This window comes from Triticum urartu, chromosome 1A (assembly GCF_056163025.1).
Source record: "Triticum urartu cultivar PI428250 chromosome 1A, HENAU_Tu73, whole genome shotgun sequence".
NCBI lineage: Eukaryota > Viridiplantae > Streptophyta > Magnoliopsida > Poales > Poaceae > Triticum > Triticum urartu.
Genome location: NC_141873.1, coordinates 30,206,845 through 30,277,538, shown reverse-complemented (window position 1 = coordinate 30,277,538; position 70,694 = coordinate 30,206,845). Strand labels below are relative to the sequence as shown.

Below are 70,694 nucleotides of genomic sequence, written 5' to 3'. Positions count from 1 at the left end.
GGTCACCATCTGATGCGAGGCCGCCGGTGGCAGCACCGGACGAGGCACAGGCGGGGGCGACGGAGTGGTCGGTGACGTTGCTGTAGAAGGCGAAGCAGGAGCTGTGGGCGGAGAGCCAGTCATCACCGGGGAGGCGGGCGCCAAGATGTCAGACCCAGCAGCAGCCAGGCTGGAGGCGTCAAGGTCCGCCAAGGTAGCTCTGTCACGAGGCGCCGGATCATCTGTTAGGACAGAAGAATCGGCTGTCATGCCAATCGATCTACTTGACGAGGGAGCTGCTGGAACGTCCGCCATGGCAACAGAATCAACTGCCGTGGCAGCCGTTCAACCTGACGAGGTAGCAGGTGGTGGTGATGACACAGTTGTAGGGCGACACCCGGAGGAGGCCGGTGCAGGTGATAGCAGGGTCGGTGATGGCGGCGAAGAGCCAGGTGTACCTGTACCATCAGAAAGAGAAACACTGGAGGAGGTGTTAGATCGCATCAGGCTCAAGTCATAGCGTCCGTGAGTCATCCTGTATTACGGGCTCAGTGACAGGGAAACATGAGGGCGGGTTCAGGCTAGCAGGAGGCGTAGCTGGGGTGGATGGAACGGAGAAGGGAAAAACATGTTCACCAAACACAACATCCCGGGAGATGTAGACCCTTCCAGTACACCAATCGAGACACTTATGCCCGTTGTGCATATTGTTGTAGCTGAAGAAGACGCATTGACGTGAGCGAAAAGAAAGCTTTCGAGCGCTGTATGGGCGCAGATTAGGCCAGCACGCACAGCTGAAGACCTGTAAAAACGAGTAGTCGGGCTTCTCATTGAACAAATGTGAGACCGGAGTATCGTTCTGAAGAACCCGACTCAGCATACGGTTTATAAGATAGCAAGCGGCCAGGAAGGCCTCATCCCAGAAACAGACAGGGACCGAGGACTGGACGAGGAGAGCGATGACGGTTTCCACTATATGCCTGTGCTTGCGCTCGACAATCCTGTTTTGCTTAGAAGTGTGCGGACAAGTGACCCGGTGAATGATGCCACTGCGGGTAAAATAGCGATTTAGACGACGGTATTCCCCACCCCAGTCGGACTGAACCGTGTGGATTTTGGCATTAAGCGAGCGCTCAGCAAGTTTCTGAAAAGAGTAGAAGGCGGTCTCAACTTCAGACTTATGCTTTAAAAGGTAGAGCCATGTAAAACGACTGTAATCATTTAAGAAACTGACATGATATTTCAAGCCACCAACTAAGGTGATAGCAGGACCTCAAACATCGGTGTGTACAATTTCATGAGGAGATGTCGTAACATGACTGGACCTATTATAAGGAAGTTGATGAACTTTGCCACGTTGGCAAGCATCACAAATGAAAGTCTGCTCATTATTTGGTGCACAAGCTATTTTATTTGACCTAAGGATAGATGCAACAATTGGCGAAGACGGGTGGCCAAGCCGCTGATGCCATAGATCAGGTGCATGTTTGGCAGTGGAGAAACCATGATGAGACGACGGCGGCCGTGGCGGACGACGGAGGCACGAGCTTGGCACGGGATAAAGACCTCCTCGACTTCTAGCATGTAGAAGTACTCTCTTCGTCGCCTGATCCTTGAGGACAAAAATAATCAGGAAAGAACTTATGGCATCAGCCGAATGAAGAATATTGTTTAGATGAAGTGGTTTGTCTAAGCCCAGAATCGAGGAATGACCAACCTACAATATGTGCAAACCTGAGCCATTGGCGACCTGAACCTGCCCCTTTCCAGTGTAGCGCTCCTGAACAGCAAGGCGATCGAGGTCGCTGGTGAGGTGTTCGGTTGCCCCTGAGTCCATGTACCAGTTAGGCTCGGTCTGGTACGTGCTGGTGTGGACGGCGTTGACCGACCGTGAGCCGGTCCCGTACTCAATTCTTTCACTTGATTGCTAATGGTAAGCACAGAAAGAAGAGAATCTTTCAGCTTGAGCAAGATGAAGAAACTATTGTAGAACAGGACAACCTAAAGACTTATATAACCGAGTATTACAAACAGTTATTTGGACCTCCGGAGAATAGTTGTGTATCCCTTGATGAGTCCAGGATTGAGGATGTGCCTCAACTATCGGCTGCTGATAATGATATTCTGGTTGCCCCGTTCTCAGAGAAGGAGGTGTTTGATGCTATTGCACAGATGAAAAACAATAAGGCTCCCGGACCGGATGGCTTCCCGGTTGAGTTCTACAAAAAGTGCTGGCACATTATTAAGGGGGATTTGTTACCTATGTTTCATGATCTGTTCTCTGGACAGCTTCATTTATTTCACTTGAATTTTGGAACAATCACATTGCTTCCTAAGAAAACGGATGCTGTGAGAATAGAGCAGTTCAGGCCGATCTGCCTTCTCAATGTTAGTTTCAAAATCTTCACCAAGGTCGGGACGAATAGGCTCACACAGATTGCACATTCTGTGGTGCAACAGTCCCAAACTGCTTTCATGCTGGATAGAAACATCCTTGAAGGGGTGGTCGTCCTTCATGAAACGCTCCATGAAATCCATTCAAAAAAATAAATGGAGTAATTTTTAAGGTGGATTTCGAGAAAGCGTATGATAAAGTCAAATGGTCATTCCTCCAACAGGCATTGCGTATGAAAGGTTTTGATGAAGCCTGGAGCCGCCAGGTTGAATCGTTTACGCAAAAAGGGAGTGTTGGAATTAAAGTGAATGACGATATTGGTCATTACTTCCAGACACATAAAGGCCTAAGACAAGGAGATCCGATGTCCCCTATCCTGTTTAACATTATGGTTGATATGCTAGCAATTCTGATAGGAAGGGCTAAGGAGAATGGTCAAGTAGGTGGCTTGGTACCTCATCTTGTTGATGGAGGTGTATCCATCCTTCAGTACGCTGATGATACAATCATTTTTATGGAGCATGACTTGGCCAAGGCGAGAAATATGAAGCTGGTGTTATGCCTCTTCGAACAATTGACCGGGTTAAAGATTAACTTTCACAAGAGCGAGTTGTTCTACTTTGGTAGAGCCAAGGATGAACAAGAGGCTTATAGGCAATTGTTTGGGTGCGATTTGGGGGCTTTACCTTTTTCTTACCTAGGTATACCAATCCACCACCGTAAGCTAACAAACAGAGAATGGAAGTGCATCGAAAACCAATTTGAAAAGAAACTGAGTTGCTGGAAGGGCAAACTCATGTCATACTGAGGACGACTAATTCTGATAAACTCGGTGCTCACGAGTATGCCTATGTTTCTCTTGTCGTTCTTTGAAGTCCCAGTTGGAGTCAGGAAAAGACTGGACTTTTATCGATCGCGTTTCTTTTGGCAGGGTGATGAACTAAAAAGAAAATACCAGCTAGCTAAATGGGATATCATCTGTAGACCGAAAGACCAAGGGGGTCTTGGTATTGAGAATCTTGAAGTTAAGAACAGATGCCTTCTTAGTAAGTGGCTGTGGAAGCTAGCTGTCCCGTGAGACTGATGCCACGTGGGCGCAAATCCTTCGTAGCAAATACCTTCAGACCAAAACTTTGACCCAGGTGACAGTCAGGCCGACAGACTCGCCTTTCTGAAAAGGACTGATGAAAGCCAAACAATCCTTATTTAATAGGATAAAGTTTATTATTGGCAACGGTGCTACTACACGGTTCTGGGAGGACTCTTGGCTCAGAGAGACACCCTTGGCCATTCAATACCCGTCTTTATATTGTATTGTTCAACGATGTGAGGTGTTCGTTGCAACGATATTTCAATCTATCCCCCTTAATATTCAGTTTAGACGGTCGCTAGCGGGCAATTGTTGGGAAGAATGGCTTCGTCTAGTTAGGAGATTGATGGAGGTTCAGCTTTCCCAACAACCCGATGAATTACGCTGGAAGCTTACTAGGTCTGAAGTATTCACAGTTAAATCAATGTATATTGATGTTATCAATTCGAGCTTCATTCCTACCTCCAAGCATGTTTGGGCTGTCAAAGTTCCATTGAAAATAAAAGTATTTATGTGATTTGTCCATAAACAAGTTATTTTAACCAAGGACAACCTGACAAAGCGTAATTGGGCAGGATCTACTAGATGTAGTTTCTGTGATCGGGATGAGACGATCAAGCATCTTTTTCTTGACTGCCCGCTAGCCAAAGTTCTTTGGCGGACAGTCCATATTGCTTTTAATATTACTCCACTGAATTCTGTCAACGCGTTATTTGGGATATGGCTTAATGGGATTGAGCCCGACTTAGCGAGACATATTCGTGTGGGAGTATGCGCTTTGCTGTGGACTATCTGGAATTGCAGAAATGATTTGGTTTTTAACAGAACATCATGTATTCATTTTTTGCAGGTTATCTTCCAAGCCACGGCATTGATCCTTTCGTGGTCGCTACTCACTCCGATGGAGGCCAGGGAGCATTTGGTTACTGGATCTATCCGCTGCAAGATGGTAGCTCGGGATATCTTCAACCGGTTTGGATGGCGGTCATGTAATAGGATAGGCAATTAGTTTACCTATCTATATTTAGCCAGCCGGTTGTGGCGTCCTTTATTTGCCTAGTTTGTGTTTCTAACCCATTTTGGCTCTGAGTGAGCTCCTTTTTTACTTTTTTCAGTTGGAGACTTTGAGATCTTGTTGGAACCTATTTATTTGGTTTAATAAGATGGTTGTATGCATCGTTCTGATGCAGAGGCTGGGGAGATCCCCTTTTTGAGAAAAAAAGTATACTAGTACGCGACATGTGCTATGCACGTTATGGAAAAATGAAACGGGCAAGAATATTATATACTGCATAATAAAGAGCGATTAGCTATCTCAAAACCCATAATGGGGCATTGTATGTATTTACACTACTAACGTCTTTGTTGTTTTCACTGAATTTCTTTAACACAAATATCATGTGTCCTTGTCCAGGGCGTTTATCTATTGGTAGTTTGTAACCAGAATTTATTAAAAGCTCCTCCAAATTAAAAATAACTTAATGTCAAATTCCTATAAATTGATACCAAACGGTTGAATTTATAGTAAACAAACAAAAGTTTATAATTTGTAATCATCATATTAGCTCTAATTGACAATTGTTTATAAAGGGCTAATCATGTAAATAAGAAAACGTTCTTACAAAGGGTTACAACAGCCATAGAGCTACTTTCGTTTTCATTTTGTTTTTTTAAGGGTGCTACATTATTTCATTTGTTTTAGAAGGGTCAGGATTCTTCCATTTAAATTTCTTTGGAGGGCCCAATCATGTACTGTATGTAGTAGTCTTCCCGGCTCTTCTAGGCGAGCCTACGCCAAGGGGCGGGCCAGGTCGTTTTCTTTTACAAGATTTCCATATCGTTCTTGACTCCTGCTTCATCCAATGAAGAGGCAAAATCAATGGCTTGCCTTCTTCTCTCGCCGGCCGTCACCAGCTTCACCATGCCTCCTTGCTCCAGTCTTCTGCCTGCTGCTGCCTCACTTCCGCCGTCTATCATCTTCGTGCTAGGGCGATTCCCTCACACTCCCACAGGCCGTACTACTCTTCCCCTCAGCCTGGAAAGACCCATTGGGGCGAGGGGGCAGAAGTTGGCGCAGCTCTATGTGGCGTTTAACTGCTTCAAGGCACCACGAAGTGGCAAGAAATGGGGTCGCTGGAGAGAGGGTGCCGAGGGCTTCCAAGTTTTCGCTGGAGCAGCAAAGAAGGAAATTGGAAGGTGCTTTATTATTTAGGCCATCGTGGTGCAAAATTTTCTCACTGCTTTTCTTTCCTGCTGCAGTTTGCATGTTCCTTTGATGCTGAATCATAACAGTTACTCTAGCATTTGTAGCATTTGTTTCCAAAGTTTGGAGTTTACTTTTTTCGATTAAATGTAATATCCCTGCTAATTTCACATAGACCGAGTTGGCTCGGGTTCTTGCTTTTGCAGGCGGATCAATGGATTTTAAGTTCAGTATGGATAGTGGGATGGCTTTTTTCTTTTTAGAAAAAGAGGATGACCCCCGGGCCCCGGTCTCTGCATCTGATAGATGCATACGGCCACTTTATTGATTATTCTCGATGACCTTACAAAGTATTACAACAATATGTCTGAATCCATCATCTTGGTAACATATGCCGCTACTCCTATCCATACGATGAAGGGGTGCTAGCTGGGCCACTCAGACCACTCACCTAAGCCTAACATCAAAAGCCGGAAGCACCAGCCGAGCCACATACCGGGTCTGGGGCACAATCCGGTCAGACGCACTCGTGTGTCGTCGCCGCCATCTTCCACTGGTCCGTCTTCAGATCATATTGAGGCATCTACCTTGTCTGGCCACTCAGCCATCGACAGCACCATGACGCCAGACAGCTACCTCCTCCTGTGCGAGTCCATCCCGCGCATCGGACCGAGCCTCCACAGTGCCATGCCGCCGATAACCGCCGCCATCAATGTGTGAGATGAAGCACCGCTCCACCATCCCCCAGCCATCACTTGTTCCAAAATGATGCCCCCAGGAAGGAAAGCGATAAAATGTCATCATCATCCGATACAGAAGACCCAGATCTAGGGTTTCCCCCAGAGCATCCCAAGCCTGATGACGCAGACTGCAACAACGATGCCTCGACAAGGAAACGACATCTAAGACGCCGCCATCGTCCGCCATGACCGTAGTCGGCGCAATTTTCATCGGCAGTTGCTCCACCAGACGTGCGCCGCCTACGTCGCTGGTCCCTTCAACTGGAGTAAACTCCAAAACGATGCCCTAAAGAGGGACTACGACGCAAAAGCACCACAATCGCTCGATCCCAAGGAGATCTAGGGTTTCCCTTGGAGTTGCCCACGCTGTCAAGGACCAGACAAGGGTAGAATCCCGGCGGATCTGCCCAACTGCCGACGGGTCGCACCCGCCACCGTGCCGACGGCAATCCAGCGATCAAGGCCCACGCTTGGGCACAGATCCGGCCGCGCCGCCGCGAACCGATCCGGCCACGACGTCGCCGTCCCTGGTGACCGCGACACACCAGATCGCGAGGCCGTTTGCCGCGGGGAGCGAAGTCGCCGAGGCGCCGCCACCACCCGCTGTGGCGTCCGGCCCGCCGCCACGCTCCGGCCCGGGGGCGCCGGCCCGCGCCAGCCCCACCCGAGCGAGAGGGCCTGAGTCCCCGCCGCCGCCGGCGATGGCAGGCTTCGCCTGGCCGCGCCCTTGGGCGGCAGCGAGGGAGGAGGAGGAGGAGAGGGGGAGGACCGACCGACGGGATCTGGGGGCCTCCCGGCCGCCCACACGGGGGGCGACTCGGGAGGGGGAGGGTGCGTCAGCTTCAGATCTGCAAAGATGTTACCTGACTCCCGGTCAAAGAGAAGAGAGGGAGAACCAAGACGCCTGGGGTTGGGTCGCGAGAAACAGACAACTTAGAGAACCGAAGGCCAGAGGCTGTTGGGCACGTGGGTGTGATCGAAGTTTCTAGAGCTGAACTCCAAGAGAATGTGCACCATTTGATTCAGTGTATCTATGGCTTAAAATGCAGGGATTTGCCCATGCCTCTACCGTTGGATGCAGCAATATCAATGGCTAGCATTCAAACTTATTCCTACATTATATAGAAGTATAGATGAGAATATTTTTTAAATTTTGAGAACTTTTTTTTTTGAAAAGTGGGCATTTTTTGGAAACATGAACAAAACTTGAATATTTTGAAAAAAAAAGAATAAAATAAAAAACCAAAGAAAGAAAATTTGCTGAAAAGAGAAATTAACTTGAAAAGGAAAACAGAAAGATAACAAAAAAGTAATGAAAAGAAAAGAAAAAGAACCAGAAAAAGGAAGAAGAAAAAAACAGAAAGGTTAAAAAATAAAAATAAAAGGAAAAATAAAAACCAGTTCAGGAACCTTCTCGATGGTTCCCCAAACCAGTAAGAACGGGCTGGGAACGCTCTAGAAGATCCCAAAACCTGTACGTACTCTAAAGATGGGCCGGCCAAAATCGCTCGCTAGTTGCATCGCTTGTGCGATTTCTCGACACTTTGCCGCAGCGTGCGGCAAATAGAAAATCCCCTGGATGTGTGCCACGCCCTCAGGGCCGATTCCACTGGAGCTGTAGAGAGCCCAGCCGCACCGTAGTTTAGGTCCTTTTCTTTTCTTTTCTGTTTTGCTTTTTAGCTTCTGTTAGCAATTTGTTTGACCACCAAATGATTTTTTGTAAAATATTCAACTTATCAAATCAAATACTAGATATTGTTTAGTACTGTCAAAGAAAGTTGGGAGGCAAGATAATTTCATTTAAAGTTTAAATAAATACAATTGGATTAAATAGGCGGTCTTGGGCACTGTTTTAAATAGGTTAGGGGAAATTCAATATTTTAAATAATATTGGCTTCTCCAAGAAAATTGCTTAGCGAACATTTGCAAAACTATGACAAATTTAGTTTTGCAATTTGACGAAATATTATTTTGACTTTATTTTAAATTTTGAATTTGAACTCGGTTTGGATCAGAGTGAGGTTTAGCAAATTAATTGTGATGACATGGCACCATTAGTGTGTGATTACTATAGTTTAACTATCGGGGTGTTACAGCCTCCTCCCTGCGTGCGTCCATCATCACACATCCGTTGCCGAGGCCATGCCGCCGAGACTCCACGTCATCGATGCATCACATGGAATGCCGCTCCACCGCCGGGACCTTCCACTGGTCCCACAAGCCAATGCACACCTCCCAAAAATGATGCCCTCAAGGAGGGAACGACACAAGTGCGTCACCGACTGATCTCGGGTTTCCCTCGGAGGTAGCGGAAGGAGTTGGGAGCTTCACCTCGATGATGTCTTCAAGAAGGAAATGACGCCGATGTGTCACCATCACCGGCTCCGGCCACCGGCCCAAGACCAGGTTTTCACCTGGATATGTCCCATGAATATCCAACCGACAACATGTGCACCGTCCAGGCCGCCTTCAAAGCCCCAGATATGGACACCTAGATCCGGCGACCATCCACAACAGCACTGCCACCATAGGAGCCCTGGAATAGCAGCCACTGCATGCGTGTTCCACCACTGGAGCCTGGGATAAGGGCCGCCACCCCACCTCACCAAACCGCGAGAGCCGGTGAGATGAATCCCGCACGCTCATCACCGGCGTTGATCCGATCCGATCCAGAGCCAAAGACATCAAATCGCCGGCGCAGATCGGCCTTGGACAGGGACAACACCACGCCATGCCGCCGTGAGAGGCATGGGCTTCACCTACCACCACCTTCCAGGGCTGCCGCCCCGGGTCGCCACCGCCACGAAGTCCTCCACGCGGCCGCATCACCCACGCCGGCGAGCCGCCGTGCCGCGGTGCCCTGTGCCGCGCCTAGGCCCGAGGAGGTCGGCCCACGCCAACCCATCGCGCGTGGGGAAGAAGATGCCCCGCCAGCGCCGGCACCGGTCGGGCTTTGCCTGGTCCCGCCATTGGGCGGCGGCGAGGGAGAGGGAGGCAGGAGGAGGAGACTGGCGGCGCAGATGGGAGGCCCCTCACCGTCGCCTCGCGGGAGCGGCGAGGGAAGATCCTGTTGGTGTAAAAAAATCAAGCTTTTGGTTTACCATCCTATTTTCTCATGTGTTATTCGTGATCCTGATCATTAATTATCAGGCTGCAGTTTTGGGGAACACCCATAACATGATGTGGAATGGTAACTAAAATATAGTAGTACAATTGTTGATGTACTTTTACCAACCAATATTCACTTTTGGTCAGGTCCATCCTGCCAATATTTTTTGTATTATTGAACTTTGCAGCAGATTGTTCTCCTGTTGTCATGTAACAGATTTCCACATTGAGAGCAGTAATGTACTATGATGCAGTTCTTTCATGACAATCGTATCACTGTACTTAATAGAGATATAAGGTGTGAACATACTCCCTAGACCCATGTTTTCTCTATTCACTTGTGCTAAGGCATCCAGCCAATATTGTACTATTGAATTTTATAGCTGGTTGTTGGTCTTGTGTGCCGGTTTCCAGTTCAAGTAATAATGATGTAATTCTTGATTGGTTCGTAACATTTCACGTTTCTGTTCTTGAAAGAAGCACTTAGGTTAATACAGATAGAAGGTGCAAATATATAGTATGCATGTTTTTCCTGGCCTTTGAAATTCTGGATAACGCCAAGAGAACAGTCGGCTTAGAGATTTCCTCGCGAAATTTCCGGGCGCGGCCGAGTGCGCCTATTCCACTAGTAACCACTAATAGAGTTCAGACTAAAGGAAGATAATCACAGTTTACTAGGAACAAAGCCAAGACAGGGATGGAAGCAAGGTTAAGACAGGTTGTAATAGGGGTCGCACACTGGCAGAAATATCTGGGAAAATGTCTACGATGCTTCAGATATTTCTTGTTCCAAATCCACAGCGAGACATGACAATATGAACTATACTTAGGCCCAAATCTTTTGGCATAAGCGGCCCCCTCCCCAACTTGTTTTAGAAGCCGCCTTCCATATTCGTTGAGGCTTCTAAGGTAGCTAACCTGTTGCTTCTAAAATAAGCTGGAGAGAGGGCAGCTTATTTTAGAAACCGCACAAAAAAAACTGGGCTTTAGTGGTTTCAAGATGAAGTACTTCGAATTATTTACAGGCATCCTCACAAACAGGCTGGTGTATATGTCTACTGAAGTTTATTCTTCCACGGCACAAAACTATCAGAGGATCAAGACGAGGGAGAGAAAGGTGAACTGGGGTCAACAAGAATTGGCTGCTATAGGAACATAAACGATGCTGCCTTGGGTTGGTCCTTGATCAACCGTTGGTAGTGAGATCAACAGACACCATATAATTAACCAAAAAGAAAAACAGAAGCGTCATTTTTTTTAAACTTTATTGTAGGCAGATAAATAGAAACATTACATCATTTTCTTTCAGTACCCCGCGTTGTGAGTCCCCAGCATCAACACATGTGAAGGAGATATTGCACATCGTATAGCTTTAATTGGATGTTATCACATTGAGACTCAAACTGCAATTTCAGTTAGAAAATTAATCATGGGAATGGCAAAAACACACACAACCGGCAGCCTGAATAATATGCCTCACACAATATTGATCCAGTTGTTATCAGCAAAAAGTGTTCTAATGACACTACAGGATATGGAAAAAGAGATGTGAAATAACACAGTATTACTACCATCTTGCATAAATACCGGTGGCGGCTCGCAAAGCAAACAACGGCTCGCCAGCCGCACACGACTGCAACTGTACTCTGACATGATTTGTTCAAGTACATCCTTGCTTGTTCTGCACAAATAAGACAGGTTTCAGCAGCACGACCTTCTCTCTCCACTTCTGCAACTTGGAGTCCATTTTTGTCCAAGCTTCAGGCCGTACTATAGATTAGGCCCTGTACATGGAACACGATATCAGGATATCTCCATTAAAATTAACAGCATCCAAGTCATACTTACAGAGCTATAAACACAAATAAATGATATTGGGATAGCCATATCAGAATATAAGTGTACACAGTCACTACACTAGAGAATGTACTTCCATGGTATATTAACTTTTATACCAAATTAAAGAAAATACAGATGCAATTGCAGCCACATATGAGGTCAGCAGTATAGTATAATTATACACACATTTGTCGTGCCGAATTACAATAACCACTGGAATCGGGAAATACCATACAGCAAGTGTAAATGATGATTTAGTCGTAATCCAGGTTTACTGGATCAAAGTTAATGGCTACCATTGCATCTCAAGCCAATATCCCCTCTCCTTACCAAGCCACGAGAAAACTCTATTCACAACCTTCTTGACATTGAAATAAAAAAAAACAGACAAACCAAATGTGTTCCCAAAAGCGAAAATACAAGTATGATTGGATAAAACTTGAAACTACAGGCTGCAAGGTGTACATTTGTAACACAATAGACAAGGTGAGAAACGGGAAACTAAATGGAGTAAAAGGAACTTTAAAGGTACCTTCTTCAGGATCACGTGAACTAGCATCAGATAGATCCTTGGTTTCAAGGCTACCGAGCCGTTGCTGGAGGCAGCGATAAAGTGGCTTCATATTTATAGCTGGGCAGTATCTAATAGTTAGCATCCGAAGGGCTGGGTAGTTCCCATCACTACCTGGTACAGATACCAAATGTCTGCATCCCTCAAGATGTAGTGATTCCATTAACGGTAGGTCTCCCAAACAATCCAGCGACTCCAGATCATTGCAAGCCTTAATATACAGATATACGAGTGCATCCAACTGCGCTGGCACGAAACGAAGATTGTTACAGTCATTTATATATAATGACCCGAGAAATGGCAATGAATTAATTCTGGGTGAAGGTGATTGCTCTGGCATACTTGTACTGCAGTGTTCTGACGATACTGTTGTATCAAAGTGTTGTACACTCTCCAACTCTCTGTTATCCTGCCCCAGAATGGACTCAAGACTACCGCAGTCTCGAATGCCAATACTCGTGAGAGATGGGGGAAGAACGAAAAGCTCTTCCAAGCTTCCACATTCATATATGGATAGATCTTTTAGATTTGGCAGGAGTTGATCCCTTCCTCGAGTATGGTATCCTGTCACATTGGCGGGGCCTGTTAGATTGCTGCAGTTCTCAATGCAGAAACTCTTCAATGATACCAAGCTTCGGAACTCTTCTTCAGGCCAGTAGATGAGCATATCACAAGAGCCAATTTTCAACTCCAAAAGCTGACCAAAGCATTTCCAGACCCCAACTGCTGGCTGTGATGCGCATGAGGGGAACAAAAAGTTGAAACCATTTAATGACATTTCCAAAAGAGATACTTCACAATCCTGATCAAGCTTCAGTGTCGGTGTTGCTTCAGTATCATCGACTGACAGGGATAATTCAGACAAGCAAGACATGTACCTGGATCCAAATATTGATAAGGATAGTTGAGAATTGCCTTCTTCTACCTTTATAACTTTGATTTTTGGTGCTTCAGCTAGAGTTGTTAGCTTTGGGCAGTCCTTAATTTTAACATTCGCAAGTAGAGGAAATGTTAACTCTTCTCCTTCTGTTGCCACCCATCTCTCAAAATTCTCCAAATGATTTAATATGAGGTCTTTTAATGCTGGAAATGCTGCAGATGCATTGTGACTACATAGGCTTTGCAGCATGTTCAACCTTTTCAAAACAAGAACTTCAAGGGCCTTAAATTGACTGAATTGGGGAAATTCCTCACACATTGTACAACCATCTAGGTGGAGCTTGGTCAAATGCTGCAGTAAAGTAAGATCTGCCACCCATGCTGGGAATCCAATACCTTTATAGGAGTTTATTTGTAAAAACTCCAGTGCAACATGAGGTTTAAGAGCATCAAGCACATTCCTGTGCTGGTCCAGTTCTTCACTGCCATCATCGCTCCATTCAAGAGATAAATGTGTGAGTTTCTCTTTATTTCCAAGACTGCATGCTCTAGCGTCTTGTTCAGTTACATACTGAAGACCAGCAAGTTTTAATTCACCACCAAGATTTAAATCCCTTAGTTCTCCAATAGTACTGCAATCAGGACTAGAACCCACCACAAAGTATGTTAGGGTCTGCAGAGAAGTGAGTTGCCCGAGTTCTGGAGACATGCACTTCAATGATATGCATCCATTTGTATAGAGGTTGCGGAGATTTGTCATATACTTCATATCCTTTGGAAGTCGACCAAGATTCCGGCAACCAGTAAGATTAAGGGTCTGTAGATTATACAGTGTGCTTATTTCCTTGGGAAGTTCGTTCATATAATGGTGCTTTGAGAGATCAAGATACCTCAGGTGTTGTAGGTGCCTCGGTTGGGGTGCCTTTTTCCATTTGCACTCTTGAAAGAGTTGCAATGCTCGCAGATGGCTGTGATTCGACAAATGAGGTGTCGAGCCACGAGTGAAGCTATCTGTATACAACAGTGTCTGAAGAGCAGGAGAGTGTTTCTTCAGATAAGCATCCAAAAGAGTTTGGATATACTTATATGATGAGAACAAGTGGCGAGTAGGGCCTGCTGACAACAACTGATTTTCATTAGGCCTGTTAACTATAGTAAGACAATCTTTTCCCATAACAGACAAGGCAATGTCATGCATAAGATCATGTATCCTGCATACTGTTCTAGAACGGATCTCCCCCCAGTATTTTGCATTCAGATTCAGTTTTAGGGGGTTTAGCTTGACCTCTTGAAAGAATGATCGCCAAGTTAGCTCGTCGAAAATTTCTCTGCCTGCCTTTTCAAGATTGTCACCATCCTTTAGTGGTATCAAATCATGTGCCATCCATAGCTGGATTAGAATTTCCACATCAATATCATAATCTTTGGGAAATATTGCACAAAAAGCAAAGCAATGTTTCAAGTGTAATGGCAAGTCATCATAGCTGAGCTTGAGTACAAGAAAAGTTTCTGAGTCCTTGTTGCAAGTGTTGCTTCTGGCTAGTATGGCCGTCCATTCTTTCATGCTAGTCTTGTTACTCAACATAGATCCAAAGGCTTTGGCAGCTAAAGGAGAGCCTCCACATCTGTCCAGAATCTTTTCAACCACATCACTTAGCTCAGCAGCCTTTGGCTTTTGCAAACAGAATGCTCTATTCTCAAATATTTCCATCAGAAATACTTTACCTAGATTTCCAAGATTATGGCTATCATCAATACACATCTTCATAATTTGTGCTACTTGCGCTTTACGAGTGGTCGTCAGTATTGCACTACCCTTGGCACCGTGCTTCAGACAGGTCTTGAGTTTTTCCCACTTATCAACATCTTCATTCCATACATCATCCAAGACAATGAGGTATCTCTTCCCACTTACTTCTTTCAGAAGGTTCTGCAATGCCTTTTCACGATGGATCTCATTGATCTCGCAGATATTGTTTGCAATCTTCACAACATCAAAATCATCTGACACACAACACCACCTCTGGAGCTGGAAATGCTCCTTGATTACAGGGTCATTGTAGACAAGCTGAGCAAAGGTGGTCTTGCCCAGCCCGCCCATTCCAACAATGGGAAGGACGATGAGATCCCTATTGCCGGCTTGATCAATCAATATATCCACGATCTTCTTCTTCTCTTCATTTCTGGACCTGCTGACAATATCCTTCTCAGAGTCAATTATTATGGAATCTGTGTTGCGCCACTGCTTGGATGGTGGTACTTGCTGAGTTTGGTTGAATCCAAAGTCATTCATCTCTCTGACAAGGTTCTCAATTTTGCGCACAATCCTGCACAGTTTCTTGCCCATCCTGTAACGAAATACAATGGGGTTGTGAGCAGGGAAGAGGCTTACGATGTCAAAGCCAAGCTTCTTGTAGTGTCCCTTCTTCTTGGCATCACGCCTGAGCGCCTCGTACTTGAACTCGTCGAAGACATCGTTCGCCTCATAGGCTGCCTTCTTGAGTGCTTCGAGCCAAGCACTCACTCCAGGTCGGGAAGCTCCTTTCTCCTCCGCATCTTGGATGACATCCAAGATCGCCAGAAGCTTGCGCTTCAGGGTCTCACGCTCCTCCTCCATGCCATTCATCACTTTGTACTGGTCCAGCAGGTAGCTGGACGCCTTGTTTGTCAACATGGATACTAGCGGCCTGACTACATACTCCGCCATTGTTGCTCTAACAGCTCCCAGCTCACAAGAACACACTGCACAAACACAGGGAAACACAAGGGCTATGCAGAAGAAAGATGGTCTGGGGTTGTGCGGATCTAGATTCCAGGCAACTGGATGAGCGCGTGTTGACTCCCCGGGGGAGGTGGTTGGGGCTGGTGAGTGGAATACGATGGGTTAAGGATTAATAAGAGGTTAAGAGGTAGCAAATTTGAGATTGGTATTGCCGTTTGTCATATTTTAAGAGCGATTTGGTTTGATAGTGAAAAAGACAAAACACTTATATGATTTTTGTCTCATGAGCAGTATGATTGGACTGGGAGGGATCTCAAGGAAACAAGATCCATCATTCATCCTCTGAGAAACTTTAACTTTAGTGACTAACCATATAATAACATCTGTGCTCACAGAAAAATGCACCCAATGACTCCACTTGAAGTCAAGTACTACTCCTTCAGTCTCAAAATAAGTGTCTTTGATTTAGTGCAATTTTAGTACAAAGCTGTACTAAATCAAAGACACTTATTTTAGGATGGAGGGAGTAGTATAATAGATGCCTTTTGTCTGCAAAAAATGCACACAATGACTTCACTTGCTCATGACTTGGTATAACTTGTGCCCATATCGATACGAACAGAACATATTTTAAAGGTATTATTATTAGTGATAATTCTAGCAAAGAAGAGACTGAATATGAGCAGTAAAAAACATTGGTTTTCTTCTAAAGGCACTTGGACGCCTGTCGTTTAACATAGAGAGTGGTGGCCTAAGTTTTCATCTCGTGGGCAGTATGATTAGTCCGGGAGAGATCTCAACCCGATAGGATCATCGTGGGTGAAATCAATTTTACCTTGAGCGACGACCTACCATGTGTGTGTGCTAACAGAAAAATGCGTCCAGCTCCCAGCTCAAGAGAACACACTTCACAAACACAGCGAAACACAAGAGCTATGCAGAGGAGAAATGGTATGTGGTTGTGCAGATCTAGATCGCAACTGGATGAGCGCGTGTTGATTCTCCGGGGGGAGGTGGTTGGGGCAGGTGAGTGCAAGACGATGGGTTAAGACTTAATAAGGTTAAGGGATAGGTACTTTGAGATTAGTAATGCCGTTTGTCATGTCTTCAGAGGGTTTTAATTCGACAGTGAAAAAGACCAAGTCTTACATGATTTTTTATTAGGCGTGTCTAGTGGGCGGCCGGCTGCCCACTAGTGCAACCGAGCGGCCGGCTGAAAAAGGAAACCCCCTGTCCCCACGAAACAGAAAAGGAAGGCAACAGACCGATCGACCGGCCACCAAACAAACCGATCGAGCGCCCACGTAGCCAGCTGTCCCAGCTCGCACCCACGCCCCCGCTCGCCCCCACGCCTCAGCCCCTCCCACGCTGCCTTTTTCTTCTTCTCCACGCCAGAAGCAGATCCAAACAGAAATCGCCCACAACCCTTCTTCCTCCTCCTACACAGCCGCCATGGGAGCCCCAAAGTAGAAGGAGCTGCTTCAAGATCTAAAGGGCAGGGTGGTCAGAGCCATACCAGGCAGTAAGATCAAGCAGGTAAGCCCCCTCTGCACCTCTTCACTTCCCCCTTTCTTGTACTGCATAGGCATATGTAAACCCCCTTCTTCATGGATCCATGGAGAATCTGCTTCAAAAAAGAGGTGAATCTGGCACATCACACCAGCCTACTTGATGTTACTGCTGGATGTGTTAAACATGCCAAAAACTACTTGATGCATGCCAGACAAGTTTCTACCACCTGGATGTGTTAAACAAGCCAATTAAAAACAAGTTCTCTGGCCAATTAAAACATGATTAAAGCCAACTCAACAAAGCATTGTAGCCAAAAACTAAACATGCATTCTACCAACTTGTAGTTATTGTTTGCAAAATGAACAAAAAATTGACTGCCCAATAGATATGTGCAACGAAAAATTCATAAATGTGCAACTGAACATGCATCCCATCCAACTGAACCTATATTCTGGCAACTCGGCATGCATGCTAGCCAAAACTAAAACATGCATTGTACCCCACGTGTTATCTGGCCAATTAAAAAACATGTATCCTGGCCAACTAAACATGTATCCTGGCCAAGTAAACATGTATATTTCGCAAATACATGTTTGTGAGTGAACATTTTGGGAAAACTATAGTATATGTGCAAATAAAAACATGTTTTCTGGCCAACTAAACATGCATGTTGGCAAAAAACTGAGAAAATGTATCCTGGCCAACTAAGACATCTATTCTAGCCAACTGAATGTATTAACTGTCCAACTGAACATGCATGTTGGCCAAAAACTAAAATAAATGCAATCTGGCCAGCTGAGACATCTATTCTAGCCAACTAAAAACATTGAATGTCCAACTGGATATATATGCTGGCCAAGTGCAAAGATACATCCTGGCAATTGAGACGCCTATTCTAGCGAAAACCAGAAATCTGTAGTGCAACAGGAAAAGCACAACAACTTTTATCCATGGCTAATGAAGCCACAAACCATATTAACATATTCACACATATAATCTTGTCCCACGCATATATTTTGGTCCCACACCTATTGCAAACCATATTAATATGTTCAAATATACCAGAACTAGAAACATAAACGACGATGAAAAACATATAACTATAATCTGTCCTCCAATTCTTCTTTCTTTTTTCACCTGGATTTTCCTTCTCAAATGTAGCATCCAATTATGTGCAGAAAAATCTGAAAAGAGCTCCTTGCGAACGGAAACCTACAGATCATTACAACAAAATAAAAAGGGGGAAAGTCAGAAAAACTCTGTAGCAAAAAGAAGTCATGCTTTTGTCAGTTATTTACTGCAAACTGTGCAACTAACATAACAAATCTGTGCAAACAAAAAATTTCATAACCATTATAATAAAAGATTATGCTACGGTCATGTTGTTTTTTGGAACTAAGATTATCACAAAATGGTGTGCAACTGTCTATTTACTAAGTTTTTAGGTTGTTTGAAACACTCTTTTTCTGTGGTTACCAACTGATGACATCAATTTCTTCTTTTTATATATGTGCAGGGAGTGTGTGGCAGCATCCAAGAACAAGGAAAAAAATGCTTGATCTCAATGAGTTGCCTTCAGATCTCAATGAGCTTCCTCGTGATATGGATCAGCAGCAACCCAGCATACAACAAGGAAATTGGACAGAAAATGGTCGATCTGTTTACTACACGCAGGCAAGTCGTGATGGTAACCCTATGGGCCATGACAATGTGGCAGGCCAGTCATCAGCCCGTGGTGCCCCTGTAGTGGTGTCTTTGCAGTCAGAGAGCCATACTCTTGATGACACAGGAACCGAGGCAAATGTTCCTGGTCCAACCAGGACTGAGCTAGAAGCTGGGGCTGTTGACAGAGCTGTGCAAGTAGAAGAAGGAGAGGACGAGGCTGGTTCTCAACCTATGGAACCCTATGTTGGCATGAGGTTTGACAGCCTTCAAATTGCTAAGGATCACTACAACAGCTGCGCACTACGGATGGGTTTCTCTATCAAGATGAACACCTCTAGGCGGACAGCCCGCACCAATGAATTGATAAAACAACAGTTTTGCTGCAACAAGTTCAAGAAGTCCAAAGCTGATGATGGAGGAGCTGAGACTCCTCCTGTCCTGGACCCTATTCCAGATCTAAAATCTGTTAACAGTGATGAGGAGATGGAAGAAGAACCTCCAATATTTGCTGAAGAGGAGGCTGGTACTAGTAAGAAGAAGAAGAAGCGCAAACGCGAGACAATAAAGCAGACTGAATGCAAGGTGAAAATGTTGGTGAAGCTAATAGATGGGCGATGGGAGGTGACGCACTTTGTTCGTGACCACAATCATCCGCTTGTGAACAAACCGTCATTATCCAAATACTTGAGATCCCACCAAGGCATCTCACCTGATGAAAAGGAGTTTCTGCGCATCTTGTATAACTGCAACTTGACTACGGGTGTGGTGTTTTTCTATATCCCTTGAAGAATTAAGTTTCCTTCTAGGCAGTCCAGTGTGCAACTGTTATGGTACTACTGTGCAACTGAAATGGCTTAACTGTGCAACTGGTGTCCAACTTCCCATGCTTTTTGTATATCACTTTTGGTGCTTCTTGTGCACCTAGATTGTCTTTACTGTGCAACTACACAATGTCCTGTATGCAAAAACTGCAAAGTGTTTTTAAAAAGATGCAGCTAGGTGTCCATTTCCTGCGATTATGTTCTATGCCAACACGTGTCCTATTACTGTGCAGCTGGATGTGCCATTTGTGCAACTAAAAAAGGATATACTGTTTGTTTTTGTATTATGCAGGACGAATGATGCATGTAATGGCAGAGTTCTATGGATCTGAGATGATGGTGCCGTTCGGACCAAAGGCAATAACAAATCTTTGTACAAGTTTCCGTAGAGATGACACAAAGGAGGGTGATCTGATTGAGACAATTGCGCACTTCAAGGATATACAAAAAACCGATCCAGACTTCTTCTATAAGGTGAAAAATGATGAAGAGGACAGAGTTGTCAACATATTTTGGGTGGACGGCTTAGCTCGAAAAGCTTATGCGGAGGCGTACCACGATTGCATATCGTTTGACACCACCTACATGACCAACTTGTACAATATGCCGTTCGCGCCCTTCATAGGAATAAACCGACATGGCCAATCTTTCATGCTGGGTTGCGCGTTTGTGAGGCAGGAGTTGGCATCGAGCTTTGATTGGGTCTTTGGAGTATTCCTAGAGGCTATGGATGGCAAACCTCCTGACAACTTCATCACCGATCAGGATGGTGCGATGAGGCAGTCAATACAGAGCATCTTTCCAACCACCGTGCACCGCTGTTGTCGATGGCACATCATGAAAAAGGCTCAAGAAAAGGTTGGTTGGTTGCTGTGCCAGAATCCAGGACTCTCTGATGATTTCAACAAGTGTGTTGACTTCAGCTTCACTATAGACGAGTTTGAGTAGAATTGGGCTGGGTTAATGATGAAGTATGAGGCTATGACACACACGCACTTTGAGAAGTTGTACGAATACAGGTCAACTTGGGTGCCGTGCTACTTCAAACACAGGTTCTTTCCCTTCCTCCAGTCTACACAGCGTAGTGAGGGGTTCAACACCGTCCTCAAAAGATATGTGAACCCACACAACTCAATGCTGAACTTCGTCAAGCAATATGAAAAAATACAGAACCACATCCTTGCCAAGGAAGGCTGCAATGATTACAGGACAAAACACCTTGAGATTGAGTTGTGGTCCAACTTCCCAATAGAGAAGCAAGCTTACAAAACCTATACTAGAGACCTTTACCGCAAGTTCAGAGAAGAGTTTGAGCTGATTGGACGTTATAATGCATTCCAAGTTGGTGTTGATGCGTTTGAGCTCAGACCGAACCAGGAATTTGTTGCGAAATATGGTTCTCGAAACTACTTGGTGCAGGCAAGGGTGGAGGAGGGTTCCTATTTGTGTGAGTGTTGTAAAATGGACAAGGACGGCATCCTCTGTTGCCACATCCTCAACGTGTTCACCCATGTTGGCGTTGATGTCATACCGGAAAGGTACCTGCTAAGACAGTGGACACCTACTGTTGTACCTAGTGCGCTAGGGACTGGTTATGAGCAACCGGATGAAATGCCTCCTCAATCAAAGAAGCAGATAAGGGAGAGGAACATGATATACGATTTTCGAAAACTAGCAAAGTTTGCGAGTGGTTCTGATCCAGCACAAGCTATTGTATACAAGCATATGCGTGCAGCACGTACCGAGATCGGCCACCTGAACAAGTCCAAGAAAAAGAAAAAACCGACTGCTGCAACGGGGCCATCAGATGATGGCAACCCTCAAGGACCTCCTCCACCTCCAGGCAGCAATCAGGGGGCTCATCATCCAGGTAATTACCTGCCCCAACTCCTGATCTAACTAGGTGTGTAACTTCAGTTGCACACATCATTGTGCCCAGTTACACACACCATGGTAGCCACTTGGACAGAACATACTGCCTAGTTACGCACGTTGTGTTAGTTCAAGCATCAAGATAACACAGCTAACTTATGTTTCCACTTCTGGATATATGTGATGTCAACCCTCAAGGACCTCCTCCCCCTCCTGGCTGTACACGGCATCCTCCGCCACCTCCTCCCCCGCGTGCTCCTCCCAATGGCCCTACAGGCAGCACTCAGGGGGCTCGTCGTCAAGGTAATTACCTGTCCCCAACTCCCCATCAAACTAGGTCTGTAACTCCAATTGCACACATCATGGTGCTCAGTTGCACCGAACAGGCTACCTAGTTGCGCATGTTGTGTTAGTTCGAGCATCAAAAAGATAAACACAACTGACTTGTTTGTCCTGTTCTGCCTATAGGTGATGCCAACCCTCAAAGACCTCCTCCCCCGCCAGGCCCAACTAGAAGTGCCCTTTGTGCTACTCCCAATGGACCTACAGGCAGGACTCAGGGGGCTCATAACCCAGGTTAGTACCTTCACCGACTCCAAAACAAAAACTAGGGTGAGAGTTGCACATATCATAGTGCCCAGTTGAACAGAAACATGCTGCCTAGTTGCGTGCGCTGTGTTAGTTTGAGGATCAAGCTAAAAATCTAACTTGTTTTTCATGTTCTGCCCATAGGCGACTACAATCCAAGTACCATGACAGGCCGTGCTACTGCAGGTGTTTTTTTCAACTTAACTTGCACACAGCAACCAGTTAGTTGCACAAAATGTACTGTGTGGTTGCACAGAACATCAGTGCTGGTTGCACAATAACAAAAATACTAAACTTTTTATATGATTATTACACAGGTGATCGTGACGGTCCTACTGCCCCGTTGGAGGCTGCATCCCTTGCACAAGCTTCTGATGATTTTGTGCCCAGGGATCCTCCAAGGTCTACTACAAAGGGTAGGGCAAAGAGTCGACGGTACAAATCGGCGCTGGAGCTACACCCAAAGAAGAAAAACAAATGCAGCCAGTGCCAATCTACAGAGCACACTGCTGGTGTGTGTCCACAGAGGCTCCTGTGATTCTGTTTCCTCATTTGTAACTTTGGAACAAAAAAGGAAAATAATGATGTCTTTTTTAGCAATGTTGGGACCAAGCGGACACATTCAGTATCTATGATTCCTCTTTATCTAATTTATGCTGCTTGAATTAGTTCATGCACTGTGTAAAAAAAGTTGCTATTTTTGCCTTTGTTGGCAACTGGTTAAATATTTAGTTGTTGAACAATTGTATATCCAGTGCTCCTAATGTATCAACAAAAGTGATGATATTGAGTTGCAAACGCAATTACTAGTAGTGTGCAACTACAAAATCTACTTAATAAAATTGTACAAACCAGCAACTTCCTCCATGGAGCAGGAAAAAAATAGTACTGACCTACTCCTTGTCGTATCTCAGCAACTTCCTCCATGGGGCGGTGTTGTGCACATTGGTGACCCAATCATATGCCAGCTTCTTCCTGATGTTGACTACTTCCTTGGGGTCGTAGTTGGGCAGTTGGCTACCATTCCACTCGGTGGCGTTAAGCAATGCGAACAACCCACACTCATTACTGCAAAAATGGGCAAAAAAATTGTCACATAAAATTAAAACCAAATAAAGGTAATGCACTTTGTGCAACTACTTACTGTGCAACTGCTTGTGTTCTACTGCAACTCATTATGTGCCACTGTGCAACTGCTTACGTGCCAGTGTGCAACTACTTATGCGCCACTCTGCAACTACCTAGATAATCCATTAGAAACTCATAAAAATGATAAAACAGATTGAAGACTAGTACTGTGTCTTAAAAATACTAAAGATTGCACATGTAGAAAAATTTAAAAACTACAAAATGATGGTATTTGATTGAGAAGGAATGAAATGCTTATTGTCTTACTTGCCGAGCTGCTTCGGTACGTCAATGTCAATAATCTGGAAGTGCTCGATGCTGAACTTTGGGTAATGCTTCCTCCATAGCTGGCGTACTGCCCCCGCAATGGTAGAGGCGGTGTTCATCATCTCAATGTTGTCTAGCGTCCTGCTTGAATCAAGAACTTCGAAGCGTCCGTCCCTCAAGTTGACACTGAAGACCCAATAATGCCTCCCTCCGTCCTTATCGGTTACATCTGCGCACTCGAGCACTGGCAGCATGACCTGCAAGCGTGAACGATTTCAGACACAAATACAAGATGTAGCTAAGAAAAACAGTAAAAGACTTGGTCAAGTTAAAAACGGGTTGCAACAAGTATCTGCCAACTAACAGATGTGTCATGTGCAACTGGACATGCTGTGGGTGCCAACTAAAAAAAGATTGATCATGTGGGCACAACACTCACCAAGTCTTTCTTGTCGAGACGGTTCTTGTAATCAAACTTCTTGTTTATCTCATTCACATTGTGCATCCCTTGCTGTAATTTTATCTGCAGAGATTATAAAACATGGCTCAAAACTCCTTAGTAGGTGAAAGGCCTCCCTCAAATGGTCAACGAAAAAAGTGCTACAGAACAAAGATGAGGGTAAAAAGAAGGTTTTGGAAAAACTTACAGAAAACCTCAGTGGCATAACAACCTTCTTTGACCCTTCTGGTAAGTTATCCATGATGTGTAAGATTCCAGTCTCAATAACAATTTTTGACAACCATTGAACCGGCTTCATTGAATCAACTAACTCCTTTAAAGAAATGTAGAAAGCACCATACCTGATTATCTCAGGGCTGAATTTTTTTTGAAAGCAATAAAAAGACAAGTTAGCTCGAAGGGTCACAGCAGCAAAAAAATGTGCATGAAAATGAAAACAGAACAGTGTGCAACTAAAAGCCCTGTTATGTGCAACATGCTATGCTTTCTGTGCAACTAAGTGGCTGGTCCTATGCAACTGAAAAAGATATGTATGTAGGCTGTGGGGAGTTATTTTACCTGGTAGCTCCATCATCTGCTCCTTTGTGATGCCTGACCCAATACAAGAGGGTAGCGTAAAGCTTGTTCACTACCTCATTGGTGCTGAAAGTCTTCTTCTTGTTGTAGTCAATGAATGGAGACCTTTGAGATGCTACGGGCCTTCTTACCCTCCTCTGTCTTCGTGCAAGAGGTGGCCCCGAAGAACTGCTCGTGCCAAGTTCTGGTTCTGCGCATATCGGGGTGTGGCAATTCTCTGGTGAACCAACATCTAGTTCTTGAGCTATTGCCTTGCCAGCATCAGCAGCATCACATCCTTCATTCACAGCTGCTGGGTCCAACTCACACTCATCGATGCTGATCACACCGGCTTCCGCTGTTTCTGCTGCTGGAGCAGGTGCTGGAGCATCACCATCTATGCAGAGGTCAAAAGATGGTGCATCGCAGAACCCGTCACCATGATAAGAGTTTGATCTTCGTAAGGGTTCAAGGACCAGGGCATCTCCTTGCGGCACAAACACGGGTGCATCATTCACTGACTTGGTTCGCAATAGTGTTGTACTTGGCGGCCTTGGAGGTTTGCACCTACTTATAATGTCGAACACCTCCTCTTGTGTTAATGGTTGCTGAAAGTCAGCTCTTGGGGACGGCACTTTGATAGTTGGATCACCTCCTTTTGTGTTTGGCATTGAAGCATCTCTATCAGTAGGCACCTTGGGACTTGCAGTTGCAGTGGTGCCTTCCTGACCAGCTGTGGTGGTTTTAACTGTGACCATGCTGCTAACTGACACATCAGTTGGCACACTGGTATCTGTAGTTGGCATCTTTCCAGTCTGAGTTGGCAGCAACCTAGCAGAACTTGGCACCCCTGCATCAATGGCTGCGGCTCGCAGCTCTCTCTCGTCTTTGAACCCCAAATCTTTTGTGGCCTATTCCCCCTTTGCGCCCCTGGCAAACTTGACAATCTTCTGCTTAGGTGGTTTTGGTGGGACTTTTGAAAGGGGAGTCTTCCCCTTGATCTGTTGAACTTCTCTGACATTGGTTGGCTCTCTGCTCACTACTGTTGGCATATCAGTTTGAAGCACAGCTTCCTTGACCATATTTACTTCAGCATCTGCACTCATCATCTTCTCCTTGGTTTGAGGCAACTGCAGATTCTTCTTCATTGAAACTGCTTTACGCTTCTGGACCACGTGAGGGTTTGCCGTGGATGCTGCCTTGCTCTTGCTGGAGCTTAGGTTTGGGAGCTGCTTTAAATATTCCTTGTATCTTTCCTTTGAATGAACCCAGTCAAGACCCTTTCCTGCTTCCTCCATGTCAATTTGATTCTTTTCAGCATCACTTGATAAGAACAGGCTCTTGTCAATGGCAAAGTTGATCTTCTCACACATATCTTTGTCGCTGAAATCTGGCACGGGAAAGGTGGTTGGCAAAGCTGGCTTCAAGTTGCAGAGCTTGAACATATCAATGCTGCCCTGAGACTCTGCTTCGTCATTTTTCTTTGACTTTGGCAAATCCTTGTCTTTCCAGCAAGTTTTGTCAATCAACATCTGTAGTGTGCTCCTGCTACTCAATGAATTGCTGCTGCTCGCAGGGGTGGCATGAGTGCTAGTCCTCCTGAATGTGTTGCCACCTGTACCACCAGAACCAGGGGCGTTGTCATCGTCATCGCTGCTGTCGCTGCCTCCATTGGATCCCCCTTTATCATCACCATAATCATCCTCATCTTCTTCATCATCGTCTTCTTCCCTCTCACTGCCATCAGCTGCTGCGCCTTTGTCTTCTCCCCTCTCACTGCCATCAACTGTTGCCCCTTTGTCCCCGTCCCCCTCTTTGGCCTCACCTTCTTCTTCCTCCTCCTCTGCATCACTATCTTCTTCCTTGTCCTCCTCCTCTCCTTTGTCCTCTTCTTGTTTGTCCTCCTCCTCCTCCTCATCCTCCTCCTCTTCCTCCTCATCCTCCTCCTCCTCTGCATCTTCTTCATTGTCATCCTCATCCTTATCCTCCTCCTCTGATTCATCCGCATCTGTCTCCTCATCGTCATCAGCATCTATCGCTGCTTCCATTTCCTCATCTTCTTCTGACTCATCCTCAACAAATTCTTCTTCTTCTTGTATAGTTGACCGCCGTCTCTTTCTTTTTGGAGCACGGCGTGACGGCCCAGTTGGCATTGATGGCTGCTGTACGTAAGGATCAATATCTGGTTCCTCGTCATCGATCTTGGCAACTTCTTCAATGAAGGTGCCAACATGTTCAGTTACAGCCTTGCACAGCTCATTGACCACTTTCGCAATCTTTGCCTTTTTCTGCATCAAAACAAAAAAGATTCAGTACTGATTCAGTTAGAAAGAAAAAATAAAAAGTAAAAATGTCTGTAACTGACCATGATGTGATAAGCAAAAACGACTAATACACACTTTCTGGCCAACTAAAAACATGATTCTAGCCAACTACACATGCACTGTGGCACAAACTAAAAAACATGCATTCTGCCAAAAGTTGATGACAATGGTTGTAAATGAACACTTTGACTGTCCAAAAGAACATGTGCAACTACAAAAGCTTATATGTGCAACTGAACATACATCACAGCCAACTAAATTCTGTATTCTCGCAACTACAAAAGTTATACATGTCCATCTGAACATACATCCCAGCCAATAGAAAAATATTGGTAAGTGATACAAGTTTCTGTATGCAAAACACTAACCTGCGGATTGTATGTTATTGGTAACTTGGATGCCACGAATGCTTCAGCTTGCAAAATTCCACCAAACAGTGGTGTCTGCTCCGTGCCTCTATACTCCTCTTTAAGCTGATGTGAAAAAAAAAGAGAAACAGAAAATAACAAGGTTATCAAAAATAGATTTGTGTGTTGAATGAAACCACAAATTACAACCTGTGCAACTACAACAAGATACTGGGGTAGACAAATTCAACTATACATATATGCAACTGAACAAAGACACAAAAACTGTGCAACACACATGGCACCTAAAAGAAGTTTCTACCAACTGATGCAACACATCTGTGCAACAAGACTAGTAAAACTGTGCAACTTAAAAAAGATGGTGTGCCAATTTAAAATGAACATGTGCGCAGATTGCCAAACTGAAAGCTACAATCTGTGCAACTACATGCATTGTTGTGCCAGCTGATGACAGTTTTTTGTGCAATTTCCAAAAAGAGTGACCAGACATCAAAAGAACATAGAAGGAAGACACTGTTGGAAAAAAACAAAAAAGAACTCACTTGTAATTTGCCGAACACACCAGGAGAGATAGTATCCTTCTTGATCACCTTGGCAATTAGAGTACTATCCCATGCATTCGATCGTATCCGCAGTTGCTTACTGGGATGTCATGTACGAGCGCATCAAGGTATAGTATCTGCACCAGACCCAAACAAAAGAAAAGGCCAAGTTCAGTTATTGTTATGAGAATTTCAGCAAACTATAACTGCACAGAAAGAACAGGAACAGATGGAAAAAAGTGGTCGTTTTCACTAACCATCAAGTGATACAAGCAGCAGCAGACAGTTTGCTTCTCCTGGTCCATGTTCCGGAAAGCTTCGTTAATGTGTTCTGCTACAAAGAGGCAGATGTTTGTATTCTTTAGCATTTGATGATCTAGCACAAGTCCATAACACTTTGGGCTGAGCTTCAAGGCCGTGGTTGGTGCTAGAAAAGTGCTGAAGGCAACCGCAAGCCAGGCCATAAAGAATGTGTCATCCGTTCTTCCAGCCATATCCTGAATCATCTTGAGCCATGTAGTGATCTGGGGATGAGAATTTCCAGTTATGTTGAAAGCCTGTCTGAATCTCCTAGTGGCATCCTTGTCAACTAAATATCTGACTTTTGGACCCTTGTTTGGGAGATCAAATACCCTCTGAACACTGTCAGCATCGACACGGATCCTTCCCCTTCCTGGGAAAACCATTTCAGAGGTCTGTGGCTGGTAGGACTGCACCAGGAACTTAGTGAGGTCCGCTGGAAGTGTGTCTGATAAGTTCAATAGCCCCCCGACCGACCTCGAAACTAGCTCTGATTTCTGTAGTGGGGTTAGAGAGGCGTTGAAATTTTCAAAGCGCGCTGGTGATGCCCTTATCCTGCCTGCTTGTGATGGTCGCTCCACATCTTCCCCTGGAGCCACCTCAACTCCTTCACCGCTGCACTGTTGATTAGAAAATGAAAGCATTACACAAACATTAAACACAAGAGAAAAAACAAGAATGAAAAAAAACTAGCAATCATCATTTGGATCAGTATTAGAATGAGCTATATATTCATAAAATGGATCATGCCAACTAATATGATGTATTTGTGCAACTAATAAAGCTCATGAGGACAACTGCAAGACTGCCAGTGTGCAACTGAATGTGCAACAATAAAACAGTAAATAAAAAAAGAACGAGACCTGGCAGCTACAAAAAGTTCTAGTGTATGTGCAACAATAAGAAATGATACTGCAACATAAGAAAAACAGTAACTAAAAAAAAGGTTTGCAAAGAACTATTCAAATAGCTCATAAACACACACACAAAACCCACATACCTCAGCATCTGTTGCGGAAGATGCGACAGCTTCTCCAGCAACTGCTGCCTGCACAAAAAAATGACCACTGATGTCAACTATGAAAAGATGCCAACTAGTGAACTACAAGATGCCAACTAATGCCAACTAATGTCAACTGTATTTAAATCAATATGACTAGAGATGTCAACTACAAAAGGTTGTTATTGACAGACTAAAAACAAAAATAATTGTCCGAACTGCTGCATAATTTCATCACTATCTAAAAAAGGCGAGAAAAACACTTATATTTGAGATTTTACTTACCCTAGAAGATGACTCAGCTCCCTTGCCAAGTGTTGCACGTCTAGTCCGCTTTACAACACGGAAATGATCAGCATCCTAAGAAAAAAATAAAAAACATGAGCATGGGAAAAAACAAAAAAAAATGTTATATGACCCGAACAAAACCAAAAAAATGGACTTGTGTCATCAGCATGCCACTTACCTCAACATCCTCTCCCTGCTCAACACTCTGCGCAGGTCGTGGCTGGCAATTAGCAGGACGCTTCGAGTTCCGGCGAAGCGGCTGACTTCCAGCGCTGATTAAGCAACCAAAAGAAAACATGAAAAAAAAAAGACATTAGCATACATGCATAAGTTGAAAACAACTCAAAAACAAAAGAAAAAAAGTGAATAAAAATACATCTCCTTCATTGCCATCCGTATCTCCTCCTATTATAACCATTTTTGCCCTGCGGCAGGAAATACAACAAAAAAAACATAGTTAGAAGATGTGGACAACCAACTACTACAATGATGCAGCCAACTGGGCAGTAAACCTTGTGCAAACTGGACATCAAATAAGCCAACTAACTTTTTTCTGCCTAATTATTACTTGCCAACTGTGACAAGTAATACCTAGACAGAAAAAAGTTAAGTAAAGGCAACAAGCTCGGTGAGATAACTTATTCTGAAAAAAATGTCCCTAGTTGAACATGAGGGGAGACACATTAAAACAACCATATCCACAACAAAAAGACTTGCACATTGAGAAAAATTAAAAATGGAAAATTGGTAAGCACTGGTACTAATTTGCACAAATCAAAGGGGTCCTAGTTGCACAAAAGCACGAGAATAACACATAAACCACCACAGCCACCACAAACGCTGGTGGATTGGGTAGATTATATTGGAAAACTGGCAAGCATTGGTGCTAAAATTGCACAAACAAGAGTCCCTAGTTGCACACAGCAGAGGGGAAAACAGCCAACTCATGCGCAAAATGAGTTAGAAGATGCGCAAAATGAAGTACAGAACCAACTAGTACATGGATGCAGCCAACTAATCAGGCAACTTGTGCAACTGAACAACGCGTAGACAGACAACCTAGCACAAAATAGCAAGCAAACTAAGCAGGGCAACTAGTGTCCATTGTAAAACACATGGACAACCAACTTGACCACGAAAGCAGAGCAACTTCTGCAACACAAAAACAGTATATATATACAGCCAATTAGTATATGGATGCATCCATCTAATTGTGCAAATGAACAACATATAGACGGTCGACCTAGTGCAAAACAGCAAACCAACTAAGCGGGACAAACTAGTGCAGGTGTAGAACATATGGACAGCCAACTAGTAAAAGTGATGTAGCCAACTGAGCAGGCAACTTGTGCAACTGAACAGTATGTAGACACCCAACTAGCAAAAAATTGGTGCAACTGCAGAACATAGGGACAGCCATCTACTATATGAATGAAGCCAACTGGATAGAATTTTGTGCAACTGGAACACAAGTGTCTACCAACTAAAAAGTGGTCGTGATACAAGTTTCACCCTCTTAGTTGGTTAGCACAGGTAATGGTCCCTAATTTGCACAAGTACTAATTTGCACATGTAATGGTCCCTAATTACAAACAAGAGGAGAAAAACACATGACCCACGAGAACCACCAGAAGGCTGGCAGATTGGCTATATTATCTCAAAAATTGTCTACTACTGCTCCTAATTTGCACGCAAGGGGCGACAGAGTTGCACACCGCGGGGGGAAAACACTCATCAAAAACACCAGATCCACCGCGAGGCTTCAATCCACAGAAGAGGCTCTATCGCCGCGAACCACTCATCCTCCCTGAACCATATGCACGAGCTCACCCCCTACTGCAACGCAAAAACGACGGGATGAGCACAACCCTAACCCACCCCTGCCAATCCGGCGGTTTCCCAAACGAAGTAGTCCGCTGGGGTGACCTCAACCTCGCCGGAAAATGAGTTCGACCTCCCTAACCCCGACCGCGACCTCGGCCTCTACCTCGACCTCCCTGACAACGACCGCGACCTCACTAGAAAACGAGCGGCCTCATCAGAAAAAGGAGGACGGGCGAGTGGAGAAACAAGCAGGGACAAAGACGAGGAGCGCGCGTAGGAGCAGTACCAGAGCCGCAGCGGACGACGACCCTCGTGGCGCGCCCCGCCGTCGACCACAACCCGGCGGATTTGGAACCGCCTCCGAGCACCAACCAACGGCGAAAGCAAAGGGGGAAAGTGGAGGAATGGGCGGCGAGAGGTGGGGGTGGACGGGGTAATGGCACGAAATTCGAAACCGCCGCCCACTACGCACGACGGCTAAAACGCTGGAGAACTGCCTAATCCTCGATGACATGTGGGTCCCACGGACGATTTATCTCACGGTTCAGGTTTTTTATTTCGTGAGCAGTATGATTGGTTTGGTCTGGGAGCAATCACAAGGCAATAAGTTTAGCTTTAGCCACTAACAATATACTAATATTATCCGTGCTCATAGAAAAATGCACCCAATGACTCCACTTGAAGTTAAGTATAAATATAATAGATGTCTTTTGTCTAAAAAATGAATCCACTTGAAGTTAAGTATAATATGTGTCCATCTCGAGGCAAAGATAGCATATTCTTAAGGTGGTAATTCTAGCAACGGACGAGACTGAATGTGAATAGTAAAAAAAAAACATTGGTTATCTTCAAAATTCTACCAACCTGAAATTTTTTTCAGTCTTTGGAGAGAATTCGAAGCCAATAAGATCATGAAGGGAGAAACTTTACCGTTCAGTTCGACAATATGAGCCCATCCATGTCTTCAGCAACAAACCATGTGATACCATGTGCGTGCGCTCATAGAAAAATTCGTCCATTTGCAGTCCAAATATCTCCTCTTGAAGTTCAGAGCATCTCCGACCCCGTCCCTGTCCGGCTCGGCAAAGAAATATGGGCCCGAGCCACACATGGCCGGTGAAGCGAGCCAAGGGAGGAGCCGGCAGAGGTGATCGGTCGGGGAAGCGAGCGGGGGCCCACCCGCGACCTCGACGGCCACCCCACAGCCGCACCGTGGGGCCCCTCGCTGGGGAGGAACCGATGCCGCGTGCGAGGAATAGAGAGAGGATGCTGGAGGGGGGGAGGGGGGGTGCAGCCTGGGGTGTGCTTCGCCGGCGGCGGCCGCCGGGGTAGGTAGGAGCGAGGCGGCGGCGATTTGGTCTGGTGGGCGGTGGACGGAGGAGACCATAGGCTTTCTTTTTTTTTTTGATCGATGAAACGCACTCAAGCGCGAACGTTCGCGTGATAGGGTGGATGCGCGACCCCATCATTCACCGTCCACATCCTGCTGCCTGCTGCTGCATCCAGCGCAGCCTGCCGATCAACGGCCAGAAGGTTTCTGTTTTTATTTTACCCGTGTGTGATAATGTTTGCATGTGTGTGTATGCCTTTTTTTTCTCCTTTGAAGCGTTTCTCACTGGAATTTCCGAGGGTCGCATGCCCAAATTTGCGGTAATTCTCCATGGTTGAAAAGGCTCATATTTCAACACAAATGTGTTTGTTTCAGGATCAACTACCGGGTTTGTCAAGGAGATCGGTCATCGGTGAAATTCAATTTTCATCATGTATTCTCAAACTTTTTTTAGAACACTCGCCGGTTGTGACTACAAAATTCTGCATGGCTATTGTTTGGAGGTCTTTGCTCAGTGTGTTTTACCGTCGACTAGATTTTCAGAGGTTTGAACGCGGACCGTCAAATGTGTTTGTAGGAAAAGAATGTTGCTCCCGGCGTGACGTGGTTTCGTTATGAGTCGAACATCTTTCTCTATCATATCAGGGATTGTGAGAGGTTTAGGCGACGGTGACAAATGCAGTGGCATTTTCTCTGAGATTATCTCCTTAAACCTGTATGTTGCTCTCATCCAAGAATTTAAGATAGAAACATTATCCATTGCCAAGTTAAACTCGTTTATTCCTAGCTTCCTTTACAAATTTGTGTCCCTCCTAGGATGGGGGCACGTTTCTTGGTCAACTAACTCCCTTGCGCTCACCCTGCTAGACCACACTCTCATGGCCTCTTCACAGCCTCTCTCAAACTCTTTCGCCCGACATCTGACATCACCTTCCTTATCTCTAATGTTTAGCGCCATCTCAACGCCCCCTCAAACCTGCATTCCTTCAGGAACTTACAGACATTGCGCCTGATGGTGCTATGCCTTGGCTATTCATTGGCAATTTCAACTTAATTCATTCTGCTAATGAGTAAAACAATGTGAACTTCCATGCCTCCGAAGCAAATATGTTTAACACTACAATCTTGGACCTCCTGTTGCTTGAGCTACTACTTCTCGATCGCACTTTCACCTGGTCAAACAATCTCCTCGGATTGACCCTCAAACATCTATACCGTGCTTTTTTCAACCACGTGTGGGAGGATAAGTTTCCGAACTCCACTCTCTCCTCCCTAACCTAGCTCGCGGCTGATCATGTCCCACTAGTCGTCAATGTCTCTTCCCTCATCCCTTGCTCCCACCTTTTCTTGTTTTGAAACCTTCTGGGCCCTTCACCCAGCTTGCAGCAGGTTTGTCTCCTCTGCTTGGTCTCAAGACCGTCAGCCCCTCTCTTCTGATAGTCGCCTTGCCATCGCCATTAAGAAAACCAGGAACTGACGCATGGGTTGGTCCAAAACTATTAGACCGGCTCACAAGAGAGACAAAATTGCGAACTTATTATTAATCGCATTGATTCCCTTCAGAAAAATGAAATATCTCGTGACCCAAAACCTCTCCAAGACTCATCATCATTACGTCCCTTCAGCGTGCAATCCCACAAAAAATCCTCTTCTGGAAGCAAAGCTCTAAAGTTAATAGTACTACCATTGACGGTGATGAAAACACCAAGTACTTTCATATTTCTGCCTCACAGTGATTTTGCAAGAATAAGATCGATATCCTTGTGGACTAGGGGTCGAATTAACCTCCCATGACCAAAAGCTTCGATCCTATAAAAACCTTCCATGGTATCATTGGTGCCTCTTCCAAATGAACCCTAATGTTAGCCCAGTCCCAATGGCCTCGGACCAAGATTCTACTTGTAGTTCTGGACTTCCATCAAGGGTACTCTAATACCTGTCTTTGATGATTTCAACCACCTCCTTACTAACATCGACCATTTTAACAGGGCCCACATGATCCTACTTCCTAAGAAAGAGCCTGCTAGATCATCGGATGCCTTCTGTCCTATCTCTCTACAAAATTCAAAGTGATTGCCAAAATCCTAACAAATAGGCTCAAACCCCTAATCCCTCTACTTGTCCAGGGGGATGAACGGGCTTCATCTTTGGGAGGAATGTCACAGAAAACTTCATCTATGTGATGGGTCTCCTTAGTGACTACCATATAAGAAAATCTCCTACCATGGTGTTCAGGCTCGACTTCCATAAAGCTTTCGACTATGTTTTCTTGGAGTCTCCTTGTTGATCCTTTCCACTAGAGGTTTCCCTCCCACCTAGGTCTCCTAAATGGTGTCCCAGGCGCCTAGATCAACTGCAAAATGGTCTTCGACAAGGAGACCATGTCTCCCCTTATATCTTCATCATCATCGCTGACCTGCTTCAACGCGTGATCATGCATGCACACTCCCCAAACTTGCTCTATCAACCGATTTACTTGAACCTCCCTCCAACAGTTCTCCAATATGCGTATGACACCCTCATCATCGCTCATGAATCTGTTAATGCGGCAGTCGTCGTAAGAAATATTCTCGATGATTTCGCTCTTGCCGCCTGCCTCTCCATCAATTTTAACAAGACCACTTTCATATTGGTCCATGTCGACCCTTTCTTTCCTCAAAACATTAGAAACACTTTCGGCTACCATCTCTCCTACTGCCCCTAGATCTACGCCCTCCCTCCATCCCATACATGATACATGCATGCCTTCTTTCACCTTTGAACCTAACATTCAATGTTTTTGCAAATATCTACCTAGTTAGGCAGCCCACTTGCTCTCTTGCGGGGGGAGGTGGGTTACGTTGTTCTCTTCCACTCTAGACTCCCTAGCCACCTACTTCATGTTCATCTTCTGCTTAGCAAAGAAGATCATAAAGAACTTGGATGCTTCTGTAGGTCCATTTGGGCTACCATCTGGTACCAAGTACCTTACTGCTTGGAAAAACGTATGTCAACCCAAGATGACCGGTGGTGTAGGCATCAAAAACCTCCAACTTCAAAACAATTTTCCCCACGTGGAATTTTACTTCAAGCTTTTACAAAACCACGAACTCCCTTTAGTCCATTTGTACCGTAATCAATACTCTGTCAACTTTGACAAAAAAACTCTTCCTTCCTCTGGAAAATAGTGAACGGCCATCTCCCTTCTCCAAAATATCTCCTACGTCCTTACCAATAATGGCACTTCCACCTTCTTCTGCCTTGATACTTGGTTGATCGAATAAAACCAAGCCTCAGCCTTCCCCCACATTTACTCTCACTCCACCTCCCCCCTCGGTCTAGTATCCCACGTCTTGCAAAATAGATTACTCGCTAACCTACGGAATCGCCAAACTTGTGTTGCTTTTGTCGAACTTGTTGCTATTTTGTCTTTGTTGCAGGATGTTACCTTCAATGATGCTCTGGATGACAAGCTCCTCATCCATGGGACTTCATTCTCCTCTAGGTGTACTTACTCACTACTCTCCCCCTACTCCAAGATTGATGTCAATGTCAATTTCATTAGGGAATCGTCAGCCCCAATCAAGGTCAAGATTTTTGCATGGCTTTTGTTCAGAGATAGGTTGAGCACCAAGGCGAACTTACTCCACAAGACCATATCCATCGAGTCCTTCGTCCCATGATGTGATCATTACTGCGAGGATGCAGCTCACCTTGTCATCCTATGCCCCGAGACAGCGTAGGTTTGGATGCTCCTCACCCTCAATGCCCCTACCACCATCGACCACATTTGTAACCCTCACACCCTGCTAGGGCCTTGACATCAACATTTGGCCCACCGTCACCCTCTCTATCTTTTACAAAATATGGGACTCTCGCAACGCCTGTGTTTTCTGCAACAAGCATCACTTGGTGTCTGGCACCCTCAGAAACATCATCTCCGACTATTTTCTCTGGATCTTCATATTTAGGAACCCAGTTAGCAAAGAGGCTACTATGTCCCGGCGCATCTATCTCTCCTCTCACTATGTAAGTTGATGTGACTTTACCTACAAGATTATTGAGTAATGCATTCATGTGGTGATCCTAATAGTTATGTCCTTGTGAGGATAGAGTTTATTTTGTAGTTTTGGTTCTCTTATTTTGTGTTATTTATGGGCATCTATGTTTTTCCATGGGGCCTAGCTAGTTACGCTATGTCCGGGTGTATGGTATGATTTGTGGTTCTATATTGATGAAAGAACTTTGATTGCTATTGTAATAAAAATTGGAGAGTTTTGACTCTTTCTTCTTAAATAGTACATAAAGACATTGGGATGCAAATTCATTAGAATTAAAACATCCTTAGTCACTTCACCATGGGGTGTCTCGTAAGCCTTGTATAAAGACACATGCATGGTGACTACATATAATGCCATAAATAATTAAACTGGGTAATCATTCATTCCGTATCAAACCATGGGAACCATTTTGTGTACATAATAATCAATGTCAATGATGAATAACATTTCCACAATCATTTGGGCTAAGGATTTTTGTTGATTTATGCACATGTTTGTTGTGATGTGTATTTTTGTTTGTGATCGTCTCAAGTAAAAATAAATAAATCCTAAGAAATTTGGGGGCAGCTGGTTGGACCACAAAGGTTGTTTCTTCTTCCTTTGAGCCATCGCCAACCATGCTAGGTTGCTGAAATGTAAGTGGGTAAGAGCAGCCACATTGTAGCGAAAAGATATGACAGGAATACAAGCTTGTCAAGAAGAATGAGGGTGTATGGGATGACGATGGAGAGAGAAGTGTTTGGGAACTTTATAGTTTTATTTCTAAGCCCATGGACCTTACTTCCATAATCGAGATGGAGTCCAACTTTTTGCGTGTCAGGGTTGCATATACTGAATGCACTAATGCACCATATAGATGTTAGTTTTCCATAACTAAAAGTAAAGTTGAATGAAGAACAATAAATAAACAGGAAGACACGTGAAGTTTAGTGAAGCAATGAAGTTTGCACTTACACCCTATCTATAGATAACTAGTTTCTTTTATGTAGTAAAAGCAATGCTCGAAACTACAAGGGAGATGTGTTAGGAAACTGCATAAGGAGAAGTCTATGGAGAGAGCAAAAATAGCTGACACAATGAGTGCCACCTGTAGTTTGCATGGAGAGATCTTTTAACCTCGTGGACCCTATTTCCATAACCAAGGAGGGGCCCAGCTTGTGGCATGTCAAGGATGGATACATTGGATGCAGTAATGCATATTGGAGATGTTAGTCCCTTGACAACTATGACTACACTTGAAGGATAGAAAATAAAGAGGTAGGCACGTGAAGTTTGATGAAGCAATGAAGTTTGTACTTACACCATGTGTATAAATACTTATTCAGCTGGTGTCGAAGAAGCAATGCTCGAAACTACAATGGAGGTGTGTGACAATGGCGTACAGTATGGACAAGTCTATGGAGACACCAAGAATGGCCGACACTATGAGTGGCACTAGCGAGTGGACATAATTTAGAAATGGGATACAATGAAAATTTGAGTTAGAGCTGAATCATGATTCCTTGCAATGAAAGGTAGAGCTCCGGCAGGGCATTCGACCTCATTTCTGTGGCTGGCAGTCAGAGCTCTTCCACAGTACACAAGTGATGGCGTCGTCTCAAAGAGTGGAGCTTCTCCTACACCGGATGCAACGTCGTTGTAGTGTCGTTGTTGTTTCCCCCAATCACTTTCTAGAACAATCGATGCCAACGTTCCAGTCACACATCTTCTAGGACAATCAAGATGTGTGGATGCCTCGGCAAGCAAGTTTTCATTTGACGGCAACAACCAAAAAAACTCCCAACAGATCCCTGCGATGCTCCAGGCAAGGCGCGGCACAGCGAGGACGCCAACCAAATAAGCCCTACATGTTTCGAGAGATAGAATAGTCATCTGAACGAGGGATATTATGATGCTTAATTTCTTTCATGAGGTTTGCTACCAACAAGAACAAAGCAGGCGACAGTGCATTGTGCATGTGCGAGTGAAAACATGGGATATGGACACATGATGTAAAATTGTCGACCTATATGTATTTTTTTCAGTTTTCTGAAATTATTTCATATTGTACACACGCTGCATAATGCATATATAGGAGTACACTACTGGATCAGTCTCGTTTTGATCCAATTGATAGCGGCACCTATTTTGTAAAAGTCAATGTTTCTTCCAGGCATCAATCAAAGTTTTAGACGTGCAACTTGGTGTAGAGTAATCAACTGAATCCGGACATTGGTTGCAGCATAACTTTATTATAACAACATCAAGCTTCAACCAGTTTCGTGCATGAAAGTGGCTGCCTCTCTATGACATGAAAATGTGAGCATATGGCAAGTATATATGTTAGAAGAAACCTGATTGGCGTGCAGGAGCCATAGACCGATCTTGGGATTCAGCCTCGATCGACACAAAGGACCTTGTTTCTTTATTTGGTAGCCTAGGTACTCTGATATCTATTATACATGATGGCACGGTGTATTCTTCCAGCCCTCGACATGAATGATTCAATCGACCGAAATCATCATTACTGATTTATTGGGATGTCTCGCTTGAGCGGTTCACACGTCTAAACCCACTATCACAGCCCTGTAATGTAGCAGCAATTATATTTTCTCTCGTGTTGTGAAGTTTCTTTTTTCGAAATGAGGTTGACCCCCCTTCCCCCATTGGTCATAAGCATCACTCGGCGCACACAAGCATCTTCATTGAAGTATCATAAGAAACATATGAAATGTTTTACAAAGTGATGACAAGACCCAAAAATAATTGATCGAGGATAGGATGATACATAACCTATTATTGACCGTCACCAAAATCAATAGAACATTGTGTCTGTCAAATTGTTTAGGTTGTATGTGTCTACTCATGGACTATGATTGCTGAAATAATCACTTTTTTTTTGAACGGGTATTGTTCTTTCACACTCCACTAAGAGCATGAGAAGACAACACATAAACGGGTGTCCTCCTCCGCCGCCGCCGCCCGCCACTTGAGGATGGGGGAGACTAAACGTCCACACCTTCTTGTCATCCATGAATGAACCATGTGACCATTCAGGATTTATCCTTGGAATTATTGGAAAATTATAAATGATCTTCTTCCATTCTAACAGGTTTGGGGCCTTAACCAATTGGATTTACATTCAATGAGATTTGTAGGAGGTTGAGAATGGTTAGTGCCAGATCTATGTGTAATAACATCTTTTCTTCTAGGTGGGACATCAATACAATATATATATATATATATATATATATATATATATATGTGTGTGTGTGTGTGTGTGTGTGTGTGTGTGTGTGTGTGTGTGTGCGCGCGCGTGTGTGCGTGTGTGCGTGTGTGTGTGTGCGCGCGCGCGCGCTTGTGTGGGCTAATAAATAAGAGAGGACCGCACGACATTCTAACCTTGAAGGTAGTTTTGGGAGTCTAATATTTTAGTCTGTGAACGATGAATGATGCCAGAAAAAAATTTCGTCCAATATTTTAGTCTGTGAACGATGAATGATGCCAGAAAAAAAATTCGAAAAGGAGGATAGCATGAATGATGCCAAATACAGGTCTATGATACCTTATTTCTATTTAATTCAAGCACACCATCACTGATATTAGTCTAGGGCTCATTACGCCTACATGTTAGCATAATCTAGTGTCAGGCAAAGCTATTTGGATCAGGTTGCAAGGAAGGACTTCTAAGTTGCCTGAGGAAAAAGGCCTCTGTTGATAAACCAATGCAGCATGTGGTTTTCCTCTATGTAGTCTATGAAGAGAAGATCCTAGTAGTTATTTCATTATCTCAAAAGAAGTTATTTGGTATTGTAGCTTTAAAATTTGAATTATGTAGTAGTACATGTGTCCTTTGTTGGGGCCTCGTGAAGTAATGCTAGTTGCATTATACTCGAAAGTGTGGTACGTATTGTGTTTCTATATTTGATGCAAGAACTTTGATTGTTGTAGTAACGAAAAATGCAGGGCTCAAACTCTTGTTTTTAATAAGGTCAGGAGATAAGGATAAATGTGATTATAAAGCAAGAACATCATTATTCAACCCCAGATAGCATAGTGGGGTGCATCTCACAAGCCTTGCATAGACACGCCTGGTTACTACATATAGCCGTGAATGATTACATTGAATACGCGAAGATTCATAATCCCGAAGGAACCGTTTATGAGACCGTATTGATTAGTATCAATAATAAACTGATATTTCAAAACCATTTGGATTCAAATATTTTGTTGATTTATATGCATGTGTTTGGTGCAACAATTATTATTTTTTGGTCGTTCCGAGGAGAAAACTAATAAACCCCAAGAAGTAAGTGGCAGACAGTTCAATCACAAAGGTTACTTAGTTATTTTTCCTTTTAGCAAACACCATTCGGCCTAGGTTGCTGGTATGCAATGGTTTGAGAGCACCCACGGTGTAGAGAAATATTTTGATAGAAAAAGAAAATGAGCTTCTGCAGGAGAAAGAAGATTTTGTTGGCAGGCAATGGAGAGAGAAGCGACTGGAGACATTATAGTTTTGTTTGTAGACACATTGACCCTATTTTCGTAACCAAGATGGATCCCAACTTGTGGCATGTCAAAGCTGCATATATTGGATGAGCCTTAGAGATATTAATTCCTCGACAACTTTGGCTACACTTTAAGGAAGAAAATAAAAGGCAAGCCTGTGAAGTTTGATGAAGCAATGAAGTCTCACTTACATCATATCTATAAATAACTAGCTCCCTCGTGTAGCATAACCAATGCTCGAAACTACAGTAGATGTGTGACCATTGCATACAATATGGACAAGTCTATAGAGAGAGTGAATATGACCAATACAAAGAGTGGCTCCAGCAACTGAACGGGGACATGTTTTAGAAATGGGATACATTGGAAATTCAAGTTGTAGTGCAAGGACAAGCAGACGTCCTAATTCCTCAGCGGCATGCGGAACTCTGACTGAACGGTGGAGCACGGATGGATGCAAGACCAAACCGTGCCGGCCCCAAGGGGTTCGAAGCCTGAAGCTTTGACAGAGAAGGGTTGTGAGGGGAACAGCAGGAGGTGGTTAGCACCATGGCCCAACCATGTGGAAACCTTCCAGACTTGGGAGCATCCTTATTTGGCTCGGAAAGGAAAAAATTTGCCCGAATTCTACTTCCTCCGTTCCTAAATGTCTTTGGAGAGATTCCACTATGAACCACATACAAAGCAAAATGAATGAATCTACACTTCAAAATGCATCTATATACATCCATATGTGGTCCATAGTGAAATCTCTACAAAGACTTATATTTAGAAACGGAGGGAGTAGACTTGAGGGGCCTCAGACAGACTCAAACCAAGGGTGGTCGTCATAACCAGACTCAAAATGATGATGGTTGTCATGACCAGACCGGTAAGCTGCACTCTAGACCGTCCGATCAGACGACCAAGACTCTGAAGGAAAGCTGCACTCTAGACTGTCAACAACCAGGCAGCCAAGACTGACAGAATTTACCGTTCGCACCAATTCTTCGATCTGCAACGCTCATGGGAGATCCAATTGCAACCGTTACTTTGGACAATTGCCGAAGCATGTGTTGTGTGTGTGCGTGTGCACGTTTTCACACGGTTGGCTGCTCTACCTCTAATAGTACAGCATCAATTTAAGTTGAAATATAAGTACGTGCAAAGCATAATGCGGGACAGCAACAGTTGACATGTGCAGAGCAAACATCAGGAAAAGCAGCAGTTCCTAAAGATTGAGCATCCATCATCAACAGGGGACAACAAGGGGAGTTACTTGCGCCACTCACACTCGATGCCCATGCCATATTCCCAAAATGGATCAAACGCGAGAGCCGCACAACCTACCTTAAGCTGCGGGATACCGCACAACCTACCTTAAGCTGCGGAATAATTCACCGATGCCATTGCATATGAAACAGTGCAGACTAGCTACTGAGTACTGACACCAAAGATTCTTCAACTAACAGTCCAACTCTACTCGCCTAGCTTCCCAATCAACGCTTGTGACGGAATTTGACCTTCAACAAGAACTGCATCTTCACCTGCCAAAGGAGAAGAAGGTTTCATGCAAGATGAGCAGCAAATTCCTGTAACTGCGGTAGCATAACAGCAAGTAGGTTCAACAAACCTGGGCTGTGTTGTAGACTATATACTCATTGTACAGAAGCTCAGATGCCCTGATAGATGCTGGCACTGGCTTGCCACAAGGCACGACGACATCATCCCTCCATTTCACAAACTCTGACTCTAGCGGCACAGTTTTTCCTAAGCCCTTGGTCGAATGCTTTCCTCTTGGAGGTTTGTCCATTGGCTGCACAATAAGTACCAAGTACAGATGTTAAGGGAGTGTTCGGAGTCCCTCCGCTCCCAGACTCAGCTCCGCGGAGCCGGCGGAGTTGTAGACTAAAATATTGGAGTTGAAAATTAGGTGCTCCGCAACTCCTCTAATTCCGGTGGATATCCGAACAGAGCCTAAATCAGAATAAACATGCAAAAAACTGAAAGCTTTTATGTTGAGCAGTAAAGACAATAGTGCCATGCATTGGGGAACAATGTGCTATCTCATTGAGTTTCTTTCTTTTTGCTGAAATTTTGATAAGCAATGAACATCCTAACAAAAACATATTCAGAAAGTTTGATTACAAGAATCTAGAAAAATAGCTGACACAGAATCAAATCACACATGGTTACTTCTGGTGCAAGGACAAAAGTTAGCATGAGCAATTAAATTTTCCCTTTGAATACCAAGATATTTTGTAACTCACCGTGGCTTTTTTCAGTTCATGCATGTCTCCTAGAGCAACCTCAGAAAGAAGCATCAAGCCGGTCGGATTTTTTCTATCCACATAACAATACTGTGCACTCTTGCTTACTAAATCTGCGAAGTACAGGCCTTTGCCAAACTTTCAACAAGTGAAAGAAACATGTTATTAAATTCAACATATAGTTTAGCAGAGTTACAGCATATAAAATGTATAAAGTGAATAAAGAGCAAACCATATAGCCTGTCACAGGAGCCTCAGGAGGTGCTATCCTTAGTCCTTGACTAAGAATTCCAATAAAATTTGTCAGCCTTGAACCTACAAAAATTGAGTTTACGGCCATGAGATGGCAGGAAAGAAAAAAATAATTCTGGAAAGACAAGCAAAGAAATTAAACACCTGTAACCTAACATAATGCAATCATACAAGTGCTCAAAATGATAAGGTAAAGCATCTAGAATCATTGATTGCCTGGAAACTATTTGTTAATCAATTTAGTAACACGGATCAACTTCCGCTCCAACCCAGATTTAGCCATTCAACTCTAATAGCAGAAAAGCAGCGTGCGCAGAAGCTTCCAACTTAAATACCTTCGAAATATTGCCACAAACTATATGCTTTGTGTAGTTCAAAATAATTACTTACCATGCCATAATAGCATCTTGTTATGGAGATTATTTTTATATCTTGAGTACTTGTTGCCTTCCCCATCTCGATCAAGCACATAAACTTCCTCTAATTCCAATGACCAGTCCTTCAAAGTAAAATAAAGCACATGTCAGCATGTATATATACAGAAGACAAGAGAAAGTAGTCTTCTGTATTCTACCTACACAGAAACAAAGTATTATTTATACACAAGAAATTGCTTACCTTGTGAGTAGGAGCATGTGTGTTGAGGAGATATTTCTCAACCAGCTTGTAATCTTCACTATCATGAGCTAGCGGGGTGATGTCACAATGAAGTTTTTTGTACTTATCATCAAGAGATTCATCATTGTCACCATCAAAACCAACTAGTTTAGAAGCAATTTCAATATCCTGAAGAGCTTCAAGCATTTTCGCCTGTGTAAAAGTAGCTACAAATCAGCTAGGCATAACATAACTCAGGTCATATAATCAAGAAAAACAGGTACATGAGAAGAAACTGAATCAAGATAATCAAATGACAAGAAACATGTGAAGAATAAAAAAAATGTCTGTATTGCATTATAACATCTCATGAATCCTTGCAAAATGTGAGGCGTTGAGAATTTGCACCATGATCAGTTTTGTTTTCACCTATAGGAGTTTGTTTCATTTGTGGCTCTGTTAGAATAGGATTTAACAAGAACATGTTTTTCTTCTTTTGATTTCATCTAAGCGTTAAGGCAAATGTCTCATTCTCCAGCTGTAGCAATGAACCCTAGTTGCACATCACTATAATAGGATAATTCTTTGCAGATTTGAACATTCGTACATCCACCACATATGAAGAAGTTGGCACGAATTAGGAAGTGCGAATAGGGATAGGATACTTTTGCCAACTGACAGGAATACAATGCAAGGCAACAGGCACATACTTTCATTGTCAAGTCATCCTTATCACGTATAATATGTGGATGAACAGAAGGAATAAGAGTGAAGAAACGATTGCTTGCAGCAACAATCAAGCTCTCTCTAAGAGCCAGTTCTTGATTGCCAGTGTCATCCAGTAGATTCTGTATCTCAGTTAATGCTTCAAATCCTGCACGCAATGCAGCTAAGAATCTTCGAACCATAATAACATTATATGATAACAAAAATAAATGGCTTCCTCATGATCAAGATAGACCTTTCTGGATATTTTCCTTGCTTAATTTCCCAAGGGGCATTTCTGCCATATTGATTTCAAATTCCATCATAGCAGCCCTGGAACAGAATAACGTGAATAATGACTTCAATAATAAGAAGACATGGATGGAAGCAATTCCCTGAACAAGAAAGTTGAGGCACACCTATATGTTTCAACATTGAAAAGCATCATCATGAGTTCCAGCACCTGAGGTGCAAGTGAACTTTTCATTTTGCTCATGTCTTTCCGTTTTGGTGCTTCCCTTACTCCGTAATCCTACAATAATGTATATCACATCATCAGTTCGAATCCACAAAAAGGAGAAATAGAACTATGTGAACAAACTTTTTTTTCCAACAACATACAATGTCAAGTGGATAAAATCTCCCAGGCTGCTTCTGAAAATTTGTTTTTTGTTCCCATGCTTCCCAGGGGTTTCCAGTCTTTTCCAGAAATAATCTTTTAAATTCACGTATTGCGTCAGTTTTTGACATCTCCTCCAGTTTCTTCCCACCAATCTTTTCACTGCCAACTCGTCCCCACTTTCGAAATACATAGCATTCACTCCCATCATCCTCTTCGATGATCTGAAGTATATAGTAGCTTCAGAAACAAAAAAGCAATTTGTAAGAGATGAAGTAAGGCAAGCAATAACCTATATAACGAAGCAACAGCAGAATTAGTTATTTTCCCAATGTATAGTGTTTATGTTCCTGGAGATCAATCTCCGACAGGAACAGGAACCATAATCAACGTAAACTTGCGCATATGTTTTTTGATTCTGGAAACTATTGATATACACAATTACAATCATGTACTTAATTTAGTAGACTCGAATGGGGAATTTCTACATGGATAAAGCAGCCAAATGTCCCTTTTTCTTACAGTTGTATTAGAAAAATAAAAACAAAGATGGGGCAAGTTGATCAAGTAACCCCTCCACTGAAAGACCATGTAAGGCCCAATCTTTTGTGTGTGTGTGTTGGGGGGGGGGGGGGGGGGGGGGGGATCTTGTTTTTCATTGGCGGTCGCCACGCCACATCCCCTCAGACCGGTCTTTCTGCACGCCGCTGGGAGACAAGAGCCATCCACCTCCCACATTCATCCTCATGTCCATCTCACCAGCAAGGTAACTAGCATATGATGTATTTGATGTTGTAAAGACCATCGTGTGAGGACTGAGGAGTTAACTTGAGGAGATCAACATCATTCGTCAATGAGAAGGACTGAAGGAGGAAACATGCAGTACTCTCATCTTCTCTCCTCTAAAACATAAATTATACATGGCATGTTCTTTTCACTATATACCTAAATAAGTATCCCGATAAGCCTATGTTTGATAAATACTATTTTCCGGTGTCCCTGTATCCATATGTGTGCTGTGCTACATAGTCTGTATATTTCCCTTTGAGCCTAATACAAATCACACCGGCAGCCGCCATCCCTCAGCATGATCAACTGGAGACGTGACGCTGACATCAACGCCGACTGTGATGGCAAAAGCAATGCGACGACATTTATGATGGTGATCAATAAAAGTTCCATGGTGACAATGTTAACAAGAACTGAGCTCATACGAGGAAGATGACCGAGGTGGTAGCACCCAACCCTCCTGCCATTCTGCTATGGTTTCTTTGTTTAGCTGGTTATTACCCTACCCTTTGGCGATGGTAAGCCAGCTTACCGTATCCCAGTGCCGTGCAAACTGTACAAGCGGGCCGTACAGGCCTTGGTGTAGATGGGACTTGGAAGCCGATGTGAAGGACCACTAATCTAGAGGGTGTATATTACAGGTGGAAGATAAGGAAACCTTGCATAGGAGGTGGTCACAAGTTCTAATTGTATCCGATCCAAACTCCCTACGCGTGTACGACAGAGGCTATATAAAGGAGAAGGAAGATTACCGCCATCCAGGAGCTATATAAAGGTGCCGAGGACCCCAGAAAGGGACCAAGCAATCTAGATCCATACAAACCCTAGTGATTATGGCGCCTATTGCCCAGATTGATTATCGTAGCTCGGCGAGTTGCCTACCAACTCGGGAGATCTCCCTTTTGTAACCAATATTGTGCACTTTTTTCCATATAATACTACTAACTGAGGCAGGAGAAGGGATATAACCCACACAAGGGGCCCTGGGGTAAATCATGTCAAAATCGACCTGGTGACCTGAGGTGATGTTCCCTTGACTACAAATCACATGCAACTGCCGTACCATTGTGAGGCATTGACGAAATTATCCTCAACCCTTTGGCCTGATTTTGAGCCTGTTCAGGCTAGTTAGTCTGTCATTCTAAAATGCCCCTGTATGATAAACCTTGTGTGGATGAGAAGAAATTCTGGAGTACAAAGTATTAAACCATCCTCTAAGTTTTAGATAAACTCAAATTGAATTCGAGGAACCACATCAAAAACAAAATGTGAATAGTAACTCAGATTTATTACCTATTATAGATTAACCACCTCCAATTCCTATAGCCTGGATACATACACAAATAAGATAGTTGCTTCACGGTTATTGTATATTTCTCCTAACCACTAAAGTTCAGGTGGAATTCATTAAAATTGAAGGATACTGCAGTCGAAAGAGGATATTTGGAATGGAAAGCTTGCAGGGGGTAAATGAGAGAAAAAAACTTGTTGCGGGATTTATTAGAAGTCTAAAAGTGCCCTAACCAGTAGGCACTATTCGCAATCACCCTAACTCAACATGTATGTCACGAATTTGCAACAAAATATTATGAGCAAACCCTCAAAAAAATATTATGAGCAAAAACCTTGCCTGTTAACACCTTGTGTCATGTCAGAAATGTTTAAGGTTGTATTGTAAATGCTTTTGCCATTTTCCAGAATATGGCCCGTATCTTGCAGACCGGAAGCCTCATGAACAGCACTTCGGCCCTTAACTTTAACAGTGACCGTGCTACCTTTTGATGACTCCTCCAAGGTAGTCGCTACTCTGTATAAATCAAATGGAAGCACCCTGTTTTTTCTAATGCATTCTCCAAGGTAATCTTCTCTGACGATTGGTATCTTCTGCCTCCTGCAAACAAATTCATATATATAACATGATATTCCAACCTCAGCATTAGAGCAAAAAGAACATGCCAAATTATGATTGAAAAACAATGGATAGGGTAAAATGTGAGACCTAGCTTTCCTGACTTCAGCACTCTCGTTATCAAGCCCGCCACATGAAACTACACAATTAATATCTGCAATGCAGGTAAACATAAGCATAGTGCAATAACATCGTACTTTGAGGTTCGCATATTTTATGTCTACAAAATACAGCATTGTACCCTCCGTGATGAACCAATCTGTACTCAGCTCGTATTATGCACTACCAGATATTGAAAATAAACTGAAGATTAAATGGTAGTCGAACCCAGACCATGGGCTCATGCTGAGGGACGCATATTTTATTTCTCTGCACAATGCCGCATTGCACTCTGTGATAAACTAATCTGTGCATGCTAGGGACTGAATATGAACTATCAATTAAGTGGTAGTCAAACCAAGGCTCACTACAGAAGTGTCTTTATTATGGTGTGACATGAGGGTGTGCTACAGTGAAGATGGTGAAAATATAAGAATCTCAAAACATGAAGTGATGTTGGATAGTTGGATCTAAGGGTGGTATAGCCAACGAGGCACCAATCCATATTGACATAAGAATAGCCATAAGATAGCCTCTTCCCTTTATCCCTACTCCATAAAACAATTACCTCAGTTATCCATATATGTTGCACAAGGAAATCTAAGTTCCAATGTTATACAAATCCAATTGTAAAAGAAGTTCATATATGCAAAGAAAAACCTTTGGTAACCCTGGGACTGAAGTGGGCACCAGCAAGTTTAAGCTTCTGCTTCCACTCATCCTACAAGAGTTCAGCTCGTTAATTAAATATAAAACTTGTAAAGAGCATTTGAAACAAGCAATAAATTACCTAATTACAACAAATAAAAAAAAGAGAAAAAAAAACTGGGTGTCACATGCAACTAGATATACGACCTATAGTATCCATCTGATATGAAATAAAGGAGACAGATCACATGAGGCAATCCGACCCTAGAATCTGACAAGAAATGATTTTACATGAATTCAACACCTTGCTCCTTTTGCTCATGTTACATTCTAAGACCAGTGTTGCATAAAAGTGATTGATACACTGCAGAAAGCGATTCAAAGGGACTGATGCGTGAAGTTGCAGCAAATCCAAGGAAGAACAAAGCAGGCATCAATTTATTCCTTCTCTTTATTATACATTGGAGGAAAAGGCTCATAGATTCAAAGCCTTGCCTTTTTTCTCTTGCAGCAAATCCAAGGAAGAACAAAGCAGGCATCAATTTATTCCTTCTCTTTATTATACATTGGAGGAAAAGGCTCATAGATTCAAAGCCTTGCCTTTTTTCTCTTTGAATCGATGCAGGATTAGACATGGTCTAACAAGCTAACTCTCCATATTCCGACGAATATCGAATATAATGTAAATTGGAGAAATTGTTGAGAAACATAAAGAAACAATTGACACACAGCTCTCTGTGTCTTTCAAGACATTAGTGCATTCAAGCGAACTAACAGCTCAAAAACTATCAGAAAACTACTTCAAAATACCAGAGGTCAGTTGAGTACTGAGTACTCCCTCCAATCCAAAATGTAAGCCTTTTAGGACACTGACACGTTCTTCAATGATACATTGAAGATCAATTTCTGTGCAGATTTGTGCCTCAAATAAAAAAAATGATGAACTATAAAAGTATATTTCATGATAAATCTAGTAAAACTGATCTGATGTTTTGGATGCTAGTAGTTCTTCTCCTCTAGATAGTAAAATCTAGAAATGTTTGATCGGTAAAAATGCTTAAAGGACTTACATTTTGGATCAGAGGTAGTACTTTCCACGTTTTCAGTTTTTTCATAGACAAACCATGCAGTGTATGAATAAACTGATTCTCTGGTACAATATAGTAAGGCTCTGTTACTTATGCCCATTTAATCTTTTGGCTAACCAGCCTCTGCCTATTTTGGAGGCTACTTTTCCACAAAAGATTATAAATTAGGCACAGCATACATAGCATATTCAGTGACAACAAAATGAGCCTAAGTATCCCTTGACACAAATTTACTGAAGCAATCATGATGCATACTACTTCAGCAAGGATGCATACTTGCATAGATGCAACTCAACAAAGACTAGAGATTCACGCAATTAATTTTGCACCTACTTTAAACTAATAGACATTTTACGTAGGATGTAACCAAACGGCAAGCAAAACAGAAAAATAACCTAAAAATATAGCGTACAAAAAAATTAATGAAGATTACTTACAGTATCTTTAGATTGTCCTACTATACAAACTCTCAATTTATCCAATGCTTCACCGACGAGAGACTGCTGAGGTGATTGACCTACAGACTTCTGAGGTGACATTGGGGGAAGAACTCGCTCTGGTTTCTTAACCTTTTGAGACTTGAACCACTGCAAGACAAACATGTTTATTAACCTTCAACTGCAGAAAATTAAGATGCAGTTATTTTCTGTTAGTGAGTGGTGCCTACTGTTAATTCGATCACAAGAGTTTCTAGTTTGTTTTTTTCTGAGAAAACAGAAGGCGGGCTTGGGAACTAAATGAGCCTGGGACATGGTTGGGCGGGAGGGTCCAACCATTGGGTGCCCTTAGAAGTTCTAACCATGGAGCACAATGTTCCCAATAATGCATAATCTCCCCTCCAAAAATAATATCTAGCTCTGGGAAGCACTTAATTATTTACCTAAATATATGGTTCTTTTGGTCCTTGGATGAATCCCACATTAGCTACAAGACGCTGCTCTCTAACACGAAAAGTAAATACTTGAGCTTGAGAAGCTCCAAGATGCCCTACCTTTGTAAGATAATCATTCTTTATTTCATCGGGAATTTTCCATTTTTTCTTCATGCGTACAGGTTCTGTTGTCATGTAGGTACATTTGGACCACTCTGAAACATGGCCATTGCACTGATAGTGACCACCATAATAGTATAGGCAGCTATTACAGACTGGGCAAGTGCCCAGCGCTCCAAACAGCATCCCATCAGCACTGCAAGAGAACAAAAATGTTACAAAAAATAGAACCATGAGACATTATAAAGAGTGAAGCATCTGAATACTGTGAAGTACGACAGAAAGAGCAATGCCACAGGCTGGCAGGTCGGTGTAGTCAAAATTCAACAATATTTCAGCAGGATACCAGGCCTTGTTTCAGAGCTCTTCAGCTCCACTAAAAGCTACTTCCTCCATTCCAGATTAATTGAAGTTCTAGCTTTGTCCCAAGTCTAACTTCTTTAAGTTTGATCAGGTCTACAGAGAAATATATCAACATCTACAACATCAAATTAGCTTTAATAAATTCGTCATAAAATATATTTTCATACTACATATATTTGATGTTGTAGGTATACGCACATTTTTCTATAAACTTGGTCAAATATGGAGAAGTCTGACTTAAAACTTAATGTGGCTTTTGAGGTCAATTAAACCCCATAATTATTGAACTTAGTTTTGTTGATCAATTAGAATTGCTTTATAGAACGTATAATATTGGTTCAATAGTTGTAATACTTAGCATTAGACAAGTAATGGATGTCCCCATCTATAACACACAATCAACAGTTAGCCACATGATTGTGCTGGTTTGGCTATATAATCATGTTGGGTGTATGTTGCATTTCACTCAAAAATAGTTGCTATAGTTAAATGTATCCAATTCCCCCTCAAGTTTGACCATCAATTTGACCAATGTAACGTGGGTTGTGTGCCACAAAAATTACAGCATTCAATTTGTATTCGAAAAAGTTTCCAACTGTATAAGTTTTATGACAAATGACTCTTATTTTACTGGTCAAAGTTAAATCACAAAATACGTAGACGCATGTAAATAGGAACGGAGTACAAATTTGAGTGGAAACTAAAATCATTAGTACTCCAGGCAGGGAATCTAAAGAGATGGTTTGTCAAGCATTAAGATAGCCATGATCCAAAATATTAAGGTAGCCAGCCAGGAGCAGACAGAGCTTATTAGCACATAAAAAACAACTAAAGCAAGTGAGGTTCGACTCTTCTGCTTTGGTAAATACCCTATGACCCAACCAGTAGAATAATAATAGAACGCCATCTTGCTTCCTACCAAATTTGGTTTAAGTGTTTTTCTTCCCTATTCTTAAGAAGAAATGTTATTCCCCTTTACCTCTAAATAGTATTTGACCATAAGTTCCTTCAAAATAGCACCTAATATCTTGAAAACAAGCCCCATCAGATTCCTGGTACCAACAGGTCAGCACCAGGATTTGGGATCCAGAAAACAAGCACAAAAATCATCACTAGCAAAAAGATCCGCTTGTACAAGTTTCCACTTCCTCTACTGGCACTAAGTGTCATATAGTTATAATTCTAACTTATTCTAACAACACAAAGAACCGCCTGTATGGCATAGGCATGAACCTAACCCCTTGCCCAAGTTATGGCCAGAGGCAAGTGCCCTATCCCAGTCTCTGGACTTTACCGAGTTTAGCACATGACAACAAGTAAAATAATTTGCGATTAGATGAAAATCCATCAAGAAAAGAAAAATAGCAAAAAAATATTACCATCGTTCCAATAGATCCCGCTCTGGTCCAGATGGATCTTGCTCATTAACTTCAAGCATATCCCTCAGCTCAGCAGTTGAAACATGCTTTTTGAGTTCATCCTTTAACTTCCAAAGTGTGTCACTCTGCTCTTTAAGCTTTTGGTGCAGATCAGCAGAACTAGAATTTGGCTCACATGGTACAACAAGTTTTCCTTTGCTTCGTGCAGCACCTTCAGATGTACTTCCATCTAAGTTCGGAGCTTTGGAGTTACGCACATCAATGTCACCAATCTTGCGCTTGGAGCCCTTCGAAGTTGTTTCTTCTTGATGACAATTACAAATACAACAAGTCAGATTATCAAGTTATGTTAAAAAAAGGAACAAGAAACTATGATCTCCATGCTTACGTTTGCTGGCAGCACCTTTCTTAACAACATCAATAATAGCTGCTCTATCATCGTGCGACAAGGTCTCCCAGCCTGGGAATTTCTCAACACTTGCAGTTGGGGACATTTCCAAGAAACAACTAACATGATACCAACCTTGACCGTCAAGTTTAGATGAAACACGAACCTAATCAACATAGCAAACTGTTACAGACACAATTTAAGAGTCAAGACAAATAACATAATTTCACAGCATAACTTACCCTACCACTGGTATTAAATGTTAGTATCTCTTTATACTTGGTGAGCTAAATGAAAGATTACAAATCAAACATGAACTTCTAAACCATAGAATCTTTTGATCTGGACTCCAGAAATCAAAGAAATGCATATCGTTCATCAACCAATCTAGCACAAAATCAGGAATTCCATGTATGAAAAAGAATATAAATCAACACAATCATTTGCTTTACCAATTCCTACTTTTCAGAACTTATTTTGCAGGTGACCTAGCATGCTAGTAGCAGAGAATTTTTACATAACAAGATACCATGTTGCTGCCTTTACAGGATATTACAGTCATTCCAGATTCCAACACAGCAGAATAATAAAAGCCTGGGCATTATCTGCAACCTGATCTGCAGTTTGACTTGGTCATAGATAGGGTGCAGAAAACAATGTGCCATGTTCTTTTTTCGACAGAGAAACAATGTGTCATGTTCATGTGTTTCAAAGCCATATATAGAACAGTTCTAATCTCTGATTCAAAAAATCAAGAACAAGTTTAGGTTTGGGAGACTACGACATATCCCCCAATAGGTGTCAGGTGATTAGAATTAGAACTAGAAATATGGCAGTACTATAATTATGTGACGGTTGTATGCAGTTGCATTAAGATTTATTCAAGAATGTGAAACTCATGTCTCTATATACAGTCACTAGTAAGTGAGAAATAAGAACAACACATTAAGATTATTGACCATGAGGAGGATTCTGTTTAGGACCATAAACATTTTATACACAAGCACTAGTAAGTATAAATTCCTGGGTTTACGCAAGACTAATAAAGTTATATTCACAACAAAAAGAAATGTGCAAAACAATTGGTCAACAAATACGTACAGTGCCTTTTGCAATCTTTACACTGCACCGTCTACAGGAAGAACGGGCAGATTGAGCAACCTCAATAGCACATTTGTCAGGAATAGCAGCTGTGGAACTTGCAGTTGCAGTTGCAGTTGAAGTAGTCGAGGAATTTGCAGCATAGTTTCTTATCTTCTCTTGGTCATCCCACCTAAGTGCATCAATTCCTTCAACATCATCAACACTGGTCAGAAGTTAAGAGTAGAGTTAAATTTTCCATGGTTTATACTCAGATACAAGAGTCGAATAAACTAACAGGCGGAATACTGAAGCCTAAAATCCAGTTGATGAGTCAGAGACATAGCTACATACGATTTTATCTGGTTTTTCTTGTTGAGGATGCATTTGGCATGGTTCCACATCTGGAAAAGAGAAAACATGGAAATATAAATTATAAATAGATGTGTAAATTAGCAAAACTGCATTGGTGATATAAGTTGGCACAAGGCATCATATTTTCCTCTGCCTCTTGAAAAACCGACCAATCACCCAACGAAATGCTAGACATAAAATTCCAGAAAAACAGAGTCTATCAGAACATCACTGAGACATAGATACTGTACCCATCCATAACCCTCTGAATAATATGGAAAACATAATGCTAAGCAAGCTATCCGTGTTAGAAAAATGATCAGATAATGTGACTTTTAGAACCAGGAAATAACCAAGAGTCGCCTTAATTTCCCTATGTAATATAGTGTTCTCCCAGTGAAAAAATTAGAGTGTCCACATGGCCCAAACCAAAGCAAACAGTTATAGAATCACAACAGTTAAGAACCCACCAGTACTATGAAGACCAGTAACAAATAGATGAGAACTGCGGTTGCCTGACAGTTAACAAATGCTAATAGGAATCGTATACAAGTGAAATGGCTTATAAGCTATGTTTATCGCACTTGTATCATAAAATGGTTCAAAGTCCAAACAAGCACAGAATCATATCCAGACATATCTCACAAAAATATGATGGCCAAACTATTATCTAACCTGGCACTGGATTTTACTACTTTAGAAACATGGGAAACGGCACCATGTTGATGTTGTACCAAATTATTATGCAGTTCAGATAGACTTCTTCGCTTTAAATTAACAATTAAACAGTTAATGGTTACCTCGCGACACACGAAACTAGAGCAGCCTACGGCTGGTGATGCAGAAAGGCATATAACATAAACAAAAACACATCAAGTTAACCAGAGATGTAAGATTCAAAGCCTGCATTTTACATGTCAGACCAATAGTTGTTTCAGGAGTTCTTTCCAGCAATGGTATGAGCAAAAAAGGATATTACAAATCGACAGATAACGCAGCGGTGGACACCCAGTGCTGAAATCGAAGCATACGGAATTGCATTTCGAGCCCTGCATTGCGAAGGGGGTGTTTCAATCATCACAGGCTCCGCATTGCGAAGGGGTTGGTCAGTCAGTCAGACCAGACTCACCAAACCACTACCAAGAACGAGTCAGGTTCAGAAATCAGACCAAAACCGAACCCGTCAGATCGACTCAGTGCATGCCGCACGCGAAGCCGCCATCGGATTGGATTCATCTAATCCGAATCCAATCGGGAGCCCCCGACCCACCGGAAAAAAAAAACAAGAACGCTAAACCGCCCCAAAACCCTACCCCCGCGGAGCCGTGAGGGGTCGGTCAAAGATAGATCCGCCCGCGGGGCGATGAGGGGTTCATGGCGGGGAGGGGCGGGGTGGGGGAAGGGGAGGGGGGAGGAGGGAGATGGCGTTACGCACGGGCATGAAGCCGTCGAACTGGGTGGCCTGGACCATCTTGCCGAGGCGGAGCGCGTCCTTGGCAATGGGGGACTTGCAGGACTTGCACGAGGACCGCCCGGACTTGGCGTACTCCGCCTTCCAGGCCTTGGGCGGCGGCGCCGCCATCTCCGCCGGCTGGCTGCTGCCGCCTCTCCTCTCCCCTCCCCTTTCCGCCCGCCGCTTCTTGGGTTTGGCTCCCCCGTCACCAGCAGGTGTGGCCGTCTGGGTGGAGGAAAAAGGGTGTTCGCTGTTTAAGGCCGGAGAATGCCCTCTCTCTCTCTCCTGGCGATTACGTTACGTATTTTAGGAGCTTGATGGAAAATCTTTTCCTTTGCCATTTTGATCATTTCTTTGACTCTGGTAAATTAGCACATGTTTGAGTGACAATTATATCCCCTCCATTTTAGTGAATAACGCGTGCGCACATCTAAAAATTCAACTTTGACCATAAATTAGAACAATGTTTTCTTTTACTCCATGAATTGTACCACTAAAACTTCTTTTGAGTACGGATTCGATGATGTAATTTTTATCACATATACCCATATTTGTTTAGTCTAATTTATAGTCAATATTTAATTGAATGGGTGAAGTATATAGAATATAACACCGATTGGTTTTCCCCTCTATTCTCATATTTGGGCCCACCTTCAAATTTCTTTGGATTATGCCCTCTCCCAGTATGCTCTAGATTGAACCCTTGTTGTATTGCCCCTCATCGTTACAAAACATGGTTCGTCGCTGCTCTTGACGATGTCGCATTGCGCATCCATGTCCAAGTCGCTAACGAGTACTCTCGGTCTCCTTCCTACTAGTACCCTAAGCATAGTGTTGAACCATCGCGGCATTGCGACACAATGAGCCGGAGTGTGCTGCCTTGAAACATTGACTCATCTCGGCGCAAGAGCGAGGGGTGGAGGAGTACACTATGGGTGACTACAGCGGTGACAAGGCCGATATGGCACCGTGTTTGATGTCCAAATTGTTCTCCCCTACAATCCTACTTTGACGTTGCCATAACATGATCGTTTCTGCAACTAAGGTCGTAAGACTGGAACAACGCATTAGATTTCGTGGATTCCTGTTATCTCATTTATTGTCTTCGGTCCTTGTAGATACCAACACACGCCACCTGTAGGTCACGGACTCGCTAAACAATATGTCTCGCATGTGTAGGCTTCGAATCATTTTGCCTGAGAGCCCTTACATTGGACAACACGCATTGTGTTCATAACAGATAAACAACTTACTGAACAATCATAGAACTATTACAACAAATGACGATATATAGAATAGGCACAAATGAATCTCACCAATCCTCTACATCTCCCACGTCTAGGTGGATTACTCACGCATGAGAGGAGGATAGCCAAAAAACCTTATAGAACAAAGGGAAATCATCTAAATAGTAACACAAAAATTCGCAATAAGATGGGTGATTAAACGAGTCACGATCTCAAGATGGATATGAAAAAGAGTTACAAACCCTAATTTTACAACTTGGGAATCCTCTTCCTGTGGTGATGATCGCAATGCATGAAAATGGGATGGGGAGAAAGAGACTGGACGGATCTTTGGGAGTTCTTCTTCTCCTGATCTCTTCTCTCTTTCTATTATGGATGTGGTGGTGGTGGCTCCTCTTTGTATTCGGTGTTGCTCCCTTCATAGAAGTTGCTTGTACAGGCAAGGTGGTGGCGACATCGTGGTACGAGCAGGTGCGCTCGTGCCATGCGTCATCTTGCGCTTTGATGCCTCTAATGAACTTTCGCCCAAAAGGAAAATTGCTCCATATGACTTCATTTGATGGGATATTGATTGGTTTCCTTTCAAAAATGTATATTCCTACACATCAATGAAAAAGGCAAGTTTTCTTCTTTCTCAAAGGATTAGCGTTAGAAACACACGAGAATTATCGAAAACTTTCAAAAAGCACATCAAAACCCTCTTATAAGAGTGACAAAATATCGAATCATCACTACCACCCCGGTCCACCTGTTGCCGATGCAGCACGATGCGGAGGGCTAACTCCTCATCGTCGTCCACCTTTGCCTCGTGGACGAGGGCCTCCCAGTCGATGGGGTCACCATCGCTGTCAGACCCAATGTCGTCGCTGCCGGTGCATGACATTGGGAGAGGAGGGGGACGAGAGGGGAGGGGAATCGACGGGGAGCGCACGGAGAGTGAGAGAGTGAGGTAGGGTTTGGTACGGGTGGAAGTTTTTAGTATGGATTGGTTGTGGTTGGTGCGGGCCAGCATGGGCTAGGATGATTGCGGTCTTATCCGGTCCACCCCATATCCGCCTCATATATGAGCTAGATACGAGGAGCACCGGTCAGCCCAGATGTATAGGGGGCGTTTGAGGAGGCCAGCTGGGTCGGAAAAAACTAATCGCAGACTGACCGAGTTGTCTGCCCAGTCAAAATAGGAAGTTCGGTTGTAGATGCGCTTAGGAGGTTTGCTCTTAACAGTAGCACATCCCGCCTACCCATATGCCAGAATTGTCCGCCCCAGCACAGACAGGTGGTCTTCAACACTATTTTTCATCCTTTTACACATTTTTTTCTTTCTGTTTTCTGCTTTTTTACATCCTCTATATTTCGAAATATTCTAAATATATATTATAAAAATAAATTTGCATACAAATTTGAAAAATATTAATCACGCATTCAAAAAAATTAAAACATTTATAGAAATATGTTTGTAATGTATACAAAATTGTACAATGTGTATTAAAAAGTAGACATCAAAATATATATATGAAAATGTGTTAATCATGTATTTGGAAAAGGTTAATTGTGTAAAAATGTTCCGCGTGTACACAAAAAATGTATGGAAAAAAGCAGACATAAAAACTATTTGTTTAACAAATATTAAACATGTGCGTGAAAATGTTAAAGAAATATACAAAAAATGTTCCTGATGTATGGAAAGAATGTATAATGTGTGTGGAATAAAATACATAAAAAATATGGTTTTTCAAAAATATTAATCATGTATTTGGAAGGCTAAACGTGTATATAGAAAATATTCCTGGTGTATACGTAAATTGTAGAATGTGTATGAAACATGACATCAAAATATATGTTTGAAAAAATATTAATCATGTATTAAAACAATTTTACACAAAAAAATTTATGCAATGTAAAAAAATCTTTGCATAGGTTTAAAAATGACATGGCATTATAAAGAAATACTCACTTGTTCTAAAAAAATGCCCATGATTTTTCTTGCATGTCTATTGAATGTTTTAAAAAATGCATAGTTAAAAGAAATGTTTAATGATTTATAAATGTTCATTTTGTTTTTTCGAAAGGTTGACCATGTATTAAAAAAAGTGTTCAAAACCATATGAAAAGAAAATTGTACATTGTATATTTGAAAAAAATGTATCAAAATTATGTTTCATTTGTACACTGGGAATGTATATTTGTGTACTAAAAAACTTAGACACGTGTTAATTAAAAGGCTACAAAAGAAACAAGTAAGAAAACTGAAGCAAAAAAAGCACTCGTGAAAACCAAGAAATTAACATAAAGACTGATGATAAAACAAAGCAAATAAGAAACCAAAGAAAATCGTGAAATAAAGAAGAAACCCGGTGAAAAAACAAAGAAAACAGAAAACCAGAGAAATGGGTGAAGAAACAACGTAAACCAAAGAGAACAAAAAAAGACATCTAAAAACTAATAGGACAATAATCAGGCCGTCCCGCCGGTCAAAATAAGGAGTCCGGCTGTAAATGGTCATAGGAGGTTTGCTCTTGATAGCAGCATGTCTCGCCTCAGGCAGCCACCAAAATGGGTCGGCCCAGCGCGGATAGCATGTCTTCAGCGCTATTTTTTTTCATCATTTTTCACATTTTTGCTTTATTTTTTACTTTTACTAATATTTTGAAATAATATATATATATATAATAAATAACACTTCACATACAGACTTGAAAATATTAATTGAGTATTTGAAAATTGTATAATATGTATGAAAACTAAACATCAAAACATATATATGAAAATTAATATTTTCATGCTAAAGTTTATTGAAAATTAATATATGAAAAATATTAAAGTTTATTGAAAATTGTATAATGTGTATGAAAACTAAACATCAAAACATATATATGAAAATTATTCCCCGTGTATACAAACAAATATATGGGAAAAATTCAACTTGTACCAAAATAATGATTCATATGTACACCAAAAATGTATATTGTGTACTGGTAAAAAAGTAGACATGTATCAAAGAAAAACCTACAAAAGAAAGAAGAAAGAAACCAAAGGTAAAAAATACTAGTGAAAACCAAGAAAGAAAAGAATACAATGAAAATAACAATAAAAACCGAGAAACAAACGAAAAACGATGAAAAAACAAGAAAACAGACAAATTGATTGAAGAAACAAAGAAAACCATAGAGAACAATAAATAAATAAATAAATAAAAGACATTTGAAAATCACTGCCGTGTCATCCGCTATGTCAAAATAGGAAGTCCGGTTGTAGATGCTCTTAGGAGGTTTGCTCTTGACAGTACCACGCCTCGCCTCAGGCATGCGCTAGAATGGGCCGGCCTAGTGCGGCCAGCTGGTCTTCTACGTTCCCTTTTTCATATATTTTTGTAATTAATGTTTTTATTTTTTTCTTATATTTCAAAGTATTCTAAATATATCTATTACAGAAATCACTTTGCGAACAAATTTGAAAAATATTAATTGTGTATGTGAAAAGTAAAACAAATGAAACCTGAGAAATAAATGAAAACCCGGTGCAAAAACAAAGAAAACAGAAAACCTGAGAAAATGAGTGAAGAAACAAAGAAAACCAAAAAGAACAAGGAAGACAAAACCAGGGAAAAAGACTACAAAAATGAGCCAATGACCAAACGAAACCACCAGTGTCTTGGTCAAAACTTAGCGAACGAAAAAAAAATGCGTTGGACCATTGATCACACGAGAAAATCCAACAGGCGATATGGACACTATAATCGCTATAAGCAAGATATATCTTTGCGCTCTTGTTGGGTATGGAGCAGTCTTCTCTGAACCGCGCCGTGCTTAGTCTTGAAAAAAACCTAGCATCGACAGTTTAGAACTATTAAAAAGGACTCAACTACCAATCTTACGTCAGTTTTTTTACCATGGCAAATCGAATGTTTTTATTGGCATTTTATGTTCGCCGAGATGACAAGTTGATTTGATAATCATGTCAAACCAACCTCACATTGTTTTTTTGCCATGAAATTAGCATGCTTCCTAACTAAATTTGTCATCCTCGTGCCAAGATAATTGCCCTAATTTTTTTTGAGTTGACATGCTTAGCCTTTGGGCATCTCTAGCAGATGCCGAAAAAATTGAAACTGGAAAATGCATTCCCATTACCCCGAAAACGATTTTATGGTATCGTGAAGGTTCGTGCGAAACAGATCCCGTAAAACTATACCGTGAAATTTTTTTTCTTCATCTTTCCCAACAAGCCGAGCGCCATTGGACAAAGCGCTATGGCTCCCATCGCCGCCCCCGCTCGTCTCGGGCCCTCGCACGGCCCTCCTAACACTGGGCTCCCTCGCCTCGACTTGCCTCCTCCCGTGTAGGTGCTCCCATGTGGGAGCTTTGCCACGGAGGTGCTTTAATGGGGCTGCGAGCACGACCACTCCCGCCCCACTTGGGCCCTCGCCTGGCCCTCCTAACGCTGGCCTCCTCCGCCTTGACTCGCCTCCTCCCATGTAGGTGCTTCCATGTGGGAGCTTGGCCATGGAGGTGCTTTAATTTCATGGGGTTGTGAGCACGGCCACCCCCTGCCCGGCTTGGGCCCTCGCAAGTACACAAAAAATGTATGAAAAAAGCAAACATAAAACTACTCCCTCCGTTCGATAATATAAGAGCGTTTTTGACACTATCGTAGGAAGTATATCTTTAAAAAATATTAAACATGTACGTAAAAAAATGTTAAACAAATATACAAAAAATGTTCTGATGTATGGAAAGAATGTTTAATGTGCATGAAAAAAAGGCATAAAAATGATTTTTCAAAAACGTTAATCATGTATTTGGAAGGTTAAACATGTATATAAAAAATATTCCTGGTGTATACGTGAACTGTAGAATGTGTATGAAACATGACATCAAAATATATGTTTGAAAAAATGTTAATCATGTAGTATTAAAAACTGTACACAAAAAATGTCTAGACAATGTAAAATAAATGTTTGCGCAGGTTTAAAAAGTGACGTGGCATTATAAAGAATTATTCACATGTTTTAAAAATATTCCCATGATTTTTCTTGCATGTCTATAGAATGTTTAAGACAATGCATAGTTAAAAGAAATGTTTATTGATTTATAAATGTTCATTTTGTATTTTTAGAAAGGTTGATCATGTATTCAGAAAAATGTTCAAAACCATATTAAAAGAAAAGCGTACATCGTCTATTTGAAAAAAAACATGTATCAAATTTTTGTTTCATTTGTACACTAGGAATGTGTATTGCGCACTGAAAAACATAGACATGTATTGAAAAAGCGTACAAAAGAAACAAGTAGTAAAACTGAAATAAAAAAGTAGTGGTGAAAACCGAGAAATTAACATAAAAACTGATGAAAAAACAAAACAAATAAGAAACCAAAGAAAATCGTGAAATAAAGAAGAAACCCGGTGAAAAAACAAAACAAAACAGAAAACCAGATAAATGGGTGAAGAAACAACATAAACCAAAGAGAACAGAAAAAGACATTTAAAAGCTAATCGGACAATAATCATTAATCAGGCCAGCCCGCCAGTCAAAATAGGGAGTCCGGGTGTAGATGCTTATAGGAGGTTTGCTCTCGATGAAAAACAAGAAAGAAATGAAGAATACCAATGAAAAACAAAACAAACAAAAAACCGAGAAATAAACAAAAAATGATGAAAAAGAAGAGAAAAGAAAACAAGAAAAATTGAGTGAAGAAACAAAGAAAACCAAATAGAACAAAAAATAAATAAATAAGAGACAATTGAAAACTACTATCATTCTGTCTGCCCAATCAAAATAGTAAGTCCGGCAGGAGATGCTCTTAGGAGGTTTGCTCTTGACAGTACCACGCCTCGCCTCTTGCATGGGCTAGAATGGGCTGGCCCAATGCAGACAGCGGGTCTTCTACGTTCCTTTTTTCATATTTTGTAATTATTACTGTTTTTATTATATTTCAAAAAGTATTCTGGATTTATCTATTACAGAAATCACTTTGCAAAAAAAATTGAAAAATAATAATTGTGCGTGTAAAAAGTTAAGAAAATGAAACCTAGTGAAACCCGAGAAATAAATGAAAACCCGGTGCAAAAACAAAGAAAATAGGAAACTCGAGAAAACGAGTGAAGAAACAAAGAAAACTAAAAAGAACGAAAATGAGCCAAAAGAGTGCAACGATGGAACAAAACCACAAGTGTCTCAGTCGAAACCCAGCGAACGAAAAAAATGGGTTGGGCCATTAATTACACAAGAAAATCCTTCAGGCGAGACAGACACTATACTCGCTATGAGCAAGATACAGTCTTTGCACTCTTGTTGTGCATGGAGCAAGTCTTCTCCGACCTGTGTCATGCTTAGTCTTAAAAAAGAAACTAGCATCCATAGTTTAGGCCTATTAAAACGGACTCAACTACAAATCTTACGTTAGATTTTTTACCATGGCGAATCGAATATTTTTATTGTCAATTTATGTTTGCCGAGAATGACAAGTTTATCTGATAATCATGGCAAATCCACCTTACTTTTTTTTGCCAGGAAATTAGCATGCTTGCTAGCTAAATTTGTCATCTTTGTGCTAACATAAATTGCCCTAAAAATGTTTGAGTTGACGTCCTTAACCTCAGGGCATCTCTAGTAGATCCCGGAAAAATTGTAACTGGAAAATGCATTGCCATTACTTCAAAAACAATTTTACGGTACCGCGAAGGTCCATGCGAAACAGATCTCGTAAAACCATACCATGAATTTTTTTTCTCTTTTCCTCATCTTTCCCAACAAGTCGAGCGTCACTGGACGAAGCGCACTGGCTCCCATCGCCGCCCTCGCCTGGCCCGGGCCCTCCTAACACTGGGCTCCCTCAACTCTACTTGTCCCCGCCCGTGTAGGTGCTCTCATGTGGGAGCTTGGCCATGGACGTGCTTTTCATGGGGCTGCGAGCACGACCACCCCCACTCAGATTGGGCCCTCGCATGACTCTCCTAGCGTTGGCCTCCCCCGCCTCGGCCCACCTCCTCTGGTGGAGGTGCTTCCATGGAAATACATGAACATGCCACGATTTCGCAAGAAATCAGTCAGTATCGAACCTCCTCGTCAGGAATCGAGTCTCCTCTTCATGAAATCGAGCTCGGGAGTCGCCGGCACGAGGCGCTGACTCATTCCTCAGAAAACCGACTCCAAAACTGCAATACAGGGTATGTAGGTGATAATATCCGGGGAACTGCGGGTTATCTCGTTTTACATGATCTATTCGATTGGTGTGTCTTTTTCAATTAAAACCGTAAATTTATTGGTCTGATCGTTTAGGATCTGCTAGAGATACTCTTAAACCGAAGGAAAAAAACATAGACGGCTTCGTCGGAGAAGCCGGAACGGGAAGCGCTGTGCGGCGATGGAGGAGTTGAGGAATTCGCCGGCGCCAACCGAGGAGCGTGGCGCCAGAGAATATGCCTTGGCATCTACCACTACCCGTAGCACTGCGGCGGAACGACGGGCGGTGTGCTTCACCGGAGAGGACGTACGACGACGAACGTACGGTCGCACCGTGCTGCGCCAAGTCAATTCTCGTCGCGTGCATCGAGACGTATGCTACAGCTGGAGGCAGAGTAGCAGTCAACGCGTGTACCCGACTGAACCGGGATCTGCCCTGCCCCTGCCCGGGAGACTTTTGGGCGCGAGCACGCGTCCGCTCGTCGATGCATGCGAGCGGCACGCGTCATGCAAAGCCAAAAGCCACGTACGTATGGGATGTGAACACGACACGTAAAGGGCGAGAACATAACTTCAAAAAAAAAAAGGGGCGAGAACATGGCGGCACGAGCGCGCAAGACGTATACGTATTTTTTTTGAAAGACGCGCACAACGTCCAGTAGGAGTACACGTACTGTCATGGTATCATTATACAGCACGATGTACGTATACACCTATACGTACGCGCACGCTCCGGTAGGTTGGCACCGACAGGATGCTCACGCGATTCGCCGCTGCACGAGCAAGCAACCCGGCCACCGGCCGAGCCAACCAGCCACCTTCCCGCACCGACGTCGCAACCGACTGACGAGCGGGACCGGCCACCGGCTGGGCCGCACCGCACCGACACCTTTTCCGTAACCCGCAAATAAAATAAATAAAATAAAATAAAAGTCGAGCGCGCGACCGGCGAGCGGCCGGGGCGTCGCTTCCACGCCAGCTTTGGTGCGACCGACAGCCCCCCGTCGCTCCCGGCGCGTCCGATCCGCCCACCGACGGCCGCGATCCGGTCTCCAAACATATCCGCCCACCACCTCGGAGGCTCACGAAATCGCGCACACGTACCAGCCGGTAGACCGGGGGAGCACGCGCGGCTTTAAATGAGCAGCAAAAGGAGCGGTGCAGAGAAGCGGCGGGAAGCACGATACGATACCATACGAACGCCTCCCTGCTTCCTCTGCTCTCCCTCCACCGGAAGCTAGCTAGGGTTTGCTCCCCCGCCGTCTGCAGCAGGTGCGTCTCTCTCCTTCTCATCCGTCTGCTTTACATCGCCGACGTGCCCTCTCCGGCCACGCGGGCTGCTTATTCACCGGTGCCCGCGCTGTGGCTCCCGCTTGCCGCCGCTGGATGTTTGGGTCGAGAGGAGCGGCCGGCGCCTGCAGCCTGCTCATTTCGCCTCCAAAGTTGGGATTCCGGCGGCCGTTTTGGCCAGTGCTCTGGCGAAATGGCCGAATGAATCTGACCGGGGAAGGGGGGAGCTGAAATGTGCGGGGGTTTTGGGTACACGTTAGCCAACCCTTTCGCACGGACGCTGACGCCGATGCGTACCACTTGTATTCGCGTCGTCAACTCGCCATGATTCCTGTAGGTGATAGGCGTGTTTCATACGAAATGGTTCATTCTTAGGGCACTGTTTTGTGTACACAGATTAGGCAGGCCAGTCTTATTTATTAACGGTTTCTCCCCCCCAAAAAAGGAAAGTCACTAGCCTTGCTTATAATTAGTGGTTTCTGTAACAGTCACTAGTCCTACTTATTTAATGGTTTTCTAAAAAATCATGAGTCTTGTCCTCCAAAAAATTCGCTAGTCCTATTTAGTCTTGCCTCCAAAAAAAAATCCTACTTATTAGTGGTTTATAAATCATTTATTTGCTCCATAAGAAATAGCCGTGTCCTGCAAAAATCGTTATCAGCAGCTGTACACTCAACGGTGTATATTGGTCATTTTCTATGTTCATAAGTGTGTCGATTTCATCGCTGTGCATTCACAACATGTATGTTGTTCATACAGTTAATCATTTATGACAGCATGTTTATCCATTCGCCTATGATTGTTCTGTAAATAAACTAAAATGGCTACTAACCTTCATCGAAGGGGTATAAACAAAAACCCATCCATCTCTATTTAGTTCCTGCTTTTGTTGGGTTTCTCCGGACAATTCTATTGTTTGGTTGTTGCTGTCAACATAGTCATTCATTGTCTGCCAATTTGTTTTCTCTTTTGAGAGTCCCAGGTTACCAGTTTCTTATTTATTGTTTGCCCATTTGTACCTATGATCTCCTAGCATGGTGTTATCATAGTTTTTCTTTATTCAAAGCTTGGCGATTGTTTTTTCAGTTAACATTGCTGTATCTTCTATGATGATATTGACTTAACTTCTGTTGGACAGCTTTAATTGGAATTTAAGTATTTAGTTTTCTAAAATAAGCAAACATACACTTGCTTTCAGGTTTTTGTGATGGCTCCTGCTATTGAAGCAGTGGAGAAGGTCAAGGTGGCAAGCACGCCCATTAAGCCTCCTGTTCTTAATGAAAGAATACTGTCATCCATGACCCGGAGACCTGGTTCAGCGCATTCATGGCATGATCTTGAGATAGGTATTGACATTTGATCTTCACAAAACATCGATTTCATTGTTTCCGTCTTCTGAAAACTTATGTTTTGGACTTCTTTGTGCAGGCCCTGATGCACCAACTATCTTCAACTGTGTAAGGCCACCCTAATATATTCCTGTTGATTTTCCTTTCCTTCTAATTTCGTTTTATAATTATCTAACAGAAATTGTTGTATATTTATGCTACAAGTCCATATCAATAGCATAGCCCTTTTCCTTCCCTTAACTTGAAAAGCAAGGGTTCCACCTCATAAAATAGTATATCATCTTTTAAGCCACCTATGTCATTCCAAGCTTTTCAATTTTGTTTAATTAGTTATTGTCCTAAATGCTCATGAGTTCTGAACCACAAACTAAAAAATGGATGCTATTTTATGCCAGGTCATTGAGATACCTAGGGGCAGCAAGGTTAAATATGAACTTGACAAGAAAACTGGACTGATAATGGTAAAGCATTGCTATTCATTTTCCCTCCTATTTTGAATCTCTCTTGCCCAATCGTTCTTATGGTTTTCGTTGGCTATATGCATGTGTGCAGGTGGACCGTGTGCTTTATTCATCAGTGGTGTACCCTCACAACTATGGATTCATTCCCCGCACACTGTGTGATGACAGTGATCCGATGGATGTGCTAGTTATTATGCAGGTATATCTTACTACTTCCCTTTCGTGAACACTGGACAGAAGGTCGTTGTGCTTCCTACTTTATAATCTGTTAGTTCGTTGTAGAACATTAGCAATCTGCATTCGCAAATCTTTGTATTTGTCACTTCTACACTTGTTTGGGTCAGTGTTTAAAATGTTCATTTTTGTTGATACAGGAGCCAGTTGTGCCGGGCTGTTTCCTTCGCGCAAAGGCCATTGGCCTCATGCCTATGATTGACCAGGTTTGTTTTCATAATTTCATCTCTTAACCATGCAGTCCAAAGAAGACAGAGATGCTGATCACTATTTATTTGAACAGGGAGAAGCTGATGATAAGATCATTGCAGTGTGTGCTGATGACCCTGAATACAAGCATTTCAATGATATCAAGGAGCTCCCACCTCATCGGTTGGCTGAAATCAGACGCTTCTTTGAGGACTGTATCCTTGTCGATCCACTTATATTCAGATATGACTAGCAAGTATTCCACCCAAAAAAAGTCTGCTTATCTTGGTTTTACTTGTCAAAAGTCCCCTAGGCTTGAACATGCAGAATATTTCTAGGAAAAAATACTGGTCCTCGCCTCTTTGATGCACTACTCGTACACAGCTATGTACATTTGTGCTTGTAGTTTGTTGATAGCTAAAGCATGGATCTTATATCATGCATAAATGGTCAAGGCAATGCAAGTTTGATTATATATGCCAATTCTTCGATCAAATGATTTCTTTAACCTGGACATCCAGACAAGAAGAATGAGAACAAGGAGGTTGCTGTGAACGACTTTCTGCCTGCGACTGCTGCTTACGAGGCCATTCAGCATTCCATGTGAGTGTTTATTTCTTGAATCCTCAGCATGGCTGTGTCCTCAATGATCTTGGTACTGAGCTGACGCCGGTCTTCTTTGGTGTTCTGTTCATAGGGATCTGTATGCTACTTACGTCGTGGAGGGCCTGCGGAGGTAGGCTGCTGCCTGGAGGCTCGGCTCGACGCGCTGCTCCTTGTCGTCGGACCGGGGCGATGTTGATGAAAACCGGAGAATGAGACACTTCACCTTACGAACTAAGTACTGTTATTTTGTTGGTGTTGGCATATGTACCACTGGTTTTATGACCTTGAATGTAGTAGTTAGCACAAGAAAGAGTGGCGAAATATTCTTTTGTGGCCTTGGTGCCCCTGTGTTGTTGTTACCTTGATGTTGTTGATTCTCTTGACGATTCAAGTCAGGCATAAGAAATTCATTGTCAATTTCTCATGGTCAGAAAATCAAGTATGTCATGGCTGTTGTTACCTTGATGTTGTTGATTCTCTTGACGATTCAAGTCAGGCATAAGAAATTCATTGTCAATTTCTCATGGTCAGAAAATCAAGTATGTCATGGCTGTTGTTACCTTGATGTTGTTGATTCTCTTGACGATTCAAGTCAGGCATAAGAAATTCATTGTCAATTTCTCATGGTCAGAAAATCAAGTATGTCATGGCTGTTGTTACCTTGATGTTGTTGATTCTCTTGACGATTCAAGTCAGGCATAAGAAATTCATTGTCAATTTCTCATGGTCAGAAAATCAAGTATGTCATGGCTGCTGATTCCTTCACACCATAAAAACAGAGATGGTTCTTGATGGCAAAATTTCAACCAGAATGACATAAATTTCAGCTACAGAAAATAGATTGGCATATCTAGTACTCCATTAATTATAAATCAACACACATAATGGTCATTCAGTTGCAAAACAAGAACCATGTCTCTCCCGTACTTATAAATCAACAAACACAATGGCCATTTAGACATACTGTTGCCTTGCAAAATACTAAACCCTCCATCCCAAAAAGCTTGTCTTACAGTTGTCTAGATTCGGATGTATCTAACACTAGAACGTGTCTACATTCATCCATATCTAAGCAAATGTAACACAAACTTTTTGGGACAGTTGGAGTACTAACTACTGCAGATTTGTTGGTGTGACTCGAGCATGCACCAGCAAACAATCTTGAAATGTTATTTTGTAGCCTCTTGCGCCTTCAAGTCAGGCATAAGAACAAAAATCTGTACACAACCATCTAATTTGTATTTGTCACGTTTCAGATTCTATTTGTAACTTGCAACAATGCAGAGAGGAACACTGTTCCTAGATACAAATTTTCGTGGAATCGCCTACAGAAAATCAGCTGGATTAGCAAATTGTCATGACATTTGCAAGCATTGGCAATTATCTCAACAGTGCTTAGCGTGCTCGTACAACAAATGGTAGGGCAAATACAGATAAAATAGAACAGAAATTCAGTGACATTTTAACAAACACTGCATTAGAGACCAGATTGATTCAGAAGAACAGAGGAAGCAAGACGCTTCCTCTTCGTTCACGGTTACATGGCGGGGCAAAGCAAAAGTACAAGCTTGAGCACTCTCTGGAACACACCACAGCTAACTTAATTAACACAGACACTAGGCACACGAGGGCTGCCGGAGCACCACCGGCACGGTCGCTCCCGGCCGGATCTAGGCCTTGGTGGCCTTCTTGGGGGACTTGGTGGCCTTCTTGGGCGACTTGGCGGCGGTGCCGGCCTTCTCAGCCTTCTCGGCGGCCTTCTTGGGGAGCAGCACCGGGTTTATGTTGGGGATCACGCCGCCGTGGGCGATGGTGACGCCGGACAACAGCCTCCCGAGCTCCTGGTCGTTGCGGATGGCCAGCAGCAGGTGCCTCGGCACGATGCGGGTCTTCTTGTTGTCCTTGGCGGCGTTCCCGGCCAGCTCCAGCACCTGCAAAACAAGATCGGCGGCTTGGTTCAGACCGGGGAGAGAGGCAGGAGTAGGGCGTCGACGAGGAGTATAACGGTGGCGTGGTGTGCGTACCTCAGCGGCGAGGTACTCGAGGACGGCGGCGAGGTAGACGGGGGCGCCGGAGCCGACGCGCTGGGCGTAGCGGCCCTTCTTGAGGTAGCGCCCGATGCGGCCGACGGGGAACTGGAGCCCGGCCTTGATGGACTTGGTCACCGACTTCTTCCTCGGCCCGCCGAACTTCTTCGCCGCCACCTTCTTCGCCTTGCTGCCGTCCATCTTGCTTCCTTGCTTGGGCTCCGGCGGGAGGGGTTGAGAGTGG

At 43.0% G+C, this 70,694-nt stretch overlaps 6 protein-coding genes across 8 annotated transcripts in view; 3 read left to right on the top strand and 3 right to left on the bottom strand.

The window, feature by feature from the left end:
• Positions 1-10,930: 10,930 nt before the first annotated feature.
• Positions 10,931-15,988, bottom strand: LOC125544020 (putative disease resistance protein RGA1). 2 transcript variants are annotated; one of them, XM_048707546.2, is made up of 2 exons: positions 11,887-15,832; positions 10,931-11,299 (listed from the first exon to the last, which is right to left on the bottom strand). In XM_048707546.2, exons 1-2 carry the CDS (start codon positions 15,509-15,511, stop codon positions 11,286-11,288), a joined length of 3,639 nt encoding a protein of 1,212 aa, XP_048563503.2. In that variant the 5' UTR covers positions 15,512-15,832; the 3' UTR covers positions 10,931-11,285. The 2 variants fall into 2 exon arrangements, with proteins under 2 accessions (XP_048563503.2, XP_048563511.2); XM_048707554.2 differs by lacking the exon at positions 10,931-11,299 and having other exon boundaries at positions 12,008-12,166; positions 12,268-15,988.
• Positions 15,989-18,589: 2,601 nt separating this feature from the next.
• On the top strand, positions 18,590-20,472 carry LOC125532617 (protein FAR1-RELATED SEQUENCE 5-like). Its single transcript, XM_087545934.1, has 2 exons — positions 18,590-19,463; positions 19,817-20,472. The coding sequence occupies exons 1-2, from the start codon at positions 18,590-18,592 to the stop codon at positions 20,470-20,472; spliced, it is 1,530 nt and encodes a 509-aa protein (XP_087402060.1).
• On the top strand, positions 20,340-21,977 carry LOC147988727 (protein FAR1-RELATED SEQUENCE 5-like). Its single transcript, XM_087545874.1, has 3 exons — positions 20,340-21,394; positions 21,565-21,699; positions 21,865-21,977. The coding sequence occupies exons 1-3, from the start codon at positions 20,488-20,490 to the stop codon at positions 21,975-21,977; spliced, it is 1,155 nt and encodes a 384-aa protein (XP_087402000.1). The 5' UTR covers positions 20,340-20,487.
• Positions 21,978-42,092: 20,115 nt separating this feature from the next.
• Positions 42,093-56,098, bottom strand: PARP1 (poly(ADP-ribose) polymerase 2). Of its 2 annotated transcripts, none has more exons than XM_087545307.1 (20): positions 55,847-56,098; positions 54,412-54,461; positions 54,079-54,283; positions 52,978-53,143; positions 52,590-52,893; positions 50,848-51,043; positions 50,294-50,443; positions 48,781-48,841; positions 48,112-48,175; positions 47,743-48,003; positions 45,326-45,563; positions 45,124-45,236; positions 44,961-45,037; positions 44,710-44,873; positions 44,021-44,212; positions 43,793-43,901; positions 43,383-43,465; positions 43,151-43,288; positions 42,514-42,696; positions 42,093-42,427 (listed from the first exon to the last, which is right to left on the bottom strand). In XM_087545307.1, the coding sequence occupies exons 1-20, from the start codon at positions 55,991-55,993 to the stop codon at positions 42,380-42,382; spliced, it is 2,949 nt and encodes a 982-aa protein (XP_087401433.1). In that variant the 5' UTR covers positions 55,994-56,098; the 3' UTR covers positions 42,093-42,379. The 2 variants fall into 2 exon arrangements, with proteins under 2 accessions (XP_087401433.1, XP_087401434.1); XM_087545308.1 differs by having other exon boundaries at positions 52,590-52,890.
• Positions 56,099-65,412: 9,314 nt separating this feature from the next.
• Positions 65,413-68,840, top strand: LOC125544125 (soluble inorganic pyrophosphatase 4). Its single transcript, XM_048707706.2, has 9 exons — positions 65,413-65,566; positions 66,783-66,930; positions 67,013-67,041; positions 67,329-67,394; positions 67,486-67,593; positions 67,769-67,834; positions 67,912-68,032; positions 68,339-68,420; positions 68,515-68,840. The coding sequence occupies exons 2-9, from the start codon at positions 66,792-66,794 to the stop codon at positions 68,555-68,557; spliced, it is 654 nt and encodes a 217-aa protein (XP_048563663.1). The 5' UTR covers positions 65,413-65,566; positions 66,783-66,791; the 3' UTR covers positions 68,558-68,840.
• Positions 68,841-69,878: 1,038 nt separating this feature from the next.
• The window catches only part of LOC125544444 (histone H2A.2.1), an 852-nt gene continuing 36 nt past the window's right edge, over positions 69,879-70,694 (bottom strand). Inside the window, exons 1-2 of the mRNA XM_048708174.1 lie at positions 70,448-70,694; positions 69,879-70,354 (exon numbers count right to left, since the gene is read on the bottom strand). The exon at positions 70,448-70,694 is cut by the window's right edge and continues 36 nt beyond it. Of these exons, the coding sequence (XP_048564131.1) occupies positions 70,094-70,354; positions 70,448-70,651 (465 nt within the window). The 5' untranslated portion in view covers positions 70,652-70,694 and the 3' untranslated portion in view covers positions 69,879-70,093. The remainder of the gene's footprint in view (positions 70,355-70,447) is intronic.

What these genes read in the sequence shown, in the direction of transcription:
- LOC125532617 (XM_087545934.1), top strand. Translation starts at nt 18,590, where the DNA reads ATGCTTGATCTCAATGAGTTGCCTTCAGATCTCAATGAGCTTCCTCGT. An exon ending in TAACTGCAACTTGACTACGG is followed by an intron (nt 19,464 to 19,816) that starts GTGTGGTGTTTT and finishes TGTATTATGCAG; the next exon opens with GACGAATGATGCATGTAATG.
- LOC125544125 (XM_048707706.2), top strand. Translation starts at nt 66,792, where the DNA reads ATGGCTCCTGCTATTGAAGCAGTGGAGAAGGTCAAGGTGGCAAGCACG. An exon ending in CAGACGCTTCTTTGAGGACT is followed by an intron (nt 68,033 to 68,338) that starts GTATCCTTGTCG and finishes CTGGACATCCAG; the next exon opens with ACAAGAAGAATGAGAACAAG. An exon ending in GAGGCCATTCAGCATTCCAT is followed by an intron (nt 68,421 to 68,514) that starts GTGAGTGTTTAT and finishes TTCTGTTCATAG; the next exon opens with GGATCTGTATGCTACTTACG.
- LOC147988727 (XM_087545874.1), top strand. Translation starts at nt 20,488, where the DNA reads ATGATGAAGTATGAGGCTATGACACACACGCACTTTGAGAAGTTGTAC. An exon ending in TCAGGGGGCTCATCATCCAG is followed by an intron (nt 21,395 to 21,564) that starts GTAATTACCTGC and finishes TTATGTTTCCAC; the next exon opens with TTCTGGATATATGTGATGTC. An exon ending in TCAGGGGGCTCGTCGTCAAG is followed by an intron (nt 21,700 to 21,864) that starts GTAATTACCTGT and finishes TTCTGCCTATAG; the next exon opens with GTGATGCCAACCCTCAAAGA.
- PARP1 (XM_087545307.1), bottom strand. Translation starts at nt 55,993, where the DNA reads ATGGCGGCGCCGCCGCCCAAGGCCTGGAAGGCGGAGTACGCCAAGTCC. An exon ending in ATGACACAAGGTGTTAACAG is followed by an intron (nt 45,564 to 47,742) that starts GCAAGGTTTTTG and finishes TTGTTTCTGAAG; the next exon opens with CTACTATATACTTCAGATCA. An exon ending in CTCCTGTGACAGGCTATATG is followed by an intron (nt 43,289 to 43,382) that starts GTTTGCTCTTTA and finishes ACTTGTTGAAAG; the next exon opens with TTTGGCAAAGGCCTGTACTT.
- LOC125544020 (XM_048707546.2), bottom strand. Translation starts at nt 15,511, where the DNA reads ATGGCGGAGTATGTAGTCAGGCCGCTAGTATCCATGTTGACAAACAAG.